This window comes from Myotis lucifugus, unplaced genomic scaffold (assembly GCF_000147115.1).
Source record: "Myotis lucifugus unplaced genomic scaffold, Myoluc2.0 scaffold_492, whole genome shotgun sequence".
Taxonomy (NCBI): domain Eukaryota; kingdom Metazoa; phylum Chordata; class Mammalia; order Chiroptera; family Vespertilionidae; genus Myotis; species Myotis lucifugus.
The window spans coordinates 268,315-340,403 of record NW_005871540.1 but is presented as its reverse complement, the minus strand read 5'-3'; the positions used below and the strand labels follow the sequence as shown (position 1 = coordinate 340,403).

The 72,089-nt window shown below is 38.5% G+C and overlaps 2 protein-coding genes across 4 annotated transcripts in view; both read right to left on the bottom strand.

Moving 5' to 3' along the window:
- Window positions 1-4,684, bottom strand: part of LOC102418822 (transmembrane protease serine 11B) — a 22,517-nt gene extending 17,833 nt beyond the window's left edge. Inside the window, exon 1 of the mRNA XM_023744850.1 lies at window positions 4,668-4,684. Coding sequence (XP_023600618.1) covers window positions 4,668-4,684 — 17 coding nt within the window. The remainder of the gene's footprint in view (window positions 1-4,667) is intronic.
- Window positions 4,685-16,902: 12,218 nt separating this feature from the next.
- Window positions 16,903-63,255, bottom strand: LOC102418513 (transmembrane protease serine 11E). Of its 3 annotated transcripts, none has more exons than XM_023744857.1 (10): window positions 63,217-63,255; window positions 43,265-43,389; window positions 39,090-39,211; window positions 34,654-34,721; window positions 30,883-31,046; window positions 28,408-28,464; window positions 26,467-26,644; window positions 25,314-25,573; window positions 24,588-24,730; window positions 16,903-17,329 (listed from the first exon to the last, which is right to left on the bottom strand). In XM_023744857.1, the coding sequence occupies exons 1-10, from the start codon at window positions 63,222-63,224 to the stop codon at window positions 17,168-17,170; spliced, it is 1,287 nt and encodes a 428-aa protein (XP_023600625.1). In that variant the 5' UTR covers window positions 63,225-63,255; the 3' UTR covers window positions 16,903-17,167. The 3 variants fall into 3 exon arrangements, with proteins under 3 accessions (XP_023600625.1, XP_014301452.1, XP_023600626.1); XM_014445966.2 differs by having other exon boundaries at window positions 28,408-28,446; XM_023744858.1 differs by lacking the exon at window positions 63,217-63,255 and adding an exon at window positions 46,325-46,398.
- Between the last annotated feature and the right edge of the window lie 8,834 nt (window positions 63,256-72,089).

Here is a 72,089-nt window from a genome sequence, read left to right as displayed (position 1 = left end):
TCTTCCAAAAGAACCATAGAAATGCTGGAGATACAAAACTAACAGCACTGGAGAATGCCTTTGAAGAGACATAAAGATCTTCTGTGTGCCCTAACTGATTTGGCTCAGTGGATAGAGTGTCAGCCTGTGGACTGAAAGGTCCCAGGTTCGATTCTGGTCAAGGGCATGTACCTTGGTTGCAGGCACATCCCCAGTAGGGAGTGTGCAAGAAATCAATGTTTCTCTCTCATCGATGTTTCTAACTCTCTATCCCTCTCCCTTCCTCTCTGTAAAAAATGAATAAAATATATTTTTAAAAAAGATCTTCTGTGTGTAGGTACCTAACAACAGTGACCATCTACCTGACACAAAACTGATAAAACTGCAAGGAAAAATAGATGAATTCGTTATCATAGTTGGAGACTTCAATACCCCTTGTGGGAACCACGTCAGAGTTCCCGGATAGTCAAGGCTAATTAGAGTTTGGAGGCCTCAATGATAGTATTCTGGATGGCCAAGGCCACTCTAAACATGGGAATCTTAATCAGAAATATCCAAGGACTACACAGCTGCAAGGCCACAGCGATCTCACAGTATGCTCTGCCCTTCTATAGCCAAATGATTGATGTCATTGTTGGCAACTAGCCTCCTTTGTCTAAATAGATATAATACATGTAATCAACCACTGTGCTGAGAGAGAAGCTCAGAGGTAGTTTGTATGTGAGGCTACAGAGACCAGCTAGTGTGCTGGGCAGGGGAGAGAGAAGCTGCTGAGCCAGATAACTCAGGTGCCACTACTATGTGAGGTAGTGAGTCTAGGAGGCAGTGTGAGGCTGCTCAGATAATAACTGTGGGTACAGATACTACTGTGTGGGAAGAACATGTATTTACCAGCCAGTGTGTGGCTGCCTATATGGGATTGCTGTGAAGAACTGTCCTAATAGCTATATGACCACTGGCTTCTGCAATAAAGACTCATTCTTATACACCCACAACTTCTCATGGCTTCTCCGTCTAAGACCCAGCCTCCAAGAAGGTCCAGTCCCTAGGCAGAGGGGCTCGGCCCAACAGTTAGTGCAATGGGAAGGGTCTGAGAAGGAACCTGCCCAGATAGTTGATATAGTCTAACAGAAGTCAGGAGAATATATGGACTCAGAGCAGAGCTCTGGCTAGGCTCTGGCTGAGTTTCTGACACTCCTCTGTCAGAAATGGACAGATCCAGCAAGCAGAAAGTCAGTAACAGCTTTAGTTGAACTCAACATCATCAATCAACTGAAAATAATTGACATCTATTGACTACTTCGTTTAACAACAGTAGAATACAGATTTTCTCAATCTCACATGAAATATTCACCAGAATAAACCACATTCTGGGCCATAAAACACATCTCAACAAATTTTAAAGAATGGAAGTCCACTCTCATAATAAAAAGACAACTGGAAATACCAAATTACCTGGGGATTAAACCTATTTCTAAATAATACATGGGAGAAAGAGTAATCTCAAGAGAAATTTAAAATATTTTAACTAAATAAAAACAGAAACACAATTTATCAAAATTTGTTGAATGCTGTGAAAGCAGTGCTCAGAAGGAAATGTAGAGCACTGAATGCATATATTAGAAAAAAAGAAAAATCTCAAATCAGTAATCCAAGTTTCCATGTTAGGAATCTAGAAAAAGAAGAACAAGATAAATCCAAAGTAAGCTAAAGAAAAGAAATAATTAGAAGTAGAGCAGAATTCAATAAAATTAAAAATAGGAAATAATAGAGAAAAGCAATTAAACCAAAAAGATGGTTCTTTGAAAAGAGCAATAAAATCAGTAAACCTCTAGCCAGTCTAAGAAAAAAGAGAGGATACATATTACTAATATTAGAAATGAAAGAAGGAACATCACTACAAGTCCCATGGACATTAATAGAATAATAAATGAATACTATCAACAACTCTATTCCCACAAATTTAATAATCTTGATGAAATGGACCAATTCCTTGAAAGGCATAATCTACCAAAATTTACACAAGAAGAAATTATATATATATATATATATATATATATATATATATATATATATGCATATATATATTTACTAGAGGCTTGGTGTATGAAATTTGTACACAGATAGGGTCCCTAGGCCTGGCAAGCAATCAGGGCCGATCTGTGGGGCGACTGGTGGAGCGACTGAGGGACCCTGCTGGCACCCGCCTTGGCCGGCCTGGGGCCTGCGGGCTGGGGGTAGCTCCTGCATTAAGCATCTGCCCCCTGGTGGTCAGTGCACATCATAGCGACAGGTCATTCTGCTGTTCAGTTGATTTGGTTATTAGGCTATTATTATATAGGATAGAAAAATCTTCTAATAATTAAAAACTAGTAGATTCTACCAAACATTTAAGGGGGAGATGAATGCCGAAACCGATTTGGCTCAGTGGATAGAGTGTTGGCCTGCGGACTGAAGGGTCCCAGGTTCGATTCCGGTCAAGGGCATGTACCTGGGTTGCGGGCACATCCCCAGTAGGAGATGTGCAGGAGGCAGCTGATCGATGTTTCTCTCTCATCGATGTTTCTAGCTCTCTATCTCTTTCCCTTCCTCTCTGTAACAAAAAAAAAAAGGGGGGGGGGGAGATGATACCAATTCTCTACAATCTCCTTCATAGGGTAGAAGCAGAGAAAATACTTCTAATTCATTCAATGAGGCTAACATTTGAAAATTATAGGCCAATATCTCTCATGAACATAGAAGCAAAAATTCTCAAAAAAAATATTAGCAAACTGATTTAAAAAGGTATATAGACCACAACCAACTGGGATTTATCCCAGATATGCAAGACTCGTTCAACATTCAAATCAGTTCATGCAGTTCATCATATTAACAGACTAAGAAAGAAAAATTGCATCATTAGTTCACCATCACTTCACTATATACACTGGATATTAACCAATTTTGTTCACCTATTTAATAATTATTTATTCCCAGTGTGCAACTTGATGTTTTGTTATTTAATGAAGCCTTTTCATGCATAGAGCATTTTAAAAGTAAACCAATTCTTGAAAGACACAACATTGAATACTACCAAACATTTTAGAGAGAAATTATAAAAATTCTCTACAATTTCTTTCAAAGGATGGAAGCAGAGGGAATACTTCCTAACTAATTCTATGAGACCAGGATTACTCTAATACCAACACTAAACAAAGGTATTAAAAGAAAACTACAGACCACTATTTCTCATAAACTTTGATGAACAAATCCTCAACAAAATATTTTTTAAAATAAAAATACTTAATAGTCTAACATATTACACTAAGAACCATAAAATATTAACAAATATTTCCCACCTTTATTTCTTCAAAATATTATCCTATCTTTATCTAAAATTAAATTTTATTTTTTTATATTTAGGTTTTGCTGCTATTATTCAGGTCTGGTTATAAACCATTTCTTTTTGTGTCAAGATAAGTTAAAGAGCCCTAGCCTGTTTGGCTCAGTGGATAGAGAGTCAGCCTGTGGAACCAATCAATGTGTTTCTCTCACATTGATGTTTCTCTCTGTCTTTCCCTCTCTCTTCTACTCTCTCTGAAAAAGATCAGTGATTAACAAAATAAATAAATAAGTAAAAAAAAGAAAATGTATTTTTTTAAAAGATAAGTTGAAAGTACAGATTATTTGTTAACACAAATAGAGTACCTACCTATCAAATAATCAAACTGAGATGAATTTAACATGACTCTCCTCTGTCATAAGCTGCACATCCTATATAATAAAAGCATAATATGCTAAGTGTCCAATTGTCCGGTCAGCCATTCAACCAATCAAAGCGTAATATGTTAATGACTAGAGGCCCAATGCATGAAATTTGTGCAAGGGGCCCGGCCCTCACAGCCCCAGCTGCCTCAGCCCTTGTAGCCCCAACTTCATCCGGAAGGTCACCTGGAAGGTTGTCCAGATGGTCGTTCCGCTATTCAGCTATTCAGTCGATTTACATATTACCCTTTTATTATTATCGGTATATTATTATAGATATACTAAGGCCACTCAACCACTTGCTATGATGTGCACTGACCACCGGGGGCAGATGCTTCAACTGGTAGGTTAGCTTACTGCTGGGATCTGGCCAATCAGGACTGAACAAGACGGGCCAGACACACCCTGGAGCCCTCCGGTGGTCCCTCCTTGGTTGGCCAACCTCCCGCATCCCTCCTGGCCCTGATCATGCACCGGTGGAGCCCCTTGTCCTGGCCTGCACACTCTTGCAATCCAGGCTGAGTGACCCCCACCTGAGTGCACGAATTTTGTGTACCGGGCCTCTAGTTTCATATATTGTTTCATCTCAACTTTAAAAGTAAAAAAAAAAAAAAATTATTTTAAGCTGCCATTAGGAATCTGAATTCCTAGGCTTATATTAATACCAAAATCCTATCTCTTTTGAGATAATTTTAGTGGAAAAAGTAGAACCCGCATACACAGTTAGATAAGAAATACTATTTCATACAATCCATATCTTAGTTTTCATCAATTTTTGTTTCTTTTTTTTTTTCTTCAAAAATCTGTATAAATTCAGAATTTCTTTTGTTTTTGAAAGAAAGTCTCTATCTCACTTTTGCAAAAGAAATTTAAATAAAATTGAATTGATTTTATCATTTCTAATTTTCTAAACACTCCTTGACTTTTACCATACTCCTTCTTACCTGTTAAAGTAGACCATTTTGGGAGAAAGTAGTTGTATATTTTTCTCCTGTCCTGACATTTTTATAAATCATTAATTTTTAATTATATTTTTCTTTTTTTATAATTCTATATATTATTTTATTATTTTACATAAATTTTAATTTGAGAACTTAATTTAATAATATTTTACCTTCCTTTTAGCATTACTTCCTTTTTACATTACTTTTAATATATTTTTATTGATTTTTTACAGAGAGGAAGGGAGAGGGATAGAGAGTTAGAAACATCGATGCGAGAGCAACATCGATCAGCTGCCTCCTGCACACTCCCTACTGGGGATGTGCCCACAACCAAGGTACATGCCCTTGACCGGAATCGAACCTGGGACTCTTGAGTCCACAGGCTGACGCCCTACCCACTGAGCCAAACCGGTTAGCGCCTTTTTGCATTACTTTTAAAAGATTATCTCAGGAACTAAAAATATACATTGTTATCACATTCTACTTATATAACACTTCAAGATTTTACCCTTCACTTTTCAGCCATGTTGCAGCCTACATCTTTGTGTTCTGATGCCTAAAGCCAGTAAGAATTTGGCTTTCTGCTGGACTCTTTTTTTTAACTTTTTAATTACAGATTTACATCAACATTACTTTGTATTAGTTTCAGGTATACAGCATTGTGGTTAGAAAATCAGTATTTTACAAAGTGGTCCTCCTTATATTTCAAGTACCTGACACCATGCATAGTTATTACAATATTATTGACTATATGCCCTATGCTGCACTTCACATCCCTGGAGCTACTTTGTAATTACCAATTAGTATGTCTTAATCCCTTCACATTTTTCACCAAGCCCCCCAAACCCCCTACCCTCTGGCATCACTCTGTTTTCTATAAGTCTGTTTCTATTTTGTTTGTTTATTTTGTTTTTTAACTTCTACATATAAGTAAAATCATACGGTATTTGTCTGCTAGATTTTTAGTTGCCCTTTGCCACCTGGACTAGGCAATGCTCTCTGGCAAGAAGCCATATGTTTGTAAACCTCACCCATTATACTTCCTTCCTTTGACTCTCCTTTGATTGACTCTTCAGGTTTTGCCAGTTTGGGGTCACACTTGACCGTCTTCATATAGTCAGTTTTTACATTTTTCCAAAGTTTAGCATTATAACTTCCAAAGTTTATAACTTTAAGAGCGCTCAATATAAGATACTTTATCATTATTGAAACAGAACTCTTTAATGTTGACTTTTATTTATTTACTTTTTAATATATTTTTTATTGATTTCAGAGTGGAAGGGAGAGGGAGAGAGAGACAGAAACATCAATGATGAGAGAGAATCATGGATAGGCTGCCTCCTGCACACACCCCACTGGGGATCGAGTTTGCAACCTGGGCATGTGCCCTTGACCAGAATCAAACCTGGGACCATTCAGTCTGTAGGCCAACACTCTATCCACTGAGCCAAACCAGCTAGAGCTACTGTTGACTTTTAAAGAACACCTTTTGGGGGGGAGGGGCGCGAGGGCAGGTGTGGGGAGAGTATGGACATTGATTCTTTTTTTAAGAACATAAATTCTTAATTTTAGTTTAAAAGTTATCATTTCCTTTTAAGTTTAGTATTTTACATATACATGTGTGCAGGGTGTTTAGACTTCTTTGCCTTTCATAAAGATATTCTCCCACATTTTCTTTTAAAAACTTTGTGTTACAATTTGCACTTAGACCAACAGTTTATATGGAATTTAATTTTGTGTGCATTATAAAGTAGAAATAAAGATACACTTATTTTTTCCATATAACTCTTTGTGGAATCTGTGCATCTTATTGAAAATGTACAAACACAATCCTTTATTCACTGCACTGCAATGCCACTTCTGTTATAAATCAAGTAGGTATCAAATGTGGGTCTGTTTTGGAAGTTTTCATTGATTCTTTGATTTGTTTCTAATATCAGCAATAGCCACTATGGACTGGTGTGGTTTTCCATGTTACCCCAAGATCAGCCTTTCTTCCATCTGAACAAAGCCTAAAATTTCAGTATTTATGTCATCTTTCTCCTCTTGGCTCCATGACCACAAAAAACAACAACATATATATGTGTTATTTTTATGTACTTGTTGAATCATCATGCTTTAAATGAGTGAGTTACAGAAAGTACACTGTTCACAGGACACTCCCAAGACTGCATATTCCAGTTTCAGTTCAACCAAGAAGCCTTAATGTCAACTTGGAAAAGAATTAACCAAATGCTCTGTAGCAACTGGAATTATCCACCCCATGACAACACTTCCTCTTTCTGGGTTTATATTTTTCCCAGGGCAAGCTTCAGAGCAGAAAATATGTTTTTAATACATTTATCTGACAAAAGACTTATATCCAGAGTAGAAAATACTGCTATAAAGCTAAAAAAGGGGAGACATCTAAAAACAAACAAACAAACAAAAAACCTCACAAACTTTACTAGGCACTTCAGAAAAAAAAATAAGTATATGCAGATGTCCCTAATATTATGAAGTGATGTTCAACCTCATTGGTCATCAGGGAATTAGAACCACTGCATATTGACCATATTGACCAAATAGCTGCAATGAAATAATAACACCAAAGGTTGGTGAGGAAGAGGAGCTACTAAGTCTCTACTATTGAGAGTGTAAATTGCTCCTGCCATTTTGGGAAATTACTTGGCAGTTCCTAGTAAAGCAGAATACCCACCTGCCTTATGACCCAGCAACTACGCTACAGTAATAGAGGCTACTGTTCTAAACCCACCAGAAATGGCATGCATTTTGTGCACCAACAGCCATGTACAAAAGCATTCCCAGCCACACTACTTCTGACAGCCCCAAACTGTAAATAACTCAAAAGCCCTTCAGCAGTAGAGTGGCTGCATACTTTATATATCTTATTTTGTTATATTAGTGTGGTATTTTCATACAATAAAATATTCTACAATACTTTAAATAAAAGAACTTCAGATACATGCAGAAAATTAGATGCATCTCAAAAATGAAAGAATTAGACACAAAATAATATGTGCCATATGCTTTTATTTCTGTATTAATCAATCACTCTTAGGTCTAAAGTATAGAGTTGGAAGTCCAAGATGGTGTTTGCTTTTGTAGGGAAAAAGGCTCATTGGGGGAAAAATTTTGGGAAGGGGGTGACTTCTGGGATGCTGTGTATTTCTTGAATAGGTGGTAAAAATGTGAGTGTTTCTTTGTGACAATTCACTAATGTACATTTGCCTTCTGTGTTCTTTTCTGTATATCTTATAATTTGTAGCACATTTTCTGAAAAATTGAATATGGACAAGAATTATTTATGTAAGAAAGCAAAATAAAGAGCCTGTGCACAATCTGTACTGAAACCTATACTGCAGAACACTTTGCACGGTGCTGTAAGGGTAGATAAAAAGACACAGAAAAAAGTTCATCTACCATGTGCCAGATACACTGGAAATACACCAAATAAGAAGCAAAATTTCCTGCCTCATGGAGTTTACATCTTAATGTAGAAGACAAACAAATATATGTTTGTTTTTTTGTTTTTGTGTGTGTGGTGTCAGGCAGAAATGATTGCTATAAGAAAGTGTAAAGTAGGGTCAGAAGAATATGACTAATAGAGGCTACTTGGTGAGATAAGGTAGTCAAAGTAAGCCTTTCTGAGAGATTGACGTTTATACAGAGACTTGAATGAAATTAGGCAAGGGGGAAAATCACATGGCTATCTAAGGAAATAGCTTTTCAAGCAGAAAAGGCAGAAAAAGCAAAAATGTGGGGCCAAGAGAATTCTTGAGATGCTTGAGGAACTGCCAAGTGGCCGAAGTAGTGGAGAGTTAGAAAAAATACTAGAAAGATAAGAAGTTTTTAAAGGTAATGGCCAAAGAGAGAAACAGTTTTTCTTGGACCTAATGAATGTAATGAGAACTTTGAATTTTATTCTAAACTTGGTGGAAAGTCATTGTATGTTTTTAAAGCAGAAAATTATGTGGTCCAACTTATGTTCCTAGTGACTGTATGAAGCAAGAAACTAGGTGTCAGGGCTGAGTAGGAGCAGGAGTAAGGGAGTTAATAGGCTGCTGTAGTTTGTCAAGGTGAGAAAAATGGCTACTTGGACTGCAGAGATAATAAAAAATTGTGGAAGTCTGGTATATTTTAAAGGTAGTGCTGGCAGAATCTGCTGATGAATTGAATGTGGTAGAAATTTTGGAGCCTGAGCAATTGGGTTCACAGTAACACCATTAACTGAAATGGTAACACTCAGAAAAACAGAGTGAAAATTGAATATCCTGACCCCGTTTTTGGACATGCTCCATTAGAGAGAGCCTTTAGAAATCTATGGAGAGCTATTGAACAGGTGCTTGCTTATATGAGACTGGAGTTCACTGAAAAGGTGTAGTTGGAAATATAAATTTTGGAGGTGGAGAAAATTGGAGACTAATTCCTGTGATGAAATGTCCAGACACATTGATTATTCCTATTGATATCTACAGAGAGTAAGCTGTAGACTAACTGAGGTGCCTCAACAACTGTGAATAGGAGGCTGAATTGTAGATAGAAAATGCTGAAGAGAAAAGAAAAAACTTTAGGGAACTACTTTGCAATTAGAAATGCTTTTTTGTTTCTTTTCCCAGAATGAGCTCTACTCCGCAGTAAGAAAAATAGTTGAAAATTATTACTTGCCTACTGAAGCTAATGTCTCTGAAATTATGATGATTCAGAGAATGAAAGAAATGGCAAATTACATTCTTTTCAAAAGGGAAAAAAAGATTAAATTATAAACAATTGGCATGTGAACTTGAGTTTAGGCAAAATTCTAGAGATTATTAATAAACTAGAAAAGTTTTAGATGTGGGATGTGAGAAAAAAGGAGTCAAGAGAATAGATAGCAAGGTTTGGGGCCAGAACAACAGAAAGAATGGCATTGGCTGAAACAGGGAATACAGTGGGTATAACACATGAAGCATGGTGGTCCCTCCTTTGGAAAACTGCTGTTTAAAACTGCTGTTTGAACTACTCTGTTATTTTTAGATAGTCTCTTATTCTTTAAAATATAATTTTGTTTGTTAGCTTGAGTAATATAAAAGATAAACTTAATTGTCTGACCTTGCAAGCTAGCCATCTAACATAAGGGACTGATACGCTGATACTGATGCCAGGTGTCTATATAGATATGTACCCAAGGTTACAGGTGTCTGTATAGATATGATATGTACTCAAGGTTACAAGTTGTCTGTATAGATATAACAGGTGTTTGCTAGATATGATATGTACTCAAGGTTACAAGCTGTCTACAAAAATAACTTACACAAAGAACTAGAAGGATATAAAAAGGCAATACTCCTTCCTGTGTTTGTTCAGAATTTGACAGAGGTAATCTGCTCTGAACCTGCACTCAATAAAGATGACTCCTAACTAATTGGCTCATTAAGGCATCTTGTCCAGCTCGGTGATTTGCAATACAACACACATTTGAGGAAAATACATGTTGTGTTTGAGATGATTATTACACATCTGAATGAAGAGAAGCAATAGGCAATTTGACATATGAGTATGGCTTTTGGGAGAGAAGTTTGGACTGAAGGTAAAAATCTGAAGTATCATGTATATGGTATTTAAAACCATGAGATCACCAAGGAAGCGTAACAAGGTCTTAGCCCTGGTGTAAGTCAACAGTAAGAGGTTAAGGACAAGGATAGCAACCAGAATATAGGACTAGTCTGTGAATACAAAGTCTGAGAGTAGCAGGAAATCAGGAGGATGTTGTGCCCTGGAAGAGGGAAAAGAAAATTAACCAAGGGGAAGGGAACATCAACTGTGCCAAGTGCTATTAATAAGACATATAAGGTGAGAATTCACCATTAGATTTAGCCACATGGAGAGTACAAATATCCTTGAAAAGAGAAATTTTGGTGAGATTATGAATCCAAAGTTTGAAATGTGCTTAAGGAATAATGGAATGAGAAGTGAAGGAGATAGTAAATATAGGTCAATTTTTTTAAGAACCTTTTCTGCAAAGTTTTGAAGCAACAACTGATAGAGAGAGTGGGATCAAGATAATTTTTGGTGTTTGTTTGTTTTAAGATGGAAGAAACAACAAAAGGAAAAGTTGACCATATAGGAGAGGGAGGGAAGAGTTACTAGAGTAAATTCCTTAAGTAGGTGAGAGAAGGTAGGATCTAGTGGGCAGGTGTAGGAATTGGCTTTTAGTGAGTGCCTTGTCCACAGGTGGAAAAGCCAAGTGTGAAGGTTTGACTGCGGTAAGTAGAAGCAGTGGTGGATTTCTTCAGTGCTTTAATTTTCAGTGAAGGAGGATGGAAGCAGTATCTTCAGTGGAGTTCAGAATAGATAAGATGTTAGGAGAGTTGAGGAGAGGAAAAGATGTGAAATAGACATCTAGGAGAATGGGAACGTGAATGGTGAAGCATAGTATGATGGTGGGGAAGCATTTAGTATGCTGGAGGTTTGTGATCATGAATTTGAATTTAGATCAGTCAGTGCGGTTGTGTATTTTTCTCCAAACAAATTCAACTGCGAGGTATAGAAAAAGAAAAGGTGGAGATTTGCATTTTATCAGGAGTATGGTAAAAATCAAGTGTCGCAGAGTGGTGAAACAAAAGAGAAGCAAGACAGGAGTATGCAAAGCAGTTATTATGGTGATTGACTATTGTATGTATTTAAGCTGAATACAACTATGCCAAAGAAGTACACTGATTAATGAATGGATCAGTGTCAACTAAGGGAGATCTTACTGCATTTCATAGGCTTTCATTCCTCTGTCTTTCATTCCACCTTGAGAATTGTACATTAAAAATTATATTAGGACAAACAAATTATAGAGTCATGGTTATAAAAATTAAGACCAAGAAAAAGTTTTTTTCAAGATATTTTATTGATTTTGAGAGAGAGAGAAGGGAGAAACATCATTGATTGGCTGCCTCCTGCATGCCTTCTACTGGGGATCGAGCCAGGCATATGCCTTGACCTGGAATCAAAAAGGCAACATTTTTGTGAATGGATCAATACCCAACCAACTGAACCACACTGGATAGGGAAAGGCTAACAAATTTTTATGGAGTATATCTCTATTCCACAAGTACAGCATAAAAGCTGATAAAGATGTATCAGAAAACCATTCAATACACTTATATATAAATGTATCAGAAAACCACTAAGTATATTAAAGGTAAATGTGCCAGGAAATACATTCAAGCATGAGGACTGCATCATGATATAAACCATGTCTTAAGTGTGTGCATGATTGTGTACCATATGGGAAAGTGGAGAACATTTTATATCAACCAGCCAATACTTGAAGCTACTGTGGCAAAGTCCAGAATTACAGAAATTAGAGCATAATGCACTCATGAAGGCAATACTGTTATTTTCTACCCAAAGAATTTCTTCTTTTCTATTGTACATATATTGCCGCAGTTGCTTGTTATTATTACTATATTATACTTTATTTCATAAATCTTTATGGGCCATAAGTAATAATCTTATCTATCTGTAAAAGTTATGAAAATGAATCAGTCATGGTCCCTACCCCTACAGAGCTTATAGGCCAGTGTTGAAATAAGATCTATTCACACATGTCCAAAAAAACATGAGTAGATAGTACAGGTACAGAGAGTTAAAAAATGGTAAGAAGACACCTGAAAAGAATATGGCAGTGTATTTTTTTCAAACCAAATATATGCTTACCTTACAACCATTAATGTACTTAAGGCCATTAATCTCAGAGAAATGCACACATATGTTCACATAAGAAACCTACACACAGATGTTATAGCAGTTTTTTCATAACAGCCAAAAACTGTGAACAACCTAAATGCCCTTCAGTGGGTGAATGCATAAACAAATTGTGTTATATCCATACCATGGAATACTACACAGCAATAAAAAGGAATGAACTATTGACACACACACACAACTTGAATTGATCTTAAGAGAATTATGCTGAGTGAAAAAGCCTACCTACAATGTGATTCCCTTTATATACCATTCTTGAATTGACAAAATTAGAAAGATATAGAACAGATTCGTGGTTACCAGGAGTTAGAGGCTAGGGATGAGGTAGGGAGGAAGCTAGGTGGCTGTGGGTAGCATGAGGAATTATTGCAATAAAACTATTTTGTACCTTGACGGTGGTGGTGGTCACACAAATCCACATATGTCATAGAATTACATGAAATTAAATACACACCCATAGGCATAATTGCATGTTTTTAAAACGGGTGAAATCTCAATAAGGTTGATGGATTGTCTCAATATCAACTTCCTGGTTATGATATTTTACTGTCACTAAGCTAGATGTTATCATTGGGGAAAACTGGAAAAAGGATGCACAGGATCTCTCTGTATTATATTTTATAATTATACATGAGTCTATGATTACTTGAAAATAAGAAAAGTTTTTTTAATGGTTAAGAATGTCAGAAAAGAAGATATTACGTCCACTTGAGTGAGTCAAGGAAGGCTTCATGGAGGAGGCATCATTTGAACTAGACTATAGATCTTGATAAAATCCAGTCACTCTTTGATTAATAAGGTTTATTGTTTTTAAAGTTGAAATTAAAAATCAGAATAACAGCCGAAACCGGTTTGGCTCAGTGGATAGAGCGTCGGCCTGTGGACTGAAAGGTCCCAGGTTCGATTCCGGTCAAGGGCATGTACCTGGGTTGCGGGCACATCCCCAGTAGGAGATGTGCAGGAGGCAGCTGGTCGATGTTTCTCTCTCATCGATGTTTCTAACTCTCTATCTCTCTCCCTTCCTCTCTGTAAAAAATCAATAAAATATATTTTTTAAAAAATCAGAATAACAGTCAGAGAAAAACTTGATAATATGTTGTAGAATGATCCCAATAAAATTTCCTTTATAGAATCAGAATTAAACAAGAAAATAGCCCATTCTCTTAGTATAACTATTTCTTTATTTCAAACATATTTATTCAACCTATTATGATCAAGTATCAATTATTCAGAAGAAGACTCTAGTTTCATTACAACAACAATTACAATAGCACCATATCTTGAGCACCTACTATGCGCCAAGAACAATCATTTGAAGTATTATTGAGTGTTTAAATAACTGGTTTAAGTCACACAATGTAAAATATAACATTACTCCTTAAAATCAATGTGTAAATAATAATAAAGCTATGTTTTCTGAATAACACAAAAATAAAAGATCAGTTCAGCAACATTTATTGAAAGACTATTAGGTACAAAACACTTTATTAGGTGCTGTGGGAAGAGAGATAAAAGATACAGAAGAGGAATCGCCTACCTTTTTATCCAATTAATAAATATTATTTTGGCTATGACTTAACTTTCTCCAATGAATTGGTTAACAGACATTTCTAATAATGCTTAAACTTTTTCTATGTTACCTTGCAAAGGAAGTTGTCATTATAAAAAATATGACACTGTATTACCTATTTCTCTGTGCACATAAAATTTGAACTATTACTCATATTTTCATAGTGATTTTACCTCTATTTCAGGTATCTTTTGAAAATATCAAAAATATTTCTCTGAGGAATATAATGTCACTGTGAAATTAAACTTCTAAAAGTGGTTAATTTAAATCTCTTCAAGTTAGTTTGCAGAGGAAATTCCTTATGTCACATGTTCATTTTATTTTAGTTTGGAAACTCACCTCCAGAAATCTGGAAAATACTAACCATGGTGCCAGTATACCTGGATTTACTTTTAAATGCCTTTTCATGAATTGTATTCTTTTGGTTTCACAAGACTCTGGTATAGAATTTCTAGTACAGTTTTTATTATTACTTGAAGTCACAAACATCTCTCTTCCCTGTATCTTTCTGCAGCTGATGGGTGCCACCTAGAGGCCCAACTACAGAATATACAGAAATCAGGGAAATAGATTTTTAATGGGACACTGAGAGTAAAGTGAAGGGATTAGCCAGCAGAAAAACATATACATAACACATAGACCCAGACAACAGTGTGATGATAGCCAGAGGGAAAGAGGAGTGGGGGCTAAGTGGAGATGGGCAAATGGCGGGGAAACGGGCATAGAAAGAGACTTTACTTGGAGTGATGGGCACACGATGCAGTATGAGATGATGTTTTATTGAGTTGTACACTTGAAACCTGTATGGTTTGTGAACCAATGTCACACCAATAAATTCAATTTTTTAAGTGTACTTAAATCTTTGTTTAAAATCTTTCACTTCCCTCAATTTTTTTATCAAAATATTTTATTAAATGGAACAAAAATAGTTTCTGCAAAATATTTAACACTATCAATTCATGTCAATTTTCATATCTTATTTTAGCCAAGTGTCTCAATTTTATCAGATCCATATGCCAATGTTATTTGGGTCAAGTACAGTCAAATGTTCCTACTAATGTTAGTTTTCTAAGTGGTTGTGCTACAACACAGAATCTGTGTAAGTAGAGCATTAATGAAAGATTCTGTGAAATCTCAGGATTAATATGGCATATATCATGACACCAGTCCTAACTTCACAGTGGCCTAGACCACTTGAATGTTGTGTCTCTAACAATTTAGTAGAACTGAAATTATGAAGGTGGCTGGTAATTAGCATTTTATTCTTCCATTTTGTATCCAAGCATTTAGCAATACAGTGCCATTCTGGATGCAGGGAGTCAGCTTCCAGAATATCTCCCCTATCATATCCTCCCCTCTGAACCAGATAGGCCACAGTGCAAGCATGGGATGGAAGCACAGCAATGAGGAAGAAGGTCTGAAATTATTTCAAAATGTGGGGAGGAGCTCTAGCTTTATTTGCATGACCATAGCTACATACTAACATAGACTTTATTCCCATCCAAGGCTTTGCAGTTTGGGAAAGCTTCAGATGTAAATACACAGGCACTTGGTGATAATCTTATTTTATTCAATAGTTTGAATTGATTTTCTCTTCATTCCCTCTTATTCACCCACACAAAAATCTTACCACATACACTATGCTGGTTGTTCTTCAATAAATTTTCATTCTACTCTCAGATTCCATCTTTTCCTCCTTCATGGATAACCATATTACAATGTCAAGCAAATGGGAGATTTATTATTTTTTATTATTATACTAGAGGCCCAGTGCTCGAAATTCATGCACGTGGGGGGGGAGGGGGCGGGGGAGGGGCGTTCCCTCAGCCTGGCCTGCACCCTCTCACAGTCTGGGAGTCCTTGAGGGATGTCCAACTAACTGCTTCGTGGGGAGCGGGCCTAAGCCATCAGTTGGACATCCCTAGCACTGCCATGGAGGCAGGAGAGACTCCTGCCACCACTGCTGTGTTCCCCATCCGTGAGCCCGGCTTCTGACTGAGTGGAGCTCCCTCTGTGGGAGCACACTGACCATCAGGAAGCAGCTCCTGCATTGAGCATCTTCCCCCTGGTGGTCAGTGCGCATCATAGTAACTGATCGTTCCACCCTTCAGTTGATTTGCATATTAGCCTTTTATTATATACTACAAGCCCATTGCAGGAGGATTCCTGCAAGAACAGGGCTTCCTCCGGCCGATCGCGCTGCCAAGCCCCGCTGCCCAGGGCTGCAGATGGGGGTCCCGCCCACCCAGGGCTGCACACGGGGGTCCCGGCTGGGGGTAGGGCTTAGGCAGCCCATTGGCACTGCCACCCAGGGCCGCACACAGGGGTCCTGGCTGGGGGCGGGGCTTAGGCGGCACACGGGGGCCTGGATGGTGGCTCACGCTGGCCCGCCCTGCCTGCAGTATGCAAATTAGCTGCCATCTTTGTTGGCGGTTAATTTGCATATCGCGCTGATTAGCCAATGGGAGGCGTAGAGAAGGTATGGTCAATTACCATGTTTGTCTATTATTAGATAGGAGGATATTAACATCCTCAGCAGTGCAATGTTAAATAAATGTTATTTGCTTTATATAGAGTTTGAAAAATTATTGTAAGTCACAAGAACACATAATGTTCCCCACATTTATTTCTGTAGGTTTTTTTTTTACTGGAAATGGGGAAAAAGCTAAATCTTGTTCCTCTGTGAATTTCTTTAACTTAGTTCCCATTCATTGTCCATCATGAAGGGTTTGGTATTCTGTCTCTGCTTGACCTTTCATAATGAATATGATCATTTGTCTTATTCTGTTCAGAAAAAAATATATATTTTTCTGTACATAAAAATGTAGTTTTTTCGTTCTTATATTTTCTTTTATTCTTTGTCCTGCACCTTGAAAGTGGAAATGTACTGATAAAACAAACTGGGGAAATGAAAGAAGGAATCACTTCAAATTGTATATATGCATGAGAAATTTTATGTCAACAAGGCATCAAGGACAGAAAACTTGTAAAATAAATGAATGCAAGTTGAGACAGAATCCATCTGGAAGAAGCAGGATGCTCACATGTGGAGCTAGAAGGAAATTATGCATCGAGCAGACAGTTTCATTTTTCAGTCAGATCGAGGTGACCTGCAAAGCTTCTTCTGTAATTCCATATCTCTGAAAATGGCCTATAAACAAAAATGCACTCCATTCTACTGAGTTTTTCTCCTTTAGATGCCAGTTTGGGAAGCGATCCAGTCCCGGAGGGCAGTCACTCTAGTATAAACACCAGGCTTATTGGGCTGCCCGCATTCATCTCCCCAGCTCACTATTCCAGCAAGGTACCAGATGTCTCTAGCATCTGCACTAACCAGGGGTCCTCCAGAGTCACCCTAAAGGAGAAGGAAAAGATTAGTAATTAATAATTCACTCATTACAGAGGAATTTGCTATTTTTCTTCTAACTTAAGTCTAATGGAAGGGCAGGTTTTCAAAAGTCTTTAGTGTGTTCAAATGCACAAGTGATTCCCTCTAAATCATAATTCACATAAAGGAGAAGCTTAACCACCAGAATTAGCTTAGCCTCAGGGTTCACACTGAGATTAAAAGCTCAATCTCTTTGGAGAACAGAATTCTTAACCTACCTGGTACATCTGACAAAGTAATTCTCCATACTGGTTGCCTCTTTATCAGTGTCACGTAGCTCTCAAAAGAAGGGTGATTAGTCTATTGCTGATGATGAGCATGGACATAAGATCAAATACCTGGGCTTAAATCTCAAGTCTGGCCCTTTCAAGTTGGCTAAGACCTTTAATTTACTTATTTGAAATGCTCCTAATACTGCCTACCTCTGATAATTATTTTGAAGATTATATAAGAGTGTCTAATGTGCTTAGCATAGAGCCTAGCACAGAGCAGAACATAGCAAATATATATACAAAACTATAAATTCCAACTGTTTATACCTTGTGAACTACAGAGGGCTGTTCCTTATACCAGTCATAAAAACAAGGTACTGGCTGATCAGATTCCTGGGCTCTCTACTTATTGATCACTCATTAAGTGTTCAGCATTCTATAAAGACTTAATTAATTAATATATTATTTCATTCACTCTTATAATTCTGGCAACAAAACATGGGGTTGTGTTTCATTTTGTCCATTTTAGCAATAAGGTAACTGAAACCCATAGAAGTTAAGTAATTTGCCTGTTGTCACATGCTAGTGTGGCAGACGTGAATGTGAATCTAGAGTGATCTAACTCAGAAGCCCATGTTTTCCCTCTACATTATATTAATTTCCTTGTGAATTTTCCTTTGTCCATGTAAAACTATTAACTAATACTTATAATAGCTGAATTTTAAACAATGTGTTTGTAATTTTTTCTTTTTTTTCTATTTTTTCTTTATTGATTAAGATATTACATATGTGCCCTAACTGGTTTGGCTCCATGGATAGAGCGTCGGCCTGCGATCTGAAAGGTCCCAGGTTCGATTCCGGTCAAGGGCATGTACCTGGGTTGCGGGCACATCCCCAGTTGGGGGTGTGCAGAAGGCAGCTGATTTATGTTTCTCTCTCATCAATGTTTCTAACTCTCTATCCCTCTCCCTTCCTCTCTGTAAAAAAAATCAATAAAAAATATTTTTAAAAAAAGATATTACATATGTGTCCTTTTCTCCCCTTGTCCCCCCACCACACATACACACACACTCATGCCTTCACCCCCTTGTGTCTGTGTCTATTGGTTAGGCCTATATGCTTGCATATAAGTCCTTTGGTCGATCTCTCCTCCTTACCCCCACCCTCCCCTACCTGTATTTTTTTAATACATTTTTATTGATTTCAGAGAAAGGAAGGGAGAGGGAGAGAGAGATAGAAACATCAATGATGAGAGAGAATCATTGCTCAGCTGCTTCCTGCATGCCCCACAATGGGATGGAGCCTGCAACCTGGGCTTGTGCCCCGAGTAAGAATCAAACCGTGACTTCCTGGTTCATAGGTCGAAGCTCAACCACTGAGCCACGCTGGCCAGGCAACGTGTTTGTAATTTTTAAGTCAATTACCAATAAGTGTTTATTGATGCCCTAATATGTGGTAGGTAGGAGATAAGAGTGGAAACACATGGACCTTGCCCTCAAGGGGCCTACAATCTATTTATAGAAATAAGATGTACCACATGGTGCTATTTGAAAACAAATCATTTTGATCATTAACACCAAAGCCTATATAAAGGCAGAGCTGATTAGCGTGAAGAAATAGTAGATGCCAGAGACAACAAAGTTTAAATCTGTTTAAGAGACAGAAATGAAGAAGTCTGAGAATGAGTTAGTCAAAGAAAATATATTACAATGTCTCCAACAGCATTACAAGATGGAAAATAAGGTGGTGTCCAGCAAGTATCAAATAGAGAAAGATATACCTGTTCTGCTAACACTAGTGGTGGAAGTGATGGTTTATATGTGCTTTGTCTCATCCAGGGAAGCCAGAATAATGGGAGGAGAATTATAATCTTCAGGTGAAAAGGAAGCCTTTGGGGTTCTATTTTAACAAAATGCTTAAAAAATCCCTCTGCCTAGGACTACACCTCCCAACCTACACACACACACACACACACACACACACACACACACACACACACTCACGGGCACACACCAGTCCTGTTTAGTCCTTAGATCCTGGCAGGTTGGGCTTCCTCCTCTGCTTAGGGCTACACTCCCATGTGCATTGTCTCAGTCCCAGAAAACCAGGTATTTCCAGTCATTATTTCTATGCATTTTTAACATCCCCTAAGTCAGCCACCAGCCGCCCTGAGCATTCTTCCTGCCTACACTGTCCAAGTTATTTTTCAAGGTACAATTATTTATTGTGGTTAATTCTCAGGTTACAAAGTTGCATAGCTTGCTAGGCCAGTGTCAGTGTTGCTCAATGGTTGAGCATCGACCTATAAATCAAGAGGTAGCAGTTTAATTCTTAGTCAGGGCACATGCCGAGTTAGGGGGCATGCAGGAGGCAGCCAATCAATAATTCTCTCTCATCATTGATGTCTCTCTCTCTCTCCCTCTCCCTCTCCTTTCCTCTGGAAATCAATAAAAAATATTTTTTAAAAGTTGCATAGCGTTTGTGGGGTCTGCTGATCTGTCTCTAACCCTATTTTTTTCATAAATCTTATTATTTTTAGTGAGTGATTTAGTGGGAAAAGGAACAGAAAGTTTATTCAAAATGCACATAACAAAAACTTCTAAAATTAAAAGTAAGAAGCCAAACCAGGAAGCAACTTTAGTGATCAAGAAATGAAGTAATGAAGGAATAAGTTGGAGTGTTAACAAAAGAAATGTTGGCAAAAGAGATAAACATGGAAGATATGATAAAGAGGAAAAGTATTCTAGGACTTGATTGACTCCATGTGAGGGAGATAGAAGAGTAAAAGAACCCAAGAATAATGAAACCCGATAATATGAATGAGAAACTTGAAAATGGAAAATCTAGTTAACATTTCATGATGCCTGTTGAGTTTGCGATGGCACAAATACAAATGTTAGTCTTATATTAACAACTTAAAACCTATAAATGAAAATGGTTTGGGAGTAGGTGGAAATGTGAGACTGAATGTGGGCATGAGGTTAATTCTGGACATGTAGATTTTGAAGTCATTAAAGTGACACTGACTTCTCAAAAAAAGATACCTTCTTTTAATGAATACATGGATAACAGAGAAAAATTTCATCTGAGACCTGAGTCTCAAGGGATAGCCAGGCTTAGAGAGAGGATGAGAAAGAAGAATCAAAAGGAGAAAGCAGAACTGAGTGCTGCAGCAGGGGGTTGAGGATGAGGTATTTTTGCATATATTTAAAATTTCTCTAATAAAATTTTTTAAATAAAACTAAAGAAGCATACAGCTGTTCCTCTGAAACTTTTAATAAGAACATTACCATTAATAGAGGTTGCAGTATTTGAATGAAAACCATAAGTGATGATCACACATGTGAAAGCACAACATGTTTTCAATAGTTTTAGTAAAGTTGAAGGCAAATAGGATGAAGGGGATTACGATGAGAGAAGATGTACAATAATATCTATACAATGATTGTAGATCTGGTTTGTATGTCTATCAAAAAGTCAAATAAAATACAGCTAAATCAACTAAGTCTCATTGTTCGGGGTAGTTATGTTCTAAGAAGTTGCTGCATAAACTGAATTAGTGAATTATGAATCATCATTGCTCCTAGGGGAAATAAAGGGATAGGCTTCCATGAGTCTTTGTTCAGATTCTTGTCAATTGATCAATACATAACCACATTTTTTTGTGTGTTTCTGTTTAAAGTTACCTTATTTAACATATATTATTGATTCATTAACACTGAACCCACAGCCAGCAGCACTATAACTCATGCCTGAATGAGGTTTATCTAACGTACTTATTTTCTTCATAAGGCACATCACAGCCTTCTTGTACTTTACTTCAGAACTATACACTGGGGACTATTTAAAATAGCAAAATCGCCAACAAAAAGTACAAAAAATGTGGAAAATGTAGCATTAAATTTGTCACAAAAAGAGCATAAATTTATGCTGTTAAAACTAAACGAGAAGGCAGCATCACCTTTTTCAATCTGAGGTAGGAGCATGCTCACTGGATGACTAAAAATGTTTTCCAATTTGTGCATGATCATGAATTTGCCTTGAGTATTGACTTTGGGTTTTCAAACAAATCTTAGCAAGTAGATGAACTCACATGTACAGCATCTGCAAATAATGAGGATCTAATTTCCAGTGAATCTTATTAAGTTGGTTTTATCTGAGTAGGTTTATTTACAGAATCAATTTTGAAATTTTTGTAGAATGTTGTATTGGAACCAATCCACATTCCTTTATGAACAAACAGAGCCTCAGAGCAGAAAAAAGGAAACACGATGAAATTAGTTTAATCTTGAGTATTTGCCAGAGTGTGAAGAAAGGGTCAATTGGGTGAAAGAGTTTAATGTGACAACTGAGCAATACTAACGTGACTGACCCAGAGGTAAATGTTGGGAAAGGACTATGGTAAAGTCAACTGTGCATTAAGGGAAAAGAAGCCAATGAAGGGGGGGAAACAGGTGCAGTATGTATGTGAGAGAGAGAAAAAAAATGGAAAGTTGAAAAAAATCTTAAAAAATAATTATATCCACTCTGTGAATCCAGACTGGAAAGCATACAGAATAGCATGGAATTTCAAAGACCAAAATAAGGCTTAGAGAGCACATTAAATGTAAGATCTAGCAAATCCCAAAATAAAAATTATAGGGGTATATAGGGACATACTCAAGGAATTACTTATTGATCCCCTCCAAGATTATATCAAGCAATGTGCATGAAGACATATAGTTCATGGTTGTCATATCTGGCAAAGGTTCAAAGTCGACAGTGATAGCCTATGTACTGAAAAGCAAAATCAGAGTTCAAAAAGATGTCTATGCTATGGACCAAGATGGAATATACTTATTCCTTTTATACAAAGTAAATACCTCTAAGGAAAAAAAAACATAAAACTGTGGACACTATAAATAAAGCAAATATTAAAAAATCTGAGTCCTGGCCAATATAGCTCAGTCAGTTGGAACATCATTCGGTGTCAAGGGAGGATGAGTGGAGAATGAGGCAGCACCTCCCTCCCCCCTCCAGTGTCATGTCAGAGGAGGCCTGTTAAAGTAGAAGATTTAAATAAGATCTAGAGTCTCATAACAATACTCAAAATGTCAAGGGTACATTTAAAATGTATTATCATACCAAGAACCAAGAAAATCTCGAATGAGAGAAAGCAACCAACAAATACTGACACTGAGATTTGGAATTATCTGACAAAGATTTTAAAGCAGCCATTGCAAAAATGTCTTCATGGGAAATTATGAACATGCTTAAAACAAATAAAAAATAATAAGTTTCTGCAAAGAAATAGCAGATATAAAAAAAGAATCAAATGGAAATTTTAGAACTGAAAAATACAATAATCAAAATAAAAATTTTAAAAACTCAATAAAGATGACAAAATAAAAATCAGTGAATTTAAAGATAGAATGATAGAAATTACCCAACCTGGACAATAGAGTGAAAAAGAAAAATGAACAACAGAAGCTCAGAGACCTCTGATACTATAACAAAAGAACTAATGTTTCTGCCATTAGAGTCCCTGATGGAGAGAAATAAAAGAGGGTGGGGCTAAAAATTATACAAAGAAATAATGGCTGAATTTTTTCCAAATTTGTCAAAGGGCAGACACCTGCAGATTAAAAAGCTGAGCAAACCCCAAATAGGCTAACCCAAAGAAATCCATTCCAAGGCATATAATTAAACTTCTGAAAACTAAAGACAAAGAAAAAAAATTTTTTTAATATATTTTATTTATTTTTTTACAGAGAGGAGAGGGATAGAGAGTTAGAAACATCAATGAGAGAGAAACATTGATCAGCTGCCCTCCGCACATTCCCCACTGAGGATGTGCCCACAACCAAGGCACATGCCCTTGACCGGAATTGAACCTGGGACCCTTCAGTCCACAGGCTGACGCTCTATCCACTGAGCCAAACCAATTAGGGCAAAGAAAAATTTTTGAACACAGCAAGAGAGAAATGACAACCTATCTATAAGGAAAAAATAATTATAATAATAGCAGGTTCCTCATTAGGAATCAAGGAGGCCATAATTTAAGTGCTGGTGGAAAAAACTATCCATCCCAAATTCTATATCTGGCAAAATTATGCTTCAGAAATTAATAGGAAACAAGTATTTTGTCAGACAAAGAACATCTAAAGAAATTTGTCACCAGCAGAACTACACTAAAAGAATGGTCAAAAAAGTTTCTGAAGCAGAAAAGAAATGATAAAAAAGAATCTTAGAAAACCAGGAAGAAAGAAAGAATGAAACTATGGGTAAATACACTTTCCTTTTCTTGAGTTTTCTATTTTTGGCACTTGAAGCAAAAATATTGTATGATGTGGTTCCCTATACATATAGAGGAAATATGTAATATTTTATTTTTATTAATATTTAATATTATAAATGGAGAAGAGTAAAGAGATTTGAAAGGAGGTAAGTTTTCTGTTGTATACTCCACTCAAACTGGTAAAATCTGAACACCAGTAGACTGTGATAAGTTATGTGTGTATAACTTAGAGGAACTACAAAGTGTATTGTCCATAAGAGATAATCTAGTCAAAAACACTAATAGGAATTTTTAAAAAGTTACTTTGTAATTCTATTTATATAGCACTCTCAAACTTACTCTCAAAATTATTGATATGGAAAACAGATTGGTGACTGACAGGTATGAGTGATGAGAAAGTGATGAGGGAGGAAAGTGGGTGTTATAGGAGATCTTTGTGGTGTTGAAATAGTTCTCACCTGCAGTGGTGGTTACACAAATCTACACATGAGGTGAAAGGCCATAGAACTAGAACTAGAAGCACACACTGTACCAATGTCAATTTCCTAGCTTTTATGTTGTACTATAGTTATGTGAGATGTCACCAGTAGGGACATTGAGTGAGGTGTACATAGGAGCTCTCTGTACTATCTCTACAACTTTTTGTAAATCTATAATTTTTTTCAAAATATATGGTGAGCAAAAATCTATGCAGCATAACTTTTTTGGCCAAAAAGTTATAGGTCAAACCACTTACCTGGCATGCATCTCTTTTTCCTTCCAAGGAGCCAGCACATAACATCCTAGGAGTTATGGTATTATTGTAAGATTGAGGTTTATTGCAGGTTTCAGTGTCTATGAGATTCACCTGCACTTGCCGAAGATGATTTTGACTGCCACCTAAAGCAAAAAAATAGTCTTTATATTTATTGATATACATATATTTTATAGACCTGAAAAAAGTCTTTCATAATTATCGGACAAGATGATAATATAGAATCTTAGGTTATATATTTTTCAGATACAGTAATATTTGGGGAGCTAATGTTTTTCTAAGCACTTTAAATAAGAAGTTAGGTGCCCAGGAAAAAAACCTCAAGTGATGTAAGTAATTTATGTTCCATTGTTAAGCTTAGCAGGTAATTTTAGTAGGAGGGGATGGGGGTTTTATGATTCTTTTATCTTCACCATTGAATATATTAATGATCCCTCATCTCTTATGTCCTTAATTCCCTAGCAAAAAGTTCAGACATGTTTACTCTTTCAGATACCTTTCCAAGCACCATTACTATGGTAGTAGCGATGCACTTGATAGTAACCTAAGGTATGAAGGAATTTATGTATCTTCTAGATTTACAAGCGGAGCCTGACCTGGCCCAGGTCCAAACAACTAACATACTTTGGCATAAAGACATTTCATTCTTTAAATGCCTTAGAATGCTAAATTAGATGACTATATTTGAGTTTCTCTTCAGATTCTCACCATCATTTTGCAGTGCTCCAAATCCGGTCACAAACATCTCATCACCTGGGCGGAACTCATAGGATGCATCAGGGAGACAAACTCTATGTACCGCATTTGTGTAGGGAACAGGGCTGGAAAGCTCTGCAACTGAAATATCATAGTCGTGTGATGGATATTTGTATTTTTCATGCACAATTACCCTCCGGATGCCTTGTTTCATTTTAGAAGGAAATAGTGTTACTCCAAAGGAGGCAGTCCATCTGGTTGGGTCCTTATACCTGGGAAGGCAGATAGGAAGAATAAATTCCACTTTACCATTCTACCAATATAATGGTTTCCATGAAACAATTTAATCTGCCCATATGAGGTGTTTTTTAAAATATAGTTTCTATTTTTAGAAACAATCTGAGAATCTGGCTCATAGGTCAGATCAGGTAGAAATGCCACAATGGCATGTATCTTGCTCCTTTGCATGCTGAGTTACCACTCCAGACCTTAGGGCCTTTTGACATTTCTGGCATCAGTGACTCCGAGGCATATATGGAAAGCATATCCTGTACAGGATGAGAGAACTAAATGCATTCTACATGCACCATGTCACCTACCCCCACAAACATACACATTTCCCTGAAAACCAAAAAGACTGCACAATAATTTAACAAAGCATTACAATCCTCTATACTGTAGGCATTTTACTCTAGGTTAAAAAGTTTTTATTCCTTGGAATATAACTAGCCAACCTATTCAGTTATACAATTTGTTACTACCAGGTTTCTTCATATTTAATTCTTATCATGGGAAACTTCCCCATTGGGGTCAAACCTACAACCCACCTAGCCTCCATCTCTCTTAGATATGCAACAGAGAGCTATGGCTCTTCTCATTGATATCAAGCTCAAAGTCCAAAGATGTCTTAAAATTCCTGCTTCCTCTGACAAATTATTGTGTGCTTTTCAATGGATAATTTACCCAGATGTACTTTGATGCCATTTCCATTTCCAGACTATAAAACCTTTTACTAAGGTTTAAGAGTTTCCCATTCTCTTTGTGATATGTATGTTCTTTAATATATACTAAACTCATCTCTCTTAAACTTCATAAGGTATTTTTTTCTTGCCAAGCCCCAAAGCACTCTGCTTACCCCCAATCACTCATGAGGTTCAGGACTTACATTCTAAAGCAGTGAGCAGCACTCACAAGCCATGAGCCATTAATTAAAGTTGCTCCACAGCGATGGATCCCATCCAGTTGCAGGCTAACTTGCCATGGCCATTCACCCTCTTCAACCTGTGTCCCACCAACAATCCTGACACTCTGTTTTGTACTTTTATTCTTCCGAGTCCCACAACCTGCCCAAGAGAGATGATGCATTAGTTAGCGGTTGCTTTTAAGTTTCAAATTGTGTTTCTGTATTCCAAGTTTTTCATACTTTGAGCTCCAGTAGTATCAAACATTTTCTCTTGTTTTTCCCTTTCCTTAAACTGTTGTGTTTCATTATTTAACTCCTATTCATGTTGTAAGATTTAAACTAGTCATTACTTCCTCTAGGATGCTGTCTCTAATCCCCATCCTCAAACTGGATTAGTTATAACTTTCGTTAATACCTTCATTAAAAAAATGATACTCTATATATTGTATGTGTATATACCTCTCTCCCTGTCATATATATATATATATATATATATATATAATATATATACACACACACACACACACACACACACACATATATATATATATATATATATATATATATATATATATATATATATTAATTACAGAGTTTCTCAACCTTGGAAGTATTGACAATTGGGATGAATAGTTCTTAATAGTTGTGGGAGACTGTCCTTTGTATACTAGTAATAGGATGTTTAAAAGGACCCCTGACCTATACATACTAGATACCAGCAGCGTGCACACACACACACACACACACAATCATGATAACCAAAAATGGCACCATAGAGCATAATTCTTTGGGGGTCAAAATTGCCCTTGTTTGAGAGCTATTGTTTTAGAGTTATGCACTAGTTCATGCACTAGTCCCTGTACATATAGTCCCATTAGAGTATGAGCTTCTTTGTGCAGGGATATTATTTCATCCTTTATATCCCTATTGCCTACCAAAGCACTAGCACATAGTAGGTTCCTAATAAATATTGGTGACAAGAATATATTTTATTTAAGTAATAGGATTATCCTTTGGTCTTATGCCTAGTTAAATTTATGTATCAACCAACATTCTGAGCTGGTGAGTAGCATATTTCCTTCCATCTTTTAAGATAAATATATTCTGTACTTATTCTGTAACTATCTAATGTACTCTCTAAATCCTGATGCAATACTCTGCTATGAGGGAAGGAAATTCTAGGTCTAGAGTCAGAATTTTTAAAATACAGGTAAAAAATGTTATCTAGGCCTTCGGTAATGTCATCAATATACACTCCAGCCCTATGATTGCCGGTGATTTCCACAATATGGGATTAATCAAGAAGATTTTATTTGCCCTAGCCAGTTTGGCTCAGTGGATAGAACATCGGCCTGCAGACTGAAGGGTCCCGGGTTTGATTCTGGTCAAGGGCGCATGCCCAGGTTGCAGGCTTGATCCCTGGTAGGGGCTTCCCGGAGACAGTGATCAATGATTCTATCTCTCTTTCCCTCTCCCTTCCTCTCTGAAATCAATAAAAAGATATTTTTTTAATAAAGAAGAAGATTTTATTTTGTGTAGAATAACAAGTTTCTTCCTCTAGCTGAAAAATACCAACATTCAGATTACTTTTCTATAATCTTTAGAAAACTTTTGTGAAAATATATTACAGTTATCTTCAATCAGAACATTAAGAAATATTTTTGCCTCTTATTTAACAACTGCATGATTCATTTCCAATACACATATGCCATGAACACCCATACATCCACTCCAAAATTCCCCCAATTTTGTTATTCTTTAGTAATAAAATGTGCCTCAGAGGTAAGCTAAAGCACCATGAGCTGTACACAGAACACTCAAACTTTATTCTGACCCTTAACACCACGTAAAGTAAGCCTAAATAATCTAGTGTTAACATTTTACATTCAAGTCATGTGATTTTAATAAATATATTAAACTTACAATTGTTTAGAAAGTTGTCCGTTTCTGTCTTGTTGATTTCTGAAATATACAGAAATGCTGAACAGGGTCAGCTCATCAGAAATTGCATAATGCCTCTGAATACTTCAAATAGTAAAGGCTGGTTTAATTTTATTTTAAAATAACATATCTCTAGGTTGTAAAGAAAGCAACATAGTTATTTTTATCATAGACATAGTATGTTCACTGCCTTGGGGAAAAGAGAGATCTGAACAGTGTTTCTTAAACTTTAGTGAGGATAGAGTAACATAAGGAGCACCTTCATAATATAAATACCTGTTTCTCTTTCCAGTAATTCTGATTCAGTGATTTTGTGTTGAAGCCCAGGAGCATGAGTTTTATACCAGGAAATAAGATGCATGTGGACCACAGTCTCTTTGAGGGAAATAATGGTCTGAACCACAGTTTTGATTGACCAAATGCAATGATATTATTTTTATTGGCCACTATTTCAGATTATTTTACTAAAGCCATAGGCATAGTCCCATTTGTACAACAACCACGTGGCATTTCCATAAATTAGTTCTCACGCCCATTTAAAACCAATGTTATCTCTTTACTATTATAAGTCTTCCTTCTGCCAACGTTTTAGCAAGGCGATTTGCCTTCACATCGTCATTTGACTCTAACCAATGGCTCCTTAGCTCGTTGACTTCTCAACATTAGGCAGAGGGCAGTGATAGTCCCCAGACGCCAGGTTTCCTGTGTGAACCAGAGGGTGCTTAAAAGGGAGGCAATGACATTCTAGTAGACATGAGCAACCAATGCACTCTAATATATTCTTTCTTGCTCTCATTATTCTTGGCATTGGCCAACAGTTTCTGCTGGAAATAATGGCATAGATAATAATAGATAATAAATAATAATAAATAAATAAGCCATCTTTGCTTAAGCTAAAGGTAGAGAATGCCTTTAAAATGTGCATGTGTCAACAAGGTAAATAAAAAAGCTCATGCTCTAACTAATGGACATAAGACACTGGGGGGTAAGGGAGGCCAGGGGATTGTCAAGGGCAGGGGCGGGGGGGAAAGGACACATATGTAATACCCTTTGTAATACTTTTAGCAATAAAAAAAAATAACTGGAAGAGTGGACACATGAAGAGAAGAGGATAAGGAGTTTCCGTTAACTTCAGTAACACATTGTTCATCCAATCCCCAACCCTTCCAATGACTTCTCATTAAATGTCAGATATAATAAAAAGTGTAAGCTCTTTATAAATGTCCCATTACTTCAGGATTTAAAAAACAATAAAGAAGTTCAACCATTTAAAAAAAAAAAAAAAAAAAAGCTCATGCTCGCCTTGTGTAGTGTTTTCATTGACCTGGTAAAAACTGAAATATATATGTATGAGCTGTGAAATACAATTGTATAATTTTTGTGATTCCATGTAAAAATGAAATGCTCTTATATTTGTATTTAAAATTGACATTTCACAGAATGAATGTGAACAGTAAAACTCATGCTAGTAATTTTATTTTTTTTTACTTTAAATGACATTAAGAAATAAAAACAGCATGACAAAACAAGAGACCATGAGAGAAAAAGGCCATGAGAGGACTTATGTTTTATTACCTTTAACAGCCCTTTTTTAAATTGCTTTTTGAAGAATGCAACTTTCTCTTTTCCACTGGGCCCCACAAATTATGTAGTAGCCCTGACTAGTGAAGTCTCCTTTGTAAGCAAGTAAGGTAGCTGACCATCAAGTTAAGCCTCTAGTGAAGTCTACCAGCTTTTATATTTGCACTTTGTACTTGTTCCCTATGGTCTCATTTCTAATACTACCAATTCCCATATTGTACCACTAGCCACATGTGCCTAGTGAGCTCTTGAAATGTGGCTTATCTAAATTGAAATGCACTATATATATAAAATATACACTAGATTTCAAAGCCTTAGTATTATATATATATATATATATACATATATATATATATATATATATATATGCACATATACAGTATATACATATATATATATACTAGAGGCCCGATGCATGAAATTCGTGCAAGGGGCTTGGACCCCATAGCCACTGCAGCTGCCTCTGCCTCGGCCTCACAGCGCCATGGCTTAGTCCGGAAGGTCGTCTGGAAGGTTGTTTGGTCTAATTAGCATATTATGCTTTTATTATTATAGATATATACTCATAATAATTTGTACATTGACTGTTGAAATAATACTATCTTATATATATTGGGTTAAATATACAAATATTTAAATGAATTTCACAATTACTTAATGACAAACTTGCATGCAAGCCATAAGTTTTGGGTAGTATAAAAAATTAAAATACTTTATTAGGACCAATTTGGTCCCAAAGAAATGTTCTACTAGTGGCAAGACTCCATAATTAAAGGGCATCCAAAATAATTTTCTAAAAATCATTGCCCAAGACCAAACTTAACATGGAGATATTTTATGTAAGAGAATTAAACTAAGTAAGAAAAATAAACTTACTTTTTATTTCAACTGATTCAGGATCTAATTTAGGGGGCCCTACAGCATCATACAGCTTTTCATGTAGAACTCGTTGAATAATTTTATTTATGGTTTCAGGATCCTCAGTAGAGCGAAATCTAAAAATCAGCAGCATGTGAGCCAACACTCCATTTACCTCTTTACTGTGGATCAAAAAGGAAAAAAAATGTGGTTTTAAAATATAGTTTAGAATAAAATTTAGAGTAATAGCATATACTAGGGGCCCAGTGCATGAAATTCATGCACTGGTAGGGTCCCTAGTGACTGCCGGCTGCCAGCAGTTACTCACTCCCTTCCCCCAGCTGCCTGCTACCACTGTTGGCCTGAGGCTCCCTCTCTTCCCCAACTACCTGCCGCTGCCTCCTGGTTGAATTCCTAGAGCACTCCCAGTCAAGGGGACAATTTGCATTCTACACTTTTATTATATAGTATATTTTACTTTATCATTCTTTTGAAACACAAAAAACAAATCCATACATGTAATTTTAAAAGATCTAGTTTATTTTCTTCTATATTCCTATTGGTTACCACATATAGAACTCCCAACTCAGCCTCTCTGATAGTAATAAGCTAGTATGTTCATGGTTTCTATTACAACCAAAGGACCCAGTTAAGTACATGGTTATTGATATAAAAAGACACTTCTCTTGTTAGCCATTCAAAATTATCAAATATAGCCTCACCGGTATGGCTCAGTTGTTGAACATTGACCTATGAACCAGCAGGTCACAGTTTGATTCCTAGTCAGGGTGCATGCATACCCATGTTGCTACTGGATCTCTAGTGGGGGGAGGGAGGGAATGGGCAGGAAGCAGCCAATCAATGATTCTCTCTCATCATTGATGTTTTTATCTCTCTCTTCCTCTCCCTTCATCACTGAAATCAATCAAAAAAGTTTTTTTTTATTATTATCAAGTATAATGCTTACTGAATATGAAATTGACTCTGGCTTTAGCTTTCAGGCTTAACTCCTAGTGACTTAAAACCAATAATTTTTCCTAAGCAACCTTCAGGCTCTCCTAAACAACTCCCAAATCCTAAGAATCTTAGAAAGCTTGACCAAACTATGTTGACTCTATGTGATTGTATTTTCTAGGTAGAGTGTTAATTAACCTTTGTTATTTGAATGAGTTACTGACTTGGATTCAGCCTTGACTACTCTTTCTCTTTCTGTCAGCTGCTTCACCCCATGTTTTTCACATATGATCAATTCCCATAGAATCTTACTCCTACCTCTACATGGCATTAACTCTTACATAAATTATAAACAGAATTATAAATTAGAATCTTATTTTTTGAGGTCAGTTTTTTTATTATAAGTTTTATTATCCACCCTCTCTGATGCAGTATTTCTACTTTTAGAAATTTAATCTTCAAATACCCTTTTGTATGTACAAGGAGATATGTATGCATATGTTCATCATAACCTTGTTTTTAAATCCAAAAATATGTAACAACCCAAGTGTCCATCAAAAGGGCATTGGCTAAGTTGACCCTGACACATACTTGTAGTGAAATACTATACAGCCAACTAAAAAATGGAATAGATGTACATTCAGTCATTAAAAATATGTGCAAAATAGATGGTTAAGAAGATGAGTTCTTTCTGGAAGTGGAATTATTGGAGAGGGAGCTTTCAGGTTCTATTTATGTAATACTGTGTTGTTGAACTGTGTATCTTTTTGTATTGCTTTTGTAATCTGAAGAAACAAATAGGGCTTTAAAGAGATTATTGTTATGTATCTCATAGCCTTTCAGCAACCCCGCACATCAATTATTTCTTCTTCAGTCTCTTAAAATATTCCTATACTGCCTGGCTTATAGAAACAAAAACAAATAAAATCCTCTCCCTACCCCAGAAACTCAATGTATCTCTCACCTTATTATCACAATAAACCTTCTTGAACAGATAAATTACATTCTACCTCATATTTACTTCTTTGCACTCTGCTTCCTCCCCTCCCAGTCCACTGAGTCTTTCGTCTACACTAAATGACTTCTGTGGGAAATGGTTTATTGTCTTCACTAGCTGATAAGTGTAGACAGAGACACCCCCCTCGCCCCCAAGGCTGGGTACCTTTGAAGCCCTAGCAAAGGTCAGAGCTAGGCGCCACCTCTGTTTGTCCAGACAGTGGTAGCTGAAGTAACTTCCCCATTTATTATTATGTAAATCCTTGCTGATGGGCTAGTCTGCCTGTTGCCTGGGGTCGCCTGCCTAAGGGCTATGCTATGGGTGTATCCCAGATCAATAAAAGGTTGGTGAGGCCTGAGCACCAGTGGAGGTCCTTCCCCTTGAGTTGGACTTGCCCGCCTGGCCCCCCAATATTTCCAATTATCTCTTGTCTTTTCTCTTTCATTTGTGGGTGGCTCCGCTTCCAGGTCCTGAACCCTGATCCACGTGGGATGTGGAGGTAAACACACTCAACAGACTTCCTCATTGACTCATACATCAGTCAATTCTTTCCAGTCTCTTCTTGAATTTTGTGCATCTGTCATGAATTTTCTTTTATTTTTTCTGCTTCTTCCCTATTGCCTAGGTTCCTATTTTTTGTGAATCTCCTTACACATTGTTGTTCTTCATCAAGCTTTTTTCATCAAACATTCTTTTTATCTTTCATTACCCTTTTTCCGAGAAATTTCATTTATACCTAAGTTAGACTCATATTTCAGGCTCATATGGTTCCCTAGCATCTCAATTCAACATCTCTAAGACTAACTTTATCTTTCCAACACACTTTACTTAAATGAAGAGCAAAGTTTGTAGGATGAAGAAATAAATTGGAAAGTGATTGGGAAGATAGAATTGGTATAACTTTGTTATCCATGTGTGAGTGGTCCAGGAAAGAAAGGAGTGTATCATGACTCCTAAGTTTCTCATTAGACTGGGTTTTCCTTGACTCCAAGATATTTCTGTGGAACTTCCATGTGGAAATGTACTTGGGCAGGCATATAGTTCTAGAAGCCAGGAAAATAGTTTAGACTGGAAAAATACACTTGGATTTCAATAACACATGTGGATGAAGTCCCCTTTAGAGAGAAAAAAATTAAGGATTAGAGATCCAAGAAAGAATAATATTTCAAATACTAAAGAGGACAGAATTTTCAGGTGAAAGTGACAAAAGTCACACCTCAAAGATGTCAACAAAGTAATAGACTAAGAAGTGAATCTTGGAGTTTTGTCATTGAAATAATATTGGAAAGAGTTCTTATCCTATTTTTGAAAAATACAAGTAATTTTCATTAAGACACTATATTATTTAAGATCCTCATATAGTGCTTTGCATAAAATGTGCTCTAAATTTCTATTTATTCACGGTTGATAGTCAGATCTAAGATCTTAAATACTTGGAGCAGAAAGGGTAAAATAAAAAATAGCAAAGAAAATTGATAAGGAAAACCAAGAGATGAAGACAAACCTTATCTACTTACACTATTTACTATTAAATCAAAAGATGTGGTAGGTGTCTATTTGTGCTAGAATTTGCCAAAAAAAAAAAAACACCCATAATTCTATAACATAGCCACCAATAATATTTCTGAAATTCTCAATCATCTTGCAAATTCTTTCTTTTGCATTTAGAAAATCAGCAAGACACATTGTAACCCATGACTTACACAGAATAGGTGCCAAATGAATATTTGTGAAATTGAATTACATCATATTATAACACTTTAAACAGCATTTATAAACTGATTACATCAACAGCTTTAGCTTTAATTTGTATTCTGAAGTAATTTAGATCTACATACCTGAATCTGATAATGTGAGACATGACGAATTCTCCCCTCAATGAAGATTTATTAAATGCATTTCTCACCTGTTCCAAAAAATATTCAAATTATTCCAGCAACAATTCCTTGAAATTCTGCAAGCTAATTTAAAGTTTACATTTTTTTTCAATTAAAAACAAAACACAATGACCAACATATCACCATGTGCCAAACTTGAGGACCCTTTTTTTAGTATTCTACTCAGTGACTTCCACTGAACTCTGCCTTGGGACTTATAGGAGCTGGGGAACCATAATAGAGGGGTCTGAAGTGACATCAGTTGTACTACACTCAAAAAGAGATAAAAGACAATAAATAGACTTTTTTAAAAAGTAACAGTAAATATTCACATCCTGAGATATAGACAAAAGTATACAAGGAAAATGAATTAATTCTGCCAACTAGTAATTGGGTTAGAGATATGAGTGCATGAGTGTCACATGGTTTCCAAACCTGGTGAAAAACTTACCCTATATAATAAACGGCTAATATGCAAATTGACCAATTGATGGAAGACCAGTCACTATGATGTGCACTGAATGCAGGAGCTGCCCCCCAGTGATCAGTGCACTCCCACAGGCTGGTGAGTACAGTGGGGTTGGTGGGAGCCTCTCCCACCTCCACAGCACATCACTAAGGACCCCTTGGGGGATGTCCACCTGCCTGCTCAGGGGGAGCAGGCCTAAGCAGGCAGGCAGACATCCCCCGAAAGGTCCCAGACTGCGAGAGGGCACAGGCAAGGCTGAGAGACCTCCCACCCAGTACACAAATGTTGTGCACCAGGCCTCTAGTCTACACTAATAAAAGAGAAACATGGTAATTAGTGTACGACCGCTACCCTTCCCATTGGCTAATCAGCATATCCTTATGCAAATTAGCTGTCAGCCAAGATGGCGGCCGGCAGCCATGCACTGAAGCAAACAGGGAGGCTTGCTTGCTCCAGTGACAGCGGACTCCAACGTTCCCTGCCTCACTTGCCGGCCTCTCATCTGCAACTCTAAGCAACTATGTAACAAATATAGAAGCTTAACAAAACCCTAGAAACCTGCTTTATTCAGCCGGGCTTCAGCCAGCCGGACCACAACATTGTATCAATGTTTTCAGCAGCGAGGCCTCAGAGCTAAAGCTGGCCCAGAATAAAAAAAGAAAAAAGAAAAAAAGGAGCGGTTGGGAGCTTCAGTCACCCGCCAACCAGAAAACGGCTCTCAGCCCCTCAGCCAGCCTGGCCAGGCACCCCAGTGGGGACCCCCACCCTGATCCAGGACACCCTTCAGGGCAAACCAGCCAGCCCCTACCCGTGCACCAGGCCTCTATTCTATATAGTAAAAGGGTAATATGCCTCCCAGCACCGGGATCAGCCTGACAGGGGGCAGCGCCCAAACCCCCTGATCGCCCTGTGGCTCTGTGTGTGACAGGGTGCAGTGCCCCAAGCACCCCCCCTCCACGGGCCCTGCTCTGTGTGTGACAGGGTAGAGCCATAACCTCTCCATCGACCCTGCCCTGAGTGTGACAGTGGCGGCGCCCCAACCCCCTGATCGCCCTGCTCTGTGGGTGATAGAGGGTGGCGCCCCAACCCCCCTCCATGGGCCTTGCTCTGTGTGTGATGGGGGAGAGCCATAACCTCCCCATTGGCCCTGCCCTGAGTGTGACAGGGTGCAGCGCCCCAACCCCCTGATCCGCCCTGCTCTGTGTGTGACAGGGTACGGAGCCCCAACCCCCCTATTGGCCCTACTCTGTGAGTGACAGGGGGGAGCTCCTCAACCCCCTGATGAGCCCTGCTCTGTGCGTAACAGGGGGGAGCTCCCCAACCTCCTGATTGACCCTGCTCTGTGTGTGACAGGGTACGGAGCCCCAACCCCCCTGATGGGCCCTGCTTTATGAGTGACAGGGGGCAGCGCCCCAAACCCCTGATCGGCCCTGCTCTGTGAGTGACAGGGGGCAGTACCCCAACCCCCTGATTGGCCCTGCTCTGTGAGTGACAGGGGGTGGCGCCACAACCTCCCCATCGACCCTGCCTTGAGTGTGACAGGGGCAGCGCCCCAACTCCCCAATCGGCCCTGCTCTGAGCCTGACCAGGGGCTGAACCTAGGGATTGGGCATGCCCTCTGCCACCCGGAAGCAGGCCTAAGCCAGCAGGTCGTTATCTCCCGAGGGGTCCCAGACTGCGAGAGGGCACAGGCCAGGCTGAGGGACCCCCCCCCCCGAGTGCACAAATTTTTGTGCACCGGGCCTCTAGTATATATATAAATATATACACTGAGTGGCCAGATTATTCTGACTACCTGACGTTTGTAGGCAAATTAGCTATAATTTCTCGCTGAAGTTGCTAGAGGGCCAGACCATTATAAATAGGGAAGCAGGTTGTTTGCCATGGCAGTAGAAGTGATTTTTTTCTGAAGATATGGGCAAACAACACGATTTAACAGCCTTTGAACGTGGGATATATTTGAACGTGAGTGGCCAGATTATTATGACCACCCCATCAGTACTTCGTTGGGCCACCTTTTGCCTTCAATACTGCGGCGATTCTTCTTGGCATTGACTCCACGAGATGTTTAAAGGTGATGCGAGGAATCTGACACCATGCCTGATGAATAGCACTGTCCAGTTCTGTGAGATTTGATGGTTGTGGAACCAGCTGCCTGATGGCTCTTTTAACTTCATCCCACAAATGCTCAATTGGATTGAGATCTGGTGACTGGGGGGGCCACCTAAGCAAGGTAAAGTTTCCCTCATGTTCTTGAAACCACTCCTGCACAATACGAGGACCGTGGCATGGCGCATTGTCTTGTTGGAAGAAGCCATCTCCATTGGGATACACCATCAACATGATAGAATGAACTTGATCAGCAATGATACTTAGGTATGTTGTGCTATTCAGACATTGTTCCACACGAATTAAAGGGCCCAAATCATGCCAGGAAAACATGCCCCAAACCATAACACTGCCCCCACCAGCTTGAAGGATTGTACTCATGCATGTGGGGTGCATGCTTTCATGCTGTTTCCGCCAAATTCTCACTCTTCCATCTGCATGCTGCAACTGGAAACGTGATTCATCGGACCACATGACTTTTTTCCAACGCTCGACTGTCCAATCCTTATGTTCCTGTGCGAATTGGAGATGTTTTATCTTGGTAACTGCAGACAGCAAAGGTGTTGGAACAGGCCTTCGGCTTCCATATCCCATACGTGCAGTGTACGGCTAATTTGCCTACAAATGTCAGGTGGTCATAATAATCTGGCCACTCATGTTCAAATATATTCCACGTTCAAGGGCTGTTAAATCACGTTTTTTACCCATATCTTCAGAAAAAAAATCACTTCTACTGTCATGGTAAACAACCTGCTTCCCTATTTATAATGGTCTGGCCCTCTAGCAACTTCAGCGAGAAATTATAGCTAATTTGCCTAAAAACGTCAGGTAGTCATAATAATCTGGCCACTCAATATATATTGCTTTAAAGAGGAGCTTATTCAGATATTTCCCTGACTTGGTGCTTACAAATACAAATACAACCAAGATTTGACCTCCTCCTCAGCAAGGTGTACGAATCCTCAGGCTTCTAGTCTACCAGGCAGTTTCCAGGCGATTCACTGCCATTCTGTTATTACTCAGGGTGTTGGAACTGGAAGACGATTTGGAAATGATCCAGTCTTAATGCCCTAATATCCACATAAAAAAATTTGTCCAGAATGATAAGTGATGCCCCAAAGAACACATCACTAGCTAGTACATGGTACTAAAAATAGATGTCCCAACTCCTAGCTTAGGGGGCTTTCTATCACATCATACCACTAATTACCTCACAAAATATCAGGAAACATCTGAATTATTCTCTAAGTAATCTGACAATAAGAAGTCACCACCCAGGCCCTTGCTCTTTTGGCCAATACTACTTATTTTTCTACTTCTTAAAATATTTCATTCATCCCTCAGGATAACGTTGATGCCTTCGTGATAGAATGAGTACCCATGGATTTCTTATGCACTTATTACCAAAAACTGGAACAAGATTCGATTTTTAAATGCGAAAATATTATCCAAGTATGTGTTTCAATAGTTTTAATCTGGTGGTCTTTTGCTCAGGGTTTCTTCTTTAAGAAGTCTAGGATACATCAACCCTCACATTCCCAGAATTTCTGGATTTTGCTGATTAAGCATATAGCCCTAGCTAAGGAAGTGTGAGTAGGAGAAACAAAGAAATGGCTAAGGTCATTTGGTTCAGTTCTGCACATCATACTCTCTGAAGTCATGAATTGTTATTTTGTTTTATATCCCTTAGGGAGGGGGCTCTCCTTATTTTGCAAAGATATGCAAGGTCAGTGAAATAGATGTCATAGAAGCTAAGGTACTAAAAATTATGGTAAAAAAAAAGTGATGGCCCTGGAAATGGAGGGGAAAAAATGCTTACCATTGATTCAATTCTCTGGCTCATTTCTGTGAAATTTTTAGAAGCCTCTCTTTCAAAATCATCATACAGTTTGTCACTTGTAAATGACAATGTACTATAGTAATTGTAGGTCTTCCTTTGATCTACAAGAAAAGAGATAAAAACCCATCATAATTTTTATCAGATGTGTGTGAAGCATTATCATTTTCCCATTTAGTGGTTGCTGGAAAGGCTGAGACTGGAAATAATGTTTGTACCCATGTCGTCATCTGCATCATCCTGCCCTGAGCTTCATGATTATCTCAGAAGAAAAGACAACAACATTAATCATCATGAGATTTAGAGTGTAAAAGCCATAAGAAATGCTTGTGTTCCTATGGGTTAATTAGTCATGTGTTATCCATTCCTGAACAAGCAACAGGAGGTAGCAAGTCACGCCATCTGAGCAAACACACATGGATGGATTTAGAAACTTCTCAAGAGTAAATGCATGTTTTTATTCCAAAAGTAGGTTTCTTCCATAATTCTGGCCATAGGACTCTACTGTAAGAATATTTATTTTGACTAAGGAATAAGATGAGGATAGGGTTTAAAATGCTAGGAGTTCAGTATATAGTTTAAGAAGCTAGAGCTGCCACCTGGCATACACTTCCAGGGACACTATTTAGTTTCATCTGGCTCCCTTTTCACACTATTTATTTTCTTTCTCCTGGCAGCCACGGGAATTGGAGCTTGTCGGCTTCCTTAGCCATTGTCTCCATTTTTTGCATCTAGTTTAGGCAGCCCACGACTGGGACCTGCTGAAGAATTCATTCAGGAAAGCTTTTCATCTACCCCATGATACACAAAGCAAGCACAGAACCCTCAGAAAATTCATTAAACAAATATTAATGCCAACTACCTTTTCTGTGAGGGACTCTGTGCTGAGCATTAGAAATACAATGGTGATCAAGACTATTGTGTATGGTTATCACAGGAAAATGGAGCGTGTCTCACCCAATCTCAAGCTCTCTGCCCTTCTCTGTTGCTTCTTATTTGTTCCCTTTGCACTTAAACCCCAAGGAAAATAAAACTAACATTGGACACCTGTGTCCCAGACATACTCACATATCTCGTTTAATTTATAATAACCCTCATGGGAAGGCAGTATTATCCACATTTATCAGACACCGGATATAGCCTCAGAAATGTGAATAAATTGCCTAACCCCAACATGAACAGCCAGAAAAAAAAAAAAAACCAGAACGGGGCTTCAACCTAATGTCTAACTCCCAAAGCACAAATGTTTTTTACACACTGCTTCTTGGGGTGGAAGCAAATAAACAAACCCACTCATTGAAGCTATAAGAAAAATATCTTGTTATATGCAACTTATGCAAAATAACTCCTGGTAAATTTCAAAAGAACGTCATGGCTACCAATCAGACTCTGACAAGGTCTGGAGTGACACATGAAGGAGAGGGAAGTCAGGCTGGAGAGACTGAAAGGTCAAGGTCTGCTGAGCATTAGCCACCTAAGTGAGGTACTGGAGAGTTTTTACCTTCCTCCCCGCTTCCTCACCTCCCTTCCCTGAAAGGCCAGTGCAAGCTGAAATGCAGGCAGAGCCCTGGCAATGTACACAATTTTAAGTAAGGTTTTTAATCTATTGAAATATTGACCGATCGTTTCCCTTAGGTCTGAATTTGGGCCCAAGACCCTGCATTTTTTTCTAACAAGCTCATCCATCAAGCACTAGGCTGATGCTGCTGGCACCCAACCACATGTTGAATAGTAAGGTTCTAAAAAGGAAAAGAACAGACTCTTCTATATCCTTAGACCTGTTTTGGTGTTGTTTATTTAATCATTAGATTAAATCAGTGGTTCTCAACCTGTGGGTCGTGACCCCTTTGGCGGTCGAACGACCCTTTCACAGGGGTCACCTAAGACCATCCTGCATATCAGATATTTACATGATAATTCATAACAGTGGCAACATTAAAGTTATGAAGTAGCAATGAAAATAATTTTATGGTTGGGTCACAACATGAGGAACTGTATTTAAAGGGCCAGAAGGTTGAGAACCACTGGATTAAATCATTTAAAATTGCCGTTCGTGTAGGTCAAAAATGGACAAATATCAGCAATTCCATATACTTCAACCAAATAAACAACTTATCTGTAGTCAATATTTTACTTTGATCAAATGACTCAAACAGATCACTAAGTGTCAAAACATATTCCCAATTGTCAAAATTATATGGCATGTGTAGTTGTTGAAGAATATCATTGGGAATGTTAACAGAAAAGTAAAAAAATAAGGAGGAACATAAGTTTTCTAACAGGTTTGTGATTCTATAACCTACAATGATGTTACTCATAATAGATTCACCTTCTGTCATTCAAATCACAGAGGGGACAGGAATGCAGCTTCAAAGGCCCATGGACACACACCGCACACACAAATCTGCGCTGTCCTGGGCTTTATGCCAAAACAATGTTTCTTCAAGCCTGATCACTTCCAGCTTTATCTATCTGTTTCTGTAATAGATTTGTTTGGTTTAGCTGGGTTATCTAGGTGTACCATCTCCAAGTGCACATGTGCTATATCCACTCACAGAGGGCAGGTTGCAATTATGACAGTAACACACGTCACAACAATCGTTTATTCAGGTGTGCTGTGTGGGCAGTAGAAACTGTGTTCCATATTACTCAACTGATCATCCAAACAATAGGATCCAGGAACAGGTTACTGGAAAAAATCTTGCCAGGTTTTCACTGTATGCGTATGAATAAGACTTTAAGCCTCTATAAACACTTGGCTTGGGAAGAAGCAAAGGAGAAAAATAAGAAACATTTTCTCTCGCTCAGGTATGGAGACCCCTAGTATTACTTGGGACTCCTTATGAAGTCAGATAAGCCAAAATATGCCCCTAGAAAATATCATAGGTATGACTCACTTGTTGTTTTTCATTCTGTATTTAATAAACATTAATTAAGTTTCTAATATGTGCAAGAATCCTCTTAATTTCTGAAAATACAAAAATGAATGCAATGTAGTCCTAGGCATCCATGAAGAAGAGTGATAATGCTTACAATATCATGGGACTCAATATATTCATAACAGAATTATAGGATTGTGAAGTTATTTCAGCTACTATTTTTTTTATTAAAAACATGCTCCAGAAAAATTTTCAAAATGCAAATACTTCAAATTCAAAGACCTGCATGTGGGGAAATTTTACCAAAAATAATCTTTACATTACTTTTTTCCCTTTAAACTGCTCATTAATGATCCATCTTGCTTGGATATTTAAGACTGGATTGTGTCTGCTAGCAGATCACCAAATTACAGACCACCACTTCTCTTTACAAGAAAGAAACTTCTGCAAATTCCCAATTAAATTAGAATCAAGTTATTAGCCTCTTTAGTTACAGGGTCTTGAACATCAAAGCATTACCTAGTCAGTAAGGGAGATATTAAACCAATAGGTCATAGTGGAGTCAACTAATTAAAACCTGAGGCAAAGTAGAAGGAAACTTCAGAAGGGTTGTCGTGCGCTTAAAAAACAGTTCTGGAGTACCCTGGGGATCTTTCCAATAGCACAGCAGTGTTCACGTTTCATTCAGCAGTGAGGTACCCAATTACTGCAGAGTGGATCTCCTTATAATTAGCCTTATCAGCAGATCCTGTCCTCTTTACTCACTTATAATACATCCCAAGATGAGATTTAAAATAACAGAAATAAACATTTCTTCAATAATATATCACTCTGAGCATTTTTCTAACTTACCAGCACAGAATAGAGCCTACTTATTTTTTATAGTCCCTGATTATGTGATTAATTAATTGGGCTGTCAGGATTTCAATGAGTTATAATTATTTTAAATCAAGGTGATTGCCCTATAACCTCAAACAACTCAAGCCACTGGACTCTAGCTATCCTGTGGTCTTCCCTTAATTAAGAGTTGATTATTAATGAATATAAAAACGAGCATGCTATTCCCAGTAGGAAGCATTGCTTCATTAAAGATGGAAGAAAGAATCTCCTTGGCTCGTGAGGATTAAACATGAAACAAGGCAGGTAAAGCGTTCTTCGTACCAGCTATGCAAATGAATCGTAGTAATGAATGAATAAGCCTGTGGCTAACCAAAACAGGAATGTACAGGAGGAAATATTTGGGGTAAATCACATGATGCCAGGGCAGCCCATACTTACTGTATCTCACATAATGAACAATGAGTCCAATGCACACGGCCAGGACAATCAGGGATAAAAAGGTGATGAGGCCAATCACCCATGGCTTCACACATTCTCTCTTCGTGGCCCTGGCCACAGAAGACCTGAGAAAGAAAGCAAATGGGTGAATTATATCACAGTGCACCCTGTACCCACTTCTTGGGTAAAACAGTTATTCCTGAGGAATTCAGGACACTCGCACAGATGATAGAATACTGTTTAGAACACACCCTGGGTCCCAGGCTGCTAAGCCAGTCTGGCTCTGGTTGCCTGACTTTTGGCAAGTAATTTGACTTCTCTGTGCCTAGGTTTTCTTGTCCATAAAGCAAGGATGATAATGGTAAACCTATCTCATAGAATTGTTGTAAGGATTAAATAAATGACTTCGTGTAAAATGCCTACAACAGTGCCTAACATGTAGAAAGTGCTATGCAAATGTTAGCCATGATTTATTGTGCTGTCTGTGTGCAGGACACTGAGTTAGCACTGTAGGAGCTATGGAAATGTTTAAAGCCTGTTTCTACTCCTCTAGAATCTAAAACTGCCCAAGAAATGTGTTGCAGCTTTAATCATACCAGGTTCCAGATAGAGTTTCTAATTCAATCTCTTTCTGTTTTTCTGATCTATATCCAAACAAGCTTTCAGGATACACATAAAAGACAACCAGAGGTCTATTCTAAAAATGCTAAATGTTTGAGCTAATAGTTATCTCTAAACTTCAATGATGCTGCAGGGAATCCCTTGTTCATGAGACTCCCTCAGCCTCTCCCATTTGTTCTGCCTTCAGAACCACGTTACTGAAAAAAAGTCTGTTAGCCTTCTTTGTGCTTGATTAGTAAAGTTGCTGTTTCCTTGTGTTATAATAGTTACTAAGCAAACTCAAAAACTAGAGGAAATGAAATAATATGTCAGTTGGCTAAAGAGTTTGAATATGATGCTATTTTAAATTTCTTGAGGTATTTGTCATGCTGGTAGAATCGATGGCATGTATTCATACCTCCAGAGCACTGTCTGGTACATGAAGACGAGGGACAAGTATGGTGTTATTTTTGAAGGGGGACCAGGGATTGAATCAAAATAAAGAGAATTCCAAGTCCAGCTCTTTCCTTACCAGCTTGGACAAATCACTTAGACTCTGAGCATAGTTTCTCGGTCTGACAATAGGGACAGAAGAATACCCATATTTTCAAAAGCATGAGGTTGACTGTGGAACCCATAATGAAATCATGAATTGAGAAGTTCTTGGAAACTGCAAAGCATTTTGCAATATATATATTGCAGAAACAAGGAGACTATTTCCACGTGATATTTGGCCAAGAAGTGATATCATTTTGATCCCTGCCACACCATCATCACATCCTGTCTCTGCCTCCATGTCCTGTTCTGTGTGAACATTATTGCAGAAGTCAATAATGGCACCATTGCTACATGACTCTGCCTCTGCTAAAGGCCTGGGGTGTGGTGCAAGGCCCCTGGGACTCTACCTGGTCCTATGACTTTCCCATGAGACTGTAGTCAAGGAAACTTCATCTTCCTCTACCCTATCTCTTCCATCACTAGTTCTCCCTTGAGTGGATTCAAAACACCTGCTCCTACAATGGCAATTATTGAAATATAAAAAGAGTTCTCCACAGGAGGTTATTTTTATGTGCAACTGTGCCTAAGAAGCCTAAAAACTGACTACTGTTCCTTCATCTGTGAATGCTTGCTATTCGCCTGTTGCAGAAGAAAGGAGATGCATATAGCAGACGTAAGCAAAATGTGGGGCGTGGAGGGAGGGGACAGCCATGGGAGGGAAGGGCTTCTCTACTAATAGCAAAACATTCCAGATAAAGAATATGAGTTTATAATGGAAGGAAATATGATATAACTATAAAAGTATATGATCACTATATAGGATTGTGAAATATGACAGAAGTTCTATTTTATGATAACTTTTTATCAAGACAGAAAAGTAAAATAATGCAGCCATTAGACTGATGGGGTAGAGCTACATGTATTAACGTGTAAAAGGTCAATGATATATTTTAATGAAAAAATGTTGCAGAAGAATATGTATTCTGTGTCTAGTTTCTATAAATAAAACTATATATGTGTGTGCACTGCAAAATATATAGGAAGAGACAAAAATTATAAACAGTAAGAAGTGGAATAACAGAAATAAGAGAGAAATTTTAATTTTAATGTGCTTTTTTGTGTTGTGGTGGATTTTTTCTAACAAGAGATATCATAGCTTTTGAATTAAACAAAAGAGAGAGGGGGGTTGAATTTCAAAAGCTAGTGAGAATGATTATATGCCTTTTCATGGAATTTCTGTCACTATCGTGCCCCAAATTACCAGTGTATCCTCCTTTCCTGACCCCCACCGTTTACAGCTGTTTCAGTGATGGTCTTTGGAGGCTTTGAATGAGATAAGAGAGGTAGCATGGGACAAAGAAAAAAGAGAAACCATCAAAAACACTTTGAATAAGCAAGGGAGTGTATTGCTGAGCCCCACCACCAATTTATTTATTGTACATTCTTGTACCAGCAGATTCAATTCTCTCTTATTTCCTCCACATGAAAAACAGGAATTATAATCCCAAACCCCTCCTAAACTGGTGAATTATGTGGAGATAAAAAATGATAAAATAGTTTATTACTTTGAGCTCCCAAGTAGAAAAGTATTGTGCAAAAAGCAAGGGCTATCATTATTATCATTATTTTAATTATTAATAATAATGGTAATAACCACATTACTGAGATGTTTGTCATTTGAAACATTATCTCTTCCCTTCCCAGTCTGCATGGCATTGCTTTTCAAACTGATTCACCCTGTTTCTTAGTTACTTTTTTGTTGCTCTCTCAGCAAGTGATTTAATACTGAATTGCTCCAAATTAGATGTGGTAGAGTGTGCTAAAAAATCATTAAAATGGAGGAATAAAACCATTTTATATGTCAACAGAAACATGTAATTAACCCCCTTCTGCACATAAACCCTTATCCAATCATCATTGTGGCCTGTTGAAACTTATCTGAAGTTCCTCCCATAAAATTACCTTCAGATAGACTGGTTATTTCTAATAGCTTCAGTGGCATCAAATTTCTTTCTTTGTATTATTTTTCTTTTCCATTTGGGGACATGTGTGATTAGACAAAGAATATAGCAGGTGAATAAAACAGTTAAAATATGGGTACATTTTTATAAGCCCAAAATTGCCAAAAGACAAGTTATATGACCAGAGTTGCATATTGTCACTTTTTAATGAGTACTAAAAAAAAAAAAAAAAAAGGAGCCCAGCTGGTGTGGCTCAGTGGTTGAGCATCAACCCATGAACCACAAGGTCATGGTTCAATTCCCAGTCAGGGCACATGCCCCAGTTGGAAGCTTGACCCCCGGTAAGGGGGTGTGCAGGAAGCAGCCAATCAATGATTCTCTCTCATCATTGATGTTTCTATCTCTCTCCCTCTCCCTTCCTCTTTCTGAAATCAATAAAAGTTGATTTTAAAAAATAAAAAGAAAGGCAAAACAACTACAACAAAAACAAGGGGTGGGGGTATGTACTAACAAATAAACTTTATGGTAAGCACTAGGGAATGAGAAGTCAAGACTCACAGTGCTTCAAAGGAAAGTTCATCAGTGCCCTACACAACACCACCACCATGGACTGATGGATAGAGGATCTCCAACTCTTTGCTCATTGTCTACATGGTAAATAGCATGGATGTTCTTAGTTCGCATGTTTCACCAGGTCAGTCCAGCTGAGCTGTTTTGAATGAACATGTGCACAATATCTATAAAGCTGGAGATACCAAAGCATTATTATCAACCACTTAACCCAGAGGTCAGCAAACTTTTCTGTGAATGTCCAAATAGTAGCTAAGGCTTTCTGCGCCACACAATCTCCATTGCAGCTACTCAACTCTGCCTTTATAGTGCAAAAGCAGGCAAAGACAATACATAAACAAATGAGCATGTCTGTGTTCCAATAAAACTTTATTTCTGTACACTGAAATTTGAATTTCACAAACCTTTGCTTGCCATGAAATATTTTTCTTCTTTTGATTTGTTTTCAACCATTTAAAAGTGTAAAAGTCATTCTTAACTCAAGCACAGTACAAAAGCAGGTGGTAAGGCAAATTTGGCCTTTGGGCTGTAATTTACTGATGGTTGACTTAAGCAAGAGCCGGCAAGTCAATGCTAATTGCGTTGGGAAGCTATAATGGTCTTTTCTCTTTCTAGTCTCACTTTCATAGCAAATCTAATGTAGTCTATCGCTAATCCCATGGTCACTGAACTTGTTTTGACAATTCTCACCAAAACCTGCCCTATAGCTTGACAAGAGATTTCTCTCTTGTCTACCAGTCTCCATATCATTCTCCATTATAGTAAGCTGTCTTTCTAGAAGGGATATGCTAATGCTGAGACTGCTTGAAACCCAAGTCGGCCTCAGTTTGCCTAATATTCCCCCTCTGTCCCATGAGCTTTAAAGTTATTTGCCTTTGTTCCTGCTGCTCCTATGTGGAGTAACTTAGAGTCTTTTTTTAATATGCATATGTATAATTTATGTAAAACAAGTTACCAAGGTGGCCCACTCATACGTGAGTCCCTCCCCTTAGCTCACTCTTCCCCACGATGGCCCATTCGATCAGTGCCCCAATACTGGAAAGTGCTGGGGGCTATTCGGTTGTGTGTGTGTGTGTGCGTGTGTGTGTGTGTGTGTGTAATAGAAAGAACTTTTTGAAAGTTAATTTTACTAGTATTTTCATCTAGTAATATATGCATATTGTCTAAAAAATGAAATGAGACTACTTGCCAGTTAAGTCTTTAGCAATTGTTTTTTATTTACCTCTGAGTTTCTGAAAAATGTTCTCACATAGAGTCCATTCTTTGCCTGCATCATAAAAGCCTGTGGGTATTTAATGGCCAATTCAAAAAATCTATTCACTTCAGCTAAGTTTATTCATCCCCATCTCTGAATATCACAGCTAAGTATGCATTTTGAGCTCTTTGAGGATAGGGTCTAATCCTTACTTATTTCTATACTAGAGGCCCGGTGCACAAAAATTTGTGTACTGGGGGCGGGGGGAGGGGGTCCCTCAGCCCGGCCTGTGCCCTCTCACAGTCTGGGACCCCTCGGGAGATAACGACCTGCTGGCTTAGGCCTGCTCCTGGGTGGCAGAGGGCAGGCCCAATCCCTAGGTGCAGCCCCTGGTCGGGCTCAGAGCAGGGCTGATTGGGGAGTTGGGGCGCCGCCCCCTGTCATGCACAGAGCAGGGCGGATCGGGAGGTTGCGATGCCACCCTCAGTCACGCTCAGGGTATGGGGGATTGGGGCACCGCCCCTATCACACTCAAGGCAGGGTCAATGGGGAGGTTGCGGCGCCACCCCCTGTGATGCACAGAGCAGGGCCAATCAGGGGGTTGGGGTTGGGGCGCTGCCCCCTGTCACTCACAGAGCAGGGCCCATCAAGGGGCTGGGGGTCCGTACCCTGTCACACACAGAGCAGGGCCCATCAGGGGGTTGGGGAGCTCCCCCCCTCTCACTCACAGAGTAGGGCCGATAGGGGAGTTGGGGGCACCTCCTCTCTGTCACACACAGAGCAGGGCGGATCAGGGGGTTGGAGCCCTGCTCCCTGTCACACTCAGGGCAGGATCAATGGGGAGGTTATGGCTCTACCCTGTCACACACAGAGCAAGGCCCGTAGAGGGGGGTTGGGGCGCCACCCTCTATCATCCACAGAGCAGGGCCAATCAGGGGGATGGGGCGTCACAGCTGTCACACTCGGGGCAGGGCCGATGGAGAGGTTATGGCTCTACCCTGTCACACACAGGGCAGGTCTCATGGGGGCGGGGGGGGGGGCGTTGGGGCGCCGCACCCTGTCACACACAGAGCCGCAGGGCAATCAGGGGATTGGGGAGCTCCCCCCTATCAGGCACAGAGCAGGGCTGATCAGGGGGTGGGGGCTTTTCCCTGTCACTAACAGAGCAGGGGGGATAGGGAGGTTGTGGCCCCGCCCCCTGTCACACACAGAGCCGCAGGGGATCAGGGGTTTTGGGCGCTGCCCCCTGTCACGCTGATCCCAGTGCCGGGAGCCTCGCTGCTCCACTGATCCCGGTGCTGGGAGGCATATTACCCTTTTACTATATAGGATAGCGGCCTGGTGCATGGGTGGGGGCTGGCTGGTTTGCCCTGAAGGGTGTCCTGGATCAGGGTGGGGGTCCCCACTGGGGTGCCTGGCCAGTCTGGCTGAGGGGCTGAGGGCTGTTTTCCGGGTGGCGAGTGACTAAAGCTCCCAACCGGTCCTTGTTTTCTTCTTCTTTTTTTTTTTTTTTTATTCTGGGCCAGCTTTAGCTCTGAGGCCTCGCTGCTGAAAACATGGATACAATGTTTCGGTCCGGCTGGATTTCAGTCCGGCTGGTTTCTGGGGTTTTGTTTACCTTCTTATTTGCAACATAGTACATAGTTGCTTAGAGTTGCAGCTGAGAGGCCGGCAAGTCAGGCGGGGAACGTTGGAGTCCGCAGCAAGCAAGCCTCATGTTCGCTTCAGTACCTGGCTGCCGGCCGCCATCTTGGCTGACAGTTAATTTGCATATACTCACTGATTAGCCAATGAAAAGGGTAGCGGTCGTACGCTAATTACCATGTTTCTCTTTTATTAGTGTAGATTCTCTGAGCACATGCTCAAGGAATGTTCCCAGAGGGAATTGAAGTTGACTAAACAAATTTAATCAACCATTTGTCAGTACCACATATGGGTTTTGAACTCTCTTAAAGCACTCTGGTCTGCCATAGTCTTGGAAAAGAACTGGGAATATGACACACAAAGAAAGACAGGTCAGACATTGTAAAGAATAATTGCTATTTAAGTAAGCCTGATTTCCATAAGACACTTTATATAATAATGAAGCTTTGGTTAATGTTTCTATTTCATCTGTGTTTAAAATATATGATTATCCAAATTGATTTGATCTACCTACTATAAACTACTATCATAGTACAAAAAGTGACAAATGCAAATAAAAGGACATTAATTTCAGGAGACACATATTATTTGAGATCACTGAATGTCTGTATGTTATAATATCTAGACAAAAGCATAATGAAAGATACCACAATAAAGTAACAATATAGTCCCTTATGATATTGCTAATTCCCTATGTCAGTGCTTAAGATTTAAAATATAATTTATTTTTTATGGTGACTGTAGCTTATTTCTTTAGTTCATTGGATTTTGCCTCCTTGTCCTATCCACACAAATCCTTCTGATGGTTTTTCTTACCAGAAGGCATTGGTGAAATCTTCCATCTTTTTTATACTTTATACAATACAACTATAAGAATATCCAGGATAAAACTAAAAATTTGGCCCTAGCTGGTTTGACTCAATGAATAGAATGTTGGCCCTCAAACTGACGGGTCCTGGGTTCAATTCCAGTCAAGGACACATACCTAGGTTGCAGGCTCAATTCCCAGTCCTGGTCGAGGTGCATGCTGGAGGCAACCAATCGATGTGTCTCTCACACATCAGTGGTTTTCTCTCTCTCTCCTCCTCTCCCTTGCATTCTCTCTAAAAATCAATGGAAAAATATCCTCAGATGAGGATTCACCAAAAAAAAAAACAAACAAACAAACTAAAAGTTTGTGTATGTGTGTCTGGATTATGTTTTCACTGACTTTTTAAAACAATACAAACAAATTACTACTTAATAAAATTGCAAAAAACATATTCTACCCTGTCTATACAGTTACACAAACACCTCTATAAAGTGTCTAATATCATCAACCTGGTCCTTGGACTGAATTTTGTGTGCACTCCCTACAATAATAACTATGAATAGTTCTCAGAGAGAAGTTATAATTATAACAAGGTGGGACTCTAATTACTAGACAACTGTTTCCATTTGATTTTTTACAACACCAATGTAATGGTAAGAAACTCATTGTTTTTATTATGAATGTTTTTACTTGTATTCTACCTTGTTCTACACTGGATTAGGTGGCTTATAAGGAGATTTTATATAAAGATAGATTTTATATATATTCTATATAAAATATGGTATTAAGTTACCTTTAGAGATGTAAGAATAAAGCAAACTGTAAGTGAAAAGATAAAATGGGAATAGAATTAAAACTATATTTCATAATTCCCATGTAGACATTTCCTTAAGTCAAGCCACAACATTTATAGCTCTCTGGACAAAAAAGCAAACAAGCAAACTTTGGTCAAGTATAGTCTTCATGGCACCCATAAGATAAAAACTGAGCTGTTGCTCAGAAGCATTACAATTCTTTCAGTTCCTCATAAAAAGAATCTATACTAATAATAGCCTAGATGGTCGTCATGCCCTCATGCATCACACCCTAAGATGGCCATCACAAGATGGCTGTCACAAGATGGCCATCACAAGATGGCCGTCACATGATGGCCGCACACAGCAGAGGCGGGGCCCGGCAGAGGAGGTGGGTCGCAGCTGGGGAGGGCAGTTGTGGGCAATCAGGCCTGCAGGGGAGGGCAGTTGGGGATGTCAGGCCAGCAGGGGAGGGCAGTTGTGGGAGATCAGGCCTTCAGGGGAGGGCAGTTGGGGATGATCAAGATGGCAGGGGAGGGCTGTTGTGGGTGAGCAGGCCGGCGGGGGCGGGGGGGGGGGCAGTTGTGGGCGATTAGGCCAGCAGGGGAGAGAAGTTTGGGGCGATCAGGCCGGCAGAGGAGCAGTTAGGCGTCAATCAGGCCAGCAGGGGAGCAGTTAGGGAGCGATCAGGCTGGCAGGCAGAACTGGTTAGTGGCAATCAGGCAGGCAGGCAGGTGAGCGGTTAGGAGCCAGCGGTCCCAGATTGCGAGAGGGATGTCCCAGATTGGAGAGTGTGCAAGCCGGACTGAGGGACACTCCCCCACCATGCACAAATTTCGTGCATCAGGCCTCTAGTACTATATAATGTAATGAACTATATGTTCTCTAAGATATTCTTAGCACAGAAACAAAAATTTGTTTTATAATACTCTTACACTGTCCTTCAATTCTAACAAATGGCATCAATTACTATTCAGTAGAAGCAATATGATATGGGGAAAGCACTGTGAAATCGTTTAGATACCAAGTTCTATATTTTTTGTCTGACAACACTTCCCTAATCATTATTGAAATGGCTCCTTATGGTATTTTCACAAAGTATCTAAAGATGATTGAAATCATAGACATTAAAACAGTGTTGTTTATTACAGTAGTAAGTTTTTAGTAAACATAGTATTGCTTTGCACAGTAAGAAGTTTATAATAAACTAGAGGCCCAGTGCACAAAAATTTGTGCACTTGGGGGGGTCCCTCAGCTTGGCCTATGCCCTCTTGCAGTCTGGAACCCCTCAGAGGATGTCCACCTGCTGGCTTAGGCCCGCTCCCCAGGGGATCAGGCCAAAGCTGGCAGTCAGACATCCCTCTGGCAGCCCGGCAGCCCTCGGGGGATGTCCACTTGCCAGCAGGGAGCAGGCCTAAGCTTCAGTCGGACATCCTTAGTGCTGCTGAGGAGGCGGGAGAGGCTCCCACCACCACCGCTGTACTGGCAGCCATCAGCCTGGCTTGTGGCTGAGCAGAGCTCCCTCTGTGGGAGCACACTGACTACCAGGGGGCAGCTCCTGCATTGAGCGTCTGCCCTCTGGTGGTCAGTGTGTGTCATAGTGACCAGTCATTGCCAGTCGTTCTGCTGTTAGGGTCAGTTTGCATATTACCCTTTTATTAATATAGAATAGAGGCCTGGTGCATGGTGGGGGCCGGCTGGTTTGCCCTGAAAGGTGTCCGGAATCAGGTGGGAGTCCCACTGGGTGCCTGGCCAGCCTGGGTGAGGGGCTGATGGGTGTTTGCAGGCTGGTCACACCCCCTTCAGGGTGGGGTCCCCACTGGGGTGCCTGGCCAGCCTGGGTGAGGGGGCTGATGGCTGTTTGCAGTTGGTCACACCCCCTTCAGGGTGGGGGTCCCCACTGGGGTGCCTGGCCAGCTTGGGTTAGGGGCTGATGGCTGTTTGCAAGCTGGTCAAGCACCCCCCCCCCAGTGGGGACCCTCACCCATGGAGGTTTGGCCAGCCTGGGTGAGGGGCTGATGGCCGTTTTCAGGCTAGCCATACCCCCTTTAGGGTGGCGGGTCACCACTGGGGTGCCTGGCCAGTCTGGGTGAGGGGTTGAGGGCCGTTTTCAGGCTGGCCAAGCCCCCTGGTGACGGAAGCTCCCAGCCTCTCCTCTTTTTCTTTTTTTTTTTTTTTCTGGGATTTATTTACCTTCTATAATTGAAAGTTTGTAGCCTTGAGAGGAGCTCAGAGCCGGCCAGGGCGGGCGGGAGGGAAGTCTCCTGCTTGCTCCAGCTCCGTGGCCACAGCCAGCTCAAAGCAGGTATCTGGAGTTTATTTACCTTCTATAATTGAAACTTTGTTGCTTTGAGTGGAGCTCAGAGCTGCCACGGCAAGCAGAAGCTTAACTTCCTCCATCATTGGGGCAACCAAGCCTCCTGCTTGCTCTAGCTCCGTGGCGACCGGCCGCCATCTTGGTTTGGTTAATTTGCATATAGTCGCTCTGATTGGCTGGTGTGCGTGGCTTAAGGCATAGCAAAGGTACAGTCAATTTGCATGCTTGTCTTTTATTAGTGTAGATGTTGTGAATGACAGAAAACCCTACCTCTCATTAAACTTTAACTTAGGCAAAACCCATAGCTTAACCATGCCTATATTTAACCAACCATAAAACTGCAGTGATAATCTTTCCTCCCACCTAGTTTAACAGGAAGTTATGAAGATAGCACCTGATATCATCAGACTTTGTTAGATACATGTTCTATATAAGCATTAGTGGCAACTCAACAGTAAGGAATGTCTCTGATCTCCACTTTGTTATCATTAAGGTCTTTATTAAGTTCCTAACCAGAGATGGTACAGCATACGAAATTTAAGTTGACACTGTAACCTCTAGAAATTTACAGTCATAGATAGATGGGACCCCAAAAATATTTAAAGATATTATTAAGTAATTAGTTATTCATTTATAGACTTATAAATTAAACTATTTAACCCTTAACTCCACTAATACACTTGTTTTCTTTTCCTCAAACTCTTTCCAGTTCAAGATAGTAAGTTGGCATCATCTGAGTAAATACCATTTAAAAGCAGCAGTTTCCCACAGAAATGTTGACAAGGAGTGCCATTGCAGCTCATCATAGGGAATTATACACACTTAAAAATATGGAATAAAAATGAGAATTAATAGGGAATTTGTGAGTATGTCATGGCAAGTCTGTCACAAAGAAAACTAATTGAGAAACCTGAGCTATAAACACTTGAGACTGCTAATATATAACACAGACTTTCATTCATTAATTTTTTGCATTGTTATATGTCCTTCTACCAAGTCTTTCTTGTGACTTTGTCTAGATAATTCCTATAAGAGTTGGCATGATATAGTGGAAATAACTCTGAACTGCATGACTAATTACCTGTGTCTTAGTCCTAAGGGTTCATTTAAAGATTAAGCCCTTTCATCTAAATCCTAAGTTTCTCAGGTGATAAATCTGTCATATTCAACATCATAAATACCAGCATCTCCTAACCCCCAACTTGTGTGATGTTGAATGTGCTCTCATAGTCTTCATTTTTAAAAAATATAATGGGGATTTTAGTTGATCTAGATGCTCTCTAATTTTTACCAAAGCTAGTGTTTTATGCCTAATAACCTAGAAAAACTTAATATTTATATAATTAAAGTTCATCATTTATTAAACAATAAGCTTTAACATAAATTTCAAATGCATTATTTTTTATTAGCTATATGCCAGATAATTTGGAATGCTCAAAATAAGAGATTGCAAGTCATTTGAAATAATCCAAGAATCATACATATGAAGAAGACATAAAAGTTCTTTATTACTTGAATCCTAAACCAGTTTTAAAATCTGTAGACCATAAAATTCCATTTTACATAACCCACTGAAGGGCCTTAAAATTGGAATGTGTCAGTGGGAACATGAGCTAAGACCCTGTGATGTCTTCCAGGTTGCTGTTTCCCTGGTAAACACTATAAGCCATACACTAAGAATCCTCCAGATTATCTAGAAATTTCTATGTATAATCCTATCTGAATTAACTTTGTAAGGAGAGACAATTGAAAAATGTATGAACTGTTTTAATACTTATATTATTCTTTCAAAAGTGAGATTTCTTGATTAATGGATTTCCTCCCCCAATTGCTGACCCATAATATATGGAAGTATTGCGTCTTAACTTTTGGATGGAACACAAGATTTGTGAAATTGATAATTAAATACTCACCTTAGCTTAATTAATATCTAAAATATTGCCATTTTAATAACAAATAGTGAAATATGCTTAGATTCATGTTATAATAGGGTAGAATTTACTATGCAAATTAATACCATAATATTATAAGAAAAGTATTCTTTTATCCAACAGAACCAAATATTTTCAGTTACCAATGTCCATGGCCTTAATTCATATGTATATGCTGATGTCTAAACTTCAGACCCATATAGCCACCTGCCTACTGTTTACCACAACATTTGAATGATGATATTCTTCTCATCATTTAAATTTAACATGACTATGGTAGAAACTCACAAGTGCCTATCCCAAATATTTGTTCTTTTTCCTTAATAATAGAATCTTTGATTTTGGGTTGGGCCTCCTGGAAAATAGAATAATGTCCCTTGTCCATAGGAGTCTCCATTTAAATAAGTTCTGACCAATGGAATCTCTGTTCCTATGGCTAGATTAGAATCTGGATGTGCATGTCCTAGCTAAAGTACATAAGTGTTATTTGGAGCTCAGCAACCATACTGAACCATGATTTGGAGGATATAAGTTTATGCCAGCGGGACCTCATGACAGCAGGAGCCTAGATTCCTAATTACTCTGTGAACCTCCCTATCAGCCATCATCTGCCTGCCTTCAGACTTGTTTTACATGAAACTGAAATAAAATTACATTTCATATACTAAAGCCACTTTACCCTAGATTTCTGGCTACTCATAGCTAAATTTAATATATTTACAATATATAAAAGAGGTTAATTGCAATCAGGTAAATACTATTTTTATGTAACTATCTTTGGGAAAAAAGGACATCAAGAAACATACTTAGTAATTCTCATTCAATTTCTGTATATGAGATGACAAAAATAATTTTACTTAATATTCTCTTGCAGCATAAGTTTGAAATACAAGTAATACATCTAATACTAATAAATCAGTATATCAAGTTTCCATTGAGGATATCATCATAACAAGCTCTAGGACTTTAAACAAATGACTTCCATTTTATCCTTTAGTGGATAATGGTCTGTGCTGTAGTATCAGAAACTTGGGTTTAGTCCTGGCTCTTCCTCTTATAGCTTGGTGGCTCTGAGCAAATTACCCTTTACAAGTCTACCAATGGAGATAATGATCTAACTATAGGGTTCTTCTAAGGGTTAAATGAAATAACACTTAAAAGAGTAATTGGCATCCTGCCAGGCACACAGTAAATGCTCAACAAATGTTGGCTTTGTCCTCATTCCTCCTTCATAATGAGAAATAAATTTGTTTTTAAAGTGGGATGAAATATCCCCAAGTTGCTTTATGTGTTCCTGGGGGAATAAGGAGATAGAGTAGGTGAGGCTCAAAGCCTTAGTCCCACTACACCCCTAGCAACTCTGCTCCATACAACAGGGCTTCGCATTAGCCTTATGTGCAAAATGGATTCAACTGGTAAAGAAAATGTGGAAAACCACTCATCTTTGCACCTGTCTGCTCTAAGAATCTATGAGTCAGGCCAATGGTCAGCCATGAAGTGTAGAGTTTAGTGTAAGGATTTAGAACTCTACTTATGAAGCCCTAATCTATCTTTGCTTTGAATCCAGTAATATATGTACAAGTGCTTAGCCATGGCTTCAATGTATTGTATAGATTGAAAGATTGGTTTGTAATATTTTGGATATATTATTTGTAATCTCTGGTATTCTCTTGATTAGGAAAATTGAGACACTGAGATTAAACTAATTGTTGAAACAAGGAAAGTTAGCTCTGCTTAATCAAGGGATCACTTGTGATTCCAGGGATCATGATGTGGTGGAGGCAGCAGGGAGTACTAAAAAGTATAGAAATGCAGTTAGAGCATGTATGTTCAAACTCCAACTCCATCAATCACTGACTCAAAAGTGTGGAAGTCTCAGTCTTCCTAGCCTTTGATATCCCTATCTGTAAAATTATGATAATATTAGCATTACCTGCCTCATAGGGTTGTTGATAGGTACCAAATTTTATATATATATATATATATATATGGTGTAGGAATTGTGTGTAAAAAACATATCATCCTATATAATAAAAGGCTAATATGCAAAGCAACCAAACAGCGGAACGACCAATTGCTATGATGTGCACTGACCACCAGGGGGCAGACATTCAATGCAGGAGTTGCCCCTGGTGGTCAGTGCACTCCTACAGGGAGAGCACTGCTCAGCCAGAAGCCCTGAGCCGGGCTCATGGCTGGTGAGTGCAGCAGCGGTGGCGGGAGACTCTCCCACCTCCACAGCAGCACTAAGGATGTCCCTCGAGGGCTCCTGGACTGCAAGAGGGCACAGGCCAAGCTGAGGGACCCCCTGAGTGCATGAATTTTGTGCACCGGGCCTCTAGTATTATATATAAACTAGTAGCCCTGCACACGAATCTGTGTGCCAGTAGCTCTCCAGTAGCTCACTGCCGCCCTCCAGTAGCTCTCTGCCTGCTGCCCTGCCCTCTTGTAGCTCTGCCCGCCCCCCCTTCCCCCACCCCCTCATAGCTTGCTGCCCTGCCCCCTCCTATAGCTCTCCACCGCCCGCTTGTAGCTCGCTGCCCCACCCTCCTGCTGATCTATGATCCAGTCATTACACTTCACAGCATAACAACCATTTGCATATTACATCTTTATTATATAGGATACTTACATATGAATATATGTATTCTTACTATATGTACCTTCTCTGAATTTTACTAAATGTGACCTGACAAGCTTTTAATTTGCAATGACTAATTTTTAAACGGCCATATACTTCTATATGAATCCAAATGGTAATAGTAATAATAATAATAACAATATTTTCTGGAGCATGTAGACACCAGTGCTAATTTAACTTTTCTACTTGACAATATTGGACTCAATGTACAGGTGAACCAGGAGGACAGATTCTATCTCTAATATTGATCAATATTCCTGTGACCACATGCAAATTACCTAATCTTTGAAGGTTGTATCCCTTACTTTATAGAATGCAGACAGCAATGCTTCCTGTCTACCAGCCTCAAAAGTGGAGTGAGAGGGAAAAATAAAGGTCATTATGCTATTACTTGAGGGACATTTTCTGATAATTCTGGTTGCAGTAAAGAGTGTGAGCAGGTAAGGAAGAGACCTCCTCTGTATCTATGCTAATTAAAGCCTGGGGAGGATCATAAAAAGAACATCCACATTTTGAATCCAAGTAGCACACAAGACAGTTAAATCACTATAGCAGTAGAACCACCTATGTAGGTAAAGGAGACATTGTGAAGAGGGTATAGCATTGTAATAAGACCATAGATTTGGAGTCAGATAGACCTGGCTTAATTCCCAGGTCTGCCATTTATTGCCTTTGGGCAAATAATGGTACCTGTGAATCTCAGTTTCCTCATATGTAAAATGGGTATAACACTATAACCATACTATAAAGATTAAATGTGCATGATATTTTAGAAAAGTAGTTGGAACATAGTACATGTGCAACAAATGATAACAATTACTTTTTTTCTGCGCTGACTCATAGTTTGACTTTAAACAAAGTGCTAAATCTTTCCATAGCTTTTGCAGCTTCAAAAAAAAAAAAAGATATCATCTGACAACTTGAGATGAAAAGTTGCAAGATAGCATTTAATGGTGACTGTATGGTACTTTGAATTCCCCGAAGCTTAGTTCTACATCAGAGTTAGTATTCTAAAAATCTCAGAAATTGCCCAACCATGCAGGTGATACATATGCCTGGGAGAAGGTTGTGCTTGCCGGTTCTGGCTTGACTTGGTGTCTCTGCAGCCTGTTTTTCTTTCTCAACCTCTTAAACCTTTCCTAATCTCTAATCCACTCATTTCTAAACCTATTAAATTGTGCTGGAAACTGAGAGCATTCATCACAATTCTCATTCACCATCTTCGCTGAAAATATGTCCAAAGAAGTATGCTTTGAGAAGTTTTTAGTCGAGTTCTTCTAAATCCTAACCCTGACAAAGCCAAGAAATGCAGCCAGAGTACCCATTTCAGCACTGACCATCTTGGAAGACCTGCTCCACATCTGCCCAACTCACCTCATTCCCAAGCACTAACATTTCAGGCACTACAAACCTTATGGACCTCTGCTGATATTGAAGCACATATTAGGCAAATAATATCACTTCTTCTTCTTGAATGTTTCTATTTATTCCCTCTTTATAGTGACACAATGACATATTTTTGGAGGAAAGCAGACAGCAATGAAAGAATAACAAAGGTCTATTACGCAGTTATAGTGACTGATGAATTCCTTCCATGAAATGCTGCACTAAGATGAACTTGATTTTCACACAGCAGCAAATGTTGTAATTATTTTTATAAAATGGGGATGATGTAATTGAAGTGCTATACTCTCAGTCACTGATCGCCTTTGAGATAGGGTGAGAAAGTTAGGTCATGTTCTTATTTAAATACAAAGACAGTTTGAAGAATATTAAATAAGGGCAGTTCACGCACTCTTTAAAATGTTTTTAAACCCTTCCTTCTTAAGCACATATGTGCATTGTTTCACATTAATCTGTATATGATCTGTTTCTTTGCCTATACATCGTATAGGCATGTATGGGTATACCTACACATACATTTTCTCCATGTATGAATCTACATGTATGCATGTTTTCCATTTCCCTGTTAGACTGCAAACTTTCCAAATACTCTTTTTTTAGGTCCCCACCCCTGATAGACAATGTGTTACAATAGAAAAGTGTAAACTTTAGAACCAGAAAGGCCAAGGTCAGATTCTAGATTCAACACTTAACTGACTCTGGACAATCTGAGCTGCTGTTATTTCATCTTTGAAAACAGTGATCAACAATAACTGCTTCTCAACGTATTGTCCAAAGTAATTGAGGTACCATTTTACAAGGTGTATAATACATAATAGATGCTCAACAGGTAGTTTCTTCCACGCAAAACTGGGTACACAATGAGAACTTACCACAAGCTGTTACATGGACCAGGACTGATCTTGGCTGACGGAGAAGTGAGGCCCAGTGTTAAACGCTTGGAGCACGATCCTATAGCAACCTTGGACCTAACTCTCAATAGAGTGGCCCTTCAGCATCACTATCTATTGACTAATTTCAGGGGGGGAATATTACTAGATGAGTTTTATGTCAAGGTTTTCCCTGTAAACAAACAGATTTTTAATCCGAAAATGACCACCCTCCCTGTTTGACACAAACTACCCAAATAATGTCAGTAGCTTCTCTTCAGTTTCCCATGTCTCCTTAAATTATCTTCTCCTGCTTAATCATCACTATGTTGCATAAATGAGTGCTCTTTTCCCTAGAAGGGAAAGGTGACTAGGGAAATAGCACCTCCCATTACAATATAATTATACCAATTTAAATTTTAAAAAAGGGCTACCTCTTTAAAAGATGACCGATTTCATTTCTGCCTTAATTTCTTTATGTCTTACCATCTCCTTTCTTTTTTTATGGCTTTACACTGTGTCAGTTCTTCTCAGACTTTTAGTAAAAATAAGAATTACCTTGTGTAACTTCTAAAAAATACATTTCCCATGCCTCAACCAGAGATTTGTTAGAATTTCTGAAATGAGAACTGGATGTTTCTATTTTTAATAAGTATCCAGTGAATCTAATGCAGGAAGTTCATGGGCCACACACTGAGAGACAGTCATATCCCACTGAGTAAAAAATTAAAGTTATCCATGATGTTTAATTTAAATATGACTCATTTCACCTTCATCTATTTAAATGTGTGTAAATATTAATGTTTATAAATTTTGTCTGCTGACCTGTAATTCTTATCAGTGGTTGCTGGTGAATACAGTCAGCATGCATCCCCATCATCAGTATATATACAGGGGTGGGCAAAAAGTTGGTTTACAGTTGCTCATATGGAAAATAATACAATAATTAATAAATAATAATATATGAATAAACTGTTTCATGTACTCATAACTATAAACCTACTTTTGTCCATCTCTGTATTAATAAGTAGATTCTTCTCTACACAAATCTCTTTCCTATAAACTTATTCTTGATAAAGTTTTCTTTAACTTTCTGCTATGGGTGTTTGCTCATAAAATTCACAAGTTCTCTTCATGCTCAAAAAACAGTATAAAATAAGAATTTGGGGGAAACAGCAGCATAAAAAGAATGTTTACATGGTCTAAATTTCTTCTTACCCTTAAATTCAAAAATAGTGATTCTCATTTAGAACAAGTAGAGTGGGGGGGGGGGCTATCAGAAATTTGACTAAAGAGGAACGAGCCATTTAATAAAATGCTCCATCTGTTTCTTATATGACTTCCCAGTTATGAATCAATGTTCTTAAAGAGAAATTGCCTACATATATCCTAATATTTCAATCATATTTCTTTCATGCAAGCATTGTTGTTGGTACACTTACTCCAGCAAATACACATAGTAAATTTAATCCCTTCTCACTCTATTCTATTCTCTTAACATCACCAAGGTCAACTCAAACATGATATACTTCACTTTTTAGATCAGGATGGTATTTTGTTCACCTTTCTTTTTTTTCCTTGAGATATACTTCCATCTCCTCTGAAGCAGGATTTAAATAGGTACATCTTTTGCTTCAAATTAGAGACTATACATAGAAAAGTTTACTCCAATACACACACCCCCATAGCTCCTCTACACAAATTCCAGACTCATTCACACCCAACATAGAACAAACCTGAAATCTATTGGATATCTTGAGTTTGATAGAGGTTCTAACTTTAAATAAAACACTCTTTTATATGGTAATATTCTTAAAGACAATGCAGGCAAAAGGTGTAGGACATAAAACCATCAAGGACTATAGAGAAGTACTTGCAAAGGCAGGGAGTCTTGAAAAATCTGACTAAATCTGTAGTGTCTTTAGCTCTTAGTTTCTCCATGAACATGTATAGAAGAGTATTAAACTTCTCATGACAAGTATGTAGAACTCTCTATCAATGACAGAGCCCTCTTCTCAAAGTAGAAATCAATCTCAATAAAAGATATACCAATACATCAACCAGAAAAAATAAAATTTTAATCTAAAGATAAAATTATTTTTAGAGTCCAAATTTATACACTGAAACCTGGATAATGTTTCATTTCTATCTTTGAAAGAAAACAACCCCAAAATAATTATGATTTATCCATTAGAGAAGTTGATTGTGGGCAGGTACATCATTAGATTTATTTTTTAAATCCAGCTATAATAGTCTAGTCATAATGTCTTTTTAAATTATTTCTCACTAAGACATGTATAATTTTTAAAGTTAAACTATTTACTTAGATAAATAAAGGTAATTTGGATCTTCATGATTTTCTCAATAAGACAAAGCTAAAACATGTTATTTTAGCCCAAGCTAAAAATGTGTTCTTTTCTTCTTCAAACAAACAAACCAAACAACTAAAAGACAGCTGTTCAAGCAGTATGTACCTTTATCTGTTGTTGAACTCTTCTGAAAGTATTTAGAAAAACATTTTTGGATAGGACACTAGAGAATAAGAAAACCAAATACAGAAAGAATAGAAATCTATTTCTTGATATAATTTCATGTTAAATATAAAAAGTATTTTTCTATGTTAAGCAAAATAAACCAGAGATCTATATGTTTCTTGGTGTGGTTTATGTTTCATTTTAAACTACAAGCTAACTTAAGACAAAAAAAAAGGAACTCACGGATGCATTTCTGACCAGCAAGGAAGAGTCCTGTGGAGACCGAGGTCTGCAGTCAAATGTATGCATCCAGCCTCTATCAGCAACTTCCTGGGCTGGATGAGGTGAAGAAAGAAATCACTGATGATCTAAACAAAACCAGTCTGACAGGTCATGGCTAGTATGATGGGAACTGTTTGTGTAATAGTAGGACAAAGTCAGATGTTATAGGGAGCTAGAGAACACAAATAATTTTTAAATACTTTCTAGGAGTGGAAATTCTATTGTCTTAAGACTCTAACTTAAAAGTGTTAACGTAAATCTGAATATTTCAAAAAGTCAGATGTTTAACTCTAGAAATAAATTCTAAAACCATCTTGCTCAGCCTCTTCATGTTTCCAATGAAGAAACTGAGGTTTAAGTTGAATGACTTGGTCAAAATCACATAGTTTATGAGCCACCAAACCAGGATGAATGCTCGTTTTTTGTTGCTTGTTTTTTAACTAGTCTGACATGCTTGCCACTCTAACCATGCATATAATGAAAGTTTTCCTTTGGTATTGATTGTAATCAATCATTGAAAATTATAGTAGAGATTAGAAAATTATGTGTCATAATGATACTGCTGTAATTTACCCAGTAATTAATTAATTAACAGGAAAGGAGCAAAGGGAAGGCCAGATAATATAAGCATGACTTTTGTACAGCTGTACCAGAAGACTGCAGTTTAGCACACTCCAGATCTGTTCCCCGCAGATCCTGGGGGAAGGGACTGGACAAACAAGAATAGACACATGTCCAGTAAGGTCTGAATGGTATGGGAAAGGTGATTGTTTGTCATTCACACCTGGGAGCAGGGCATTGGCCAGAATAGGCATGGCCACTACAAGTGCACAAAATCTGAGACACATAAACTCCTAGACAAAGGGAGTTCCCTCTCTTGAGCTCCAGCTCTCTTGTTGCAAGGGGTGCCCTCCTCTGCACTTGCCACATGGCCCACAGCCATGTGGACTCCCCACACACAATGGACTGATGGACTAAAATTAGACTGATGCTGCTCTAGGACTCAACTCCACAATGGAATGGAACTTTGGACATTGGCTTTGCTTTTTTTAAAAAAAAATCTTTATTGATTAAGGTATTACATATTTGTCCTTATCCTCCCATAATCCCCCCCCCGACCCCCTCACTCATGCCCTCACCCCCCTGTTGTCTGTGTCCATTGGTTAGGCTTATATGAATGCATACAAGTCCTTTGGTTGATCTCTCCCCCTGACCCCCACCCTCCCCTACCTTCCCTGTGTGGTTTGATGTTCTGATTGAAGCTTCTTTGTCTCTGGATCTGTTTTTGTTCACCAGCTTATGTTGTTCATTATATTCCACAAATGAGTGAGATCATGTGATATTTATCTTTCTCTGACTGGCTTATTTCACTTAGCATAATGCTCTCAAGTTCCATCCATGTTGTTGCAAATAGTAAGAATTCCTTCTTTTTTAACGCAGCGTAGTATTCCATTGTGTAGATGCACCAGGGTTTTTTAATCCACTCATCTGCTGATGGGCACTTAGGCTGCTTCCAAATCTATGGTGAATTGTGCTGCTATGAACATAGGGCTGCATATATCCTTTCTGATTGGTGTTTCTAGCTTCTTGGGATATATTCCTAGAAGTGGAATCACTGGGTCAAATGGGAGTTCCAATTTTAGTTTTTTGAGGAAACTCCATACTGTCTTCCACAGTGGCTGCACCAGTCTGCATTCCCAACAGCAGTGCACGAGGGTTCCTTTTTCTCCGCATCCTCGCCAGCACTTGTCATTTGTTGAGTTGTTGATGATAGCCATTCTGACAGGTGTGAGATGATACGGCATTGTCATTTTGATTTGCATCTCCCGGATAATTAGTGACTTTGAGCATGTTTTCATATGTCTCTTGGCCTTCCTTCTGTCTTCTTTCAAAAAGTGTTTATTTAGGTCCATTGCCCATTTTTTGATTGGGCTGTTTATCTTCCTTTTTTTAAGTTGTATGAGTTCCCTGTAAATGTTGAAGATTAAACCCTTATCAGTGATAACATTGGCAAATATGTTCTCCCATGCAGTGGGCTTTCTTGTTGTTTTGTTGATGGTTTCTTTTGCTGTGCAGAAGCTTTTTGTTTTGATGTAGTCCCATTTGTTTATATTCTCCTTAGTTTCCATTGCCCTAGGAGCTGTATCAGTGAAGAAATTGCTTTGGCATATGTCTGAGAGAAAGCTTTGCTTTTAGTTCTACTAAAGCAGCGGTTCTCAACCTGTGGGTCGCAACCCCTTTGGGGGTTGAACGACCCTTTCACAGGGGTCGCCTAAATACATCCTGCATATCAGATATTTACATTACGATTCATAACAGTAGCAAAATTACAGTTATGAAGTAGCAACGAAAATAATTTTATGGTTGGGGGTCACCACAACATGAGGAACTGTATTAAAGGGTCGCAGCATTAGGAAGGTTGAGAACCACTGTAAAGCCACAGCTCCACATTTTCCAGGCCTGATACAAGGGAAATGGGACTTTGGAAGCCAAAGGATGTAACTTCATGAAAATAAAGCTTTCTACTATATCTCATCCTCCCATGGGGGCCTCCAGAAATTCTTATTCCTGTGGTACTCCAAGAACCCCACTCCCACTAGCAACAGAGAAATTTCACCTGTGCAATTCTCTAATAGCAATAGTTTCTCTAGAAAAGTTAAGTAGTTTACAAATATTAACCCCCAATTGAGACAGTATATTTCTTTCATTATGCTAGAGACAAGAATATGAGCCGACACTGAATCATTATTGTCTTATTCCTAAAAAGTGAATAACATATTTTTAAATATATTCAGCTCTAGCCGGTGTTGCGCAATGGTTAGAGTATCAGCCCATGCAACAAAGGGTCATGGGTTCCATTCCCGGTTAAGGCTATGTACCTGGGTTGCAGGTTTGATCCCCAGCCCAACCAGGGCTTATTCAGGAAGCAACTAATTGATGTGTCTCTCTCATATCGATATGTCTCACTTTCTCTCTCTCCCCAACCCTCTCTCCCTTCCACGATCTCTAAAAATCAATGGAAAAAATATCCTCGGGTGAGGATTAACAAACAAACAAAAATGTGTTCACACATGTGTATGCAAAACTCGGTGTATTTGTGTCACGTATAATCTTTAAATTGCCTTCCCTAATCCCCATAAAGTAGATGAGGTGTTTCTCCTCTGTCCTCTCATGGCATCATTAACACTTACATATTACACTAGAGTTTTCTGTGTTCTTGTATCTCAACTCCACTAGATTGAATTCTTAAAAGACATAAACCTATTCCTAAATCATATGGCTCTCAAATTATGTGTAAAAAGGAGGGAGAGAAGGAAAGCATAAGGAGGTATGTGTAACTGATCTTAAAATCACCATAAAGAAAGCAAATAGATTCTGTTTAATGTTCCTATGCCTCCATTGATCCAATGGCTCATCTGAACAGATAGAGAAGTTGGAATCCACAGTGCAGTGTGGGCTTAGGCTGCCAAGAACTGAATCACTCTTTAACAGTAACTCCCAAAAAGCCTCTATGCTGGGGCACACTGTACTCAGGACTAGGGAGAGCATGGCATCTACCTTTGTTTCTGGCCAATAGATGACAATGCTGTAGAATAATATTATATGAACTTGGAGTTAACTACTATGTAGTATCAGTTTTCTGTCTACTCACTTGAAAGAGCAATTTAGCCAAAAATAAAAAGGTAGCAATAATGAAGTAAAATGTGAGATTAAACTGTTCTTATTATACAGCCTTTAAAAAGTGAAATCCTCACTAATGGAATGTTAATCTGGTTGAATAATACCATATTTTATTTTATACTCATGTTTTATGAAAATATTGATTATACTCTTGCTTTTGAAAAAAAAACAGTCTTCCTCAGTATAACTGTGGGCCAAGATTTGTCAAACTCATTTTAACAGAATCTCATGACTTTTTTTTTAAAACTAAAATCCAGATTCCAAACTCAAATAAATCTTTTTATATGGTCCTATGGTCCTGTATACTTAGGATTATGTATTCCTAATGATGAATTGTTTAAAACCCTATGAATATAAACTAGAATTTATAGAAAACCAGAGATTAAGGCTGTGTAAATAGAAAATAAGTGTGTATCAGCCTAATGATATCAAAAGATAACCATAAGAACATGCTTCCTATGTTAATATCTTTCATTCAGGCTACTCAGAGACCAATAACAGTGTGTGCCATCAAATTTCATTATATTACTTACACTTTAGTAGATATTTGAAGAATGACAGGGAAAGAAGGAGGAATGAAACATTGAACTCTATCAAATGGAGTATTTCATGAACTTAGGCTTTTCTTTGATAGTGATTCTTAGAGTTGTAAGATAAAAAACACAGTCAATCATTGTTTGAATTAATTGATCTCTAAGAGAAAAAATAAAAGGCTCTTAGAGCAAAAGTTTGTCTTTCATTCAAATATTTATTTACTGTGTTGCTGTTTTTCAGGAATCATAAATTGTATTCTGTAATCCTTTTGCCCTAAATTATGGTGTGAAGAAAATGTGTTCAAAGATGTTTCCCCCTCTTTGTGTCTGAGATCAGGGCAGTCTGTCTTCCTGTGTCCTCCTGTGCAATGAACAGCAAAGTCAGGAGGAATATATTCATGGCCATGAAACCCACAGCAGACGTTACATTGCATAATTAGTAAAATAACAACATGACCACAGGCATTTTTGCCAGCCAACAAACCATTCCATAGTCCTTCGTATACACGTCAGTGTCATAACAATGAGGCATGTGATGGCCGTAAGCATGACTATGCTAAAGAAGTACAGTGCCAGTGTGGCTAGTCATGGATGATTTTTATCATTTTTTAAATATCCCCCAGCTTGAACCAAGTTATTTTATGCCTTATAATACATGGATGCACATGCATGGTAATATGATTAATTTATGGAAGCACTTAAAGTTATACATAGCTTATCTTTGTAGTGCTAGAGCAATCCTTTTATTGGCCAATTAATTGGGTCGTACTTTATAGACTGACCACTGTCATTAAACTAGTGAGTGAGCTAGTTAGCAGGTAAACACAGCTATTGTCATTTGCAGATCCATTTCCTCCTATCATGTATTGTTTTGAACTAGACCCAAATTCTAATAACTGCAATTAGTAGTTAATAACTGCACCTTAATTTGTTTAAGCCAAGAAAACAAAGACCATCAATATAACTAATTACACTGACCAATGCATTGAATAATAGCAGCAATATGTTTATCAAAAATTAGAAGAGAGTTTTATATAACCTTCTTATAACAAGTTTAAAGAAGCCTAAGAACATAACTTTGAAGTTGGTGACAGATTTTTATAGATCTATTCATGTGGTCATTAATGTATACTTCCACTGATCTAGCTTGATCTAACGGCAGAACTCAAAGTACCTAAACTAGAGATACTGTGTTCTTTAGATGAACTTTCTTAGATATCACTTTTCTCAGAAGACCTCTATAAGAACAGAATAGGAATCGTCTGAGTTCATATCCCTAACAAAGGCCTGAAGAGTTAGTATTGTACAGGGTGTCCCAAAAAAATGTATACACACTTTAACAGCTGATAGCTCAACTGATGTTTCTTTCTTTTAAGAGTAAACCCATTGGAACTAATAATTGTATTCAAAGTGGTATACACTGTTTTGGGACACCTGATATGTATTTTACTGATTGAGGGAAGATCAATTTACTTTCTTAATCCAAAGGGGCAGTTGACAGAATTAATACTTTATCAAAACTGAGGAGCTGGATGAATTTTACATTTAAATAAAATAAAATCCCATGAGATTATGATTTTAGATTAGTGTACTTTGACTTAGTAGATCCAGTGTGGTTTATATTATGTTTTCATTATCTGGTTACTTGTGTAATGTATCACAACAGGAACATAATTACAAAATAATTTTATTTATATTACAATCAAGGCTTCCAACCATAATGTATTGAATCTCCTTTTCATATTCCTTAATGAAATCTTGTCACAGGGCATCATTTTCTACTAATTGCAGTTATTAGAATTTGGGTCTAGTTTAAAACTTCAACTGTGCATCTGATATAGATAAGATCACCCTCTTTTCCCCTCAATACAAGCTTAACTTGACTTCTTGGAGTAGAGAAGTTGGAAGGTTCCTCCTTCCTCACTGCTTAGCTCCTCTACTTTTGCAATCAGAGAGGGGAGTTTATCTGTCCCATTATCAGCACCACTTTGGGGTTTCTCATAGAAAGGGAATAGGTAACTTTGCTCTTCTTTTCAATTATGAGCAATAGGGGAAGTCCTACTCAACATCCTAAAATATTGCTTATAAGTATATCTAGTTATGTCCCTTAATTTCCACTAGATTTATAGTTAGGGGTATTTTTATCACACTGTTCAATCATTTCTGTTGATTCATTGTATGTATCTATTATTAATCTAAAATCATTTGACTATTCCTACCTCATGTCCACCACATGGGTCTTCTGTTGGCTCTTAAACCCCTGATTTCAGTTCTGCCTCATGGCCTTTATGCTATTCCTGCTTCCTAGAATTCCCTTCCCATTGCTATTTCCAGCATTTATTAACTTAACCTACGTGACACACTGGTAAATGTCTAAGCTGGGATTTGAGCTCAATCAGTCTAGTTCTACTTTAAAGCCTGGGTGTGTTAGCTATAATACTTTAGTACTGCATTTTTAACTTCTACATTGGTGGTTTTCCAGCCTTCAGTATTTTTTATAAGTCATTAAACTCAAGACTTAAAGACTACTTATTTTAAATCTATAAGGTTAATCAAGAGACTATATGTAAATTACCTAAATTGTCTGAGGAGAGGCATTCACTATTCAAAATCCAGTCAAAGATACAAAGTCTAGGTGGCTATCTATTTTAAATGTATTTACTTATAGTTTTATGTAATACCTCATTCTAAAGAGAAAGAGAAAGAAAGGAGGGAATATTTAACAATATTAAAGATTTGATGAATGATTATATAAAGGATATTTCCTAATACAAGAAGTAACCAAATTAAATAAGGTTAGGTGGTACTAGGTTAATTGAACTTGAACTGCAGAGTCTAGCAATAGTCATAGAAAGTTATGTTTGGCAGATATGTCTCTGTTTGGAAATTATAAAATGATTTTGATTACAGTGAAGGGAAAGACTGACTGATATTGCAATCTCTTTTAAGGAAATAACTGTCCTTTTTCATTTCTTATTCCTCATAGTATCTAGCACAATGACTAGTACAACAGAATAACTCAAAAGCATTTACAGAATTACTAGATATCCTATATAATAAAAGCCTAATATGCTAAGTGTCTGACCGTTCATTTGACCATTCGACCAGTCGCTATGACACACACTGGCCACCAGGGGGAAGACGCTCCAACCGGTAGGCTAGCTTGCTTCTGGGGTCCGGCCGATCAGGACTGGGCGAGATAGGCCAGACACGCCCTGGAGCTCTCCCAGGGTCCCTCCCCGGCTGGCCAGCCCTGATTGGCCACAGTCGGGACTGGGTGAGATGGCCTCAATGGCCCCTATTGGCCCAGATGGGGATTGGGCAAGACGGGCTGGACACACCCGAGACCCCTCCCATAATCCCTCCCTGGCCCCGATCATGCACCAATGGGGTCCCTGAGCCTAGCCTGTGCTCTCTCGCAATCTGGGACCCCTTGGGGGATGTTGGAGAGCTGGTTTCAGCCCAATCCCTACAGGCCAGGCCAAGGGACCCACTGGTGCACAAATCTATGCACTGGGCCTCTAGTATTGTTATAAAATATGTTGTTCTGCTTACTTAAAATTGGATCTAAGTGAACAACTCTTTTGCTTTTTATCTAAAATCACAAATAAGGCTATTTTGTTAATATGTTTTTTAATGATTTCAGAGAGGCAGGGAGAGGGAGAAAGAGAGAGAGAAACATCAGTGTTGAGAAAGAACCATTGATTGGCTGCCTCCTGCATGCCCCACACTGGGGATATAATTATGACAGTTGTTCATATGGAAAATAATACAATAATAATACAAGAATAAACTGCGCCCTAGCTGGTTTGGCTCAGTGGATAGAGCATTGGCCTGTGGACTGGAGGGTCTGAGTTAGATTCTTGTGGCTGTGGGTGCCCCCATCTTTGAGGGTGGGGCAGTCAATTAGCATATTCCCACCTTATTGGCTTGGGTGCTGCCATTTTTGCGATGGTGTGAGGGTCAATGAGCAGATTCCCTCTTTATTAGATAGGATTATGTAACTGTCTGTACATTTGTGTCCCTTATAACAATGTAGACTATTTAAAGACAAGGATTGTGTCTGCTCTTTAACCATGGTATTCCCAAGACCTATCTAAGTGTCATTCACATAGTTAACTCTCAATAAAGACCTATTAAATGAACAAGTATCTTCACACTTGTGTTTTTGTCTGTTCAGGATCCTCCTGCAGAGTACTGGGCCAGGCCTGGACAAGTGTCAGTAGGAATGGCGACTAAGGAATAGTTCCTAGGGTAGGACACACTAACTGAGGAGGTTCGTGATAGAAAGAGCAGAAGGACTGAATGGAAGCCAAAGTCCTTAAAAAGACTGGAATTTTAAAGTCAAAGAAACAAGGTCTAGGGGCAGAAGCAGGGTCTTAAAATGGGGAGAAAACCCTAGGCTGTGCCTCTCAACCTGGGGACCTTGTGTTCGCAGGGGTATTTGTCAGGCTGCCTCAGAGGACAGGAAGCTATAAGACCAGCATGGACCATCATCCCACAGTGTCGAATTTATTCAATGGTGAGTACATTAAACATTCTACTTCTATGAAACAGAAAGAGGGTTCATGCAAATTTGCCCTGATTTTAATAATAAAAATGAAATTTCAAAATAACTGC

Coding starts and splice junctions, on each gene's coding strand:
- LOC102418513 (XM_023744857.1), bottom strand. Junction 31,047..34,653: donor TCTCACATTATCAGATTCAG/GTATGTAGATCT, acceptor TTTGATCCACAG/TAAAGAGGTAAATGGAGTGT. Junction 24,731..25,313: donor TGGAGCACTGCAAAATGATG/GTGAGAATCTGA, acceptor TTTTTGCTTTAG/GTGGCAGTCAAAATCATCTT.